Source organism: Rosa chinensis, chromosome 2, assembly GCF_002994745.2.
Source record: "Rosa chinensis cultivar Old Blush chromosome 2, RchiOBHm-V2, whole genome shotgun sequence".
Taxonomy (NCBI): Eukaryota; Viridiplantae; Streptophyta; class Magnoliopsida; order Rosales; family Rosaceae; genus Rosa; species Rosa chinensis.
This window is the reverse complement of record NC_037089.1, coordinates 27643632-27713152: the sequence shown is the minus strand read 5'-3', so window position 1 is coordinate 27713152 and position 69521 is coordinate 27643632. Positions and strand designations below refer to the sequence as shown.

At 38.6% G+C, this 69521-nt stretch overlaps 8 protein-coding genes across 11 annotated transcripts in view; 5 read left to right on the top strand and 3 right to left on the bottom strand.

Moving 5' to 3' along the window:
• Window positions 1-17, top strand: part of LOC112184036 — a 2645-nt gene extending 2628 nt beyond the window's left edge. The window contains exon 2 of the mRNA XM_024322335.2: window positions 1-17. This exon is cut by the window's left edge and continues 1035 nt beyond it. Coding sequence (XP_024178103.2) covers window positions 1-17 — 17 coding nt within the window.
• Window positions 18-570: 553 nt separating this feature from the next.
• Window positions 571-1387, bottom strand: LOC112184035. Its single transcript, XM_024322334.2, has 3 exons — window positions 1245-1387; window positions 914-1134; window positions 571-834 (listed from the first exon to the last, which is right to left on the bottom strand). The coding sequence occupies exons 1-3, from the start codon at window positions 1347-1349 to the stop codon at window positions 621-623; spliced, it is 540 nt and encodes a 179-aa protein (XP_024178102.2). The 5' UTR covers window positions 1350-1387; the 3' UTR covers window positions 571-620.
• A 4064-nt stretch (window positions 1388-5451) lies between these two features.
• On the top strand, window positions 5452-6216 carry LOC112184034 (E3 ubiquitin-protein ligase RNF43). Its single transcript, XM_024322333.1, has one exon. It carries the CDS (start codon window positions 5452-5454, stop codon window positions 6214-6216), a length of 765 nt encoding a protein of 254 aa, XP_024178101.1.
• A 1816-nt stretch (window positions 6217-8032) lies between these two features.
• On the bottom strand, window positions 8033-10062 carry LOC121051214. The gene is made up of 7 exons (XM_040513341.1): window positions 9964-10062; window positions 9134-9194; window positions 9033-9092; window positions 8857-8930; window positions 8680-8760; window positions 8545-8594; window positions 8033-8450 (listed from the first exon to the last, which is right to left on the bottom strand). Exons 1-7 carry the CDS (start codon window positions 10060-10062, stop codon window positions 8033-8035), a joined length of 843 nt encoding a protein of 280 aa, XP_040369275.1.
• A 21288-nt stretch (window positions 10063-31350) lies between these two features.
• Window positions 31351-40177, top strand: LOC112187803 (MICOS complex subunit MIC60). 2 transcript variants are annotated; one of them, XM_040514790.1, is made up of 13 exons: window positions 31351-31364; window positions 34836-34872; window positions 34970-35021; window positions 35143-35778; window positions 35951-36091; window positions 36180-36332; window positions 36509-36586; window positions 37348-37440; window positions 37562-37681; window positions 38200-38277; window positions 38391-38570; window positions 39515-39616; window positions 39709-40177. In XM_040514790.1, the coding sequence occupies exons 2-13, from the start codon at window positions 34862-34864 to the stop codon at window positions 39940-39942; spliced, it is 1878 nt and encodes a 625-aa protein (XP_040370724.1). In that variant the 5' UTR covers window positions 31351-31364; window positions 34836-34861; the 3' UTR covers window positions 39943-40177. The 2 variants fall into 2 exon arrangements, with proteins under 2 accessions (XP_040370724.1, XP_024182515.1); XM_024326747.2 differs by lacking the exon at window positions 31351-31364 and having other exon boundaries at window positions 34736-34872.
• LOC112187804 (DNA-directed RNA polymerases II, IV and V subunit 8B) lies at window positions 32134-34649 on the bottom strand. 2 transcript variants are annotated; one of them, XM_024326748.2, is made up of 5 exons: window positions 34568-34649; window positions 34151-34252; window positions 33749-33903; window positions 32804-32919; window positions 32134-32449 (listed from the first exon to the last, which is right to left on the bottom strand). In XM_024326748.2, the coding sequence occupies exons 2-5, from the start codon at window positions 34221-34223 to the stop codon at window positions 32335-32337; spliced, it is 459 nt and encodes a 152-aa protein (XP_024182516.1). In that variant the 5' UTR covers window positions 34224-34252; window positions 34568-34649; the 3' UTR covers window positions 32134-32334. The 2 variants fall into 2 exon arrangements, with proteins under 2 accessions (XP_024182516.1, XP_024182518.1); XM_024326750.2 differs by lacking the exon at window positions 34568-34649 and adding an exon at window positions 34423-34561.
• Window positions 40178-45197: 5020 nt separating the features above from the next.
• LOC112188026 (protein CELLULOSE SYNTHASE INTERACTIVE 1) lies at window positions 45198-55186 on the top strand. 2 transcript variants are annotated; one of them, XM_024327041.1, is made up of 8 exons: window positions 45198-45479; window positions 45877-46007; window positions 46358-46431; window positions 47507-50549; window positions 50757-53301; window positions 53581-54035; window positions 54460-54576; window positions 54681-55186. In XM_024327041.1, the coding sequence occupies exons 3-8, from the start codon at window positions 46421-46423 to the stop codon at window positions 54837-54839; spliced, it is 6330 nt and encodes a 2109-aa protein (XP_024182809.1). In that variant the 5' UTR covers window positions 45198-45479; window positions 45877-46007; window positions 46358-46420; the 3' UTR covers window positions 54840-55186. The 2 variants fall into 2 exon arrangements, with proteins under 2 accessions (XP_024182809.1, XP_024182810.1); XM_024327042.2 differs by lacking the exon at window positions 45198-45479 and adding an exon at window positions 45501-45748.
• Window positions 55187-55855: 669 nt separating this feature from the next.
• Window positions 55856-61189, top strand: LOC112190377 (aspartic proteinase-like protein 1). Its single transcript, XM_024329812.2, has 10 exons — window positions 55856-56315; window positions 56409-56547; window positions 56935-57176; window positions 57295-57522; window positions 57771-57909; window positions 57984-58054; window positions 58155-58254; window positions 59969-60029; window positions 60132-60203; window positions 60729-61189. Exons 1-10 carry the CDS (start codon window positions 55996-55998, stop codon window positions 60953-60955), a joined length of 1599 nt encoding a protein of 532 aa, XP_024185580.1. The 5' UTR covers window positions 55856-55995; the 3' UTR covers window positions 60956-61189.
• Window positions 61190-69521: the final 8332 nt, after the last annotated feature.

Sequence of the window (69521 nt, the reverse complement as noted above, 5' to 3'; positions counted from 1 at the left end):
GCAATGTTCCAATATGATTTTGTCGAAATTAGGTGCAATTGTTGCTGATTTTTGATTCATTGAACTTCTAAAGTTTCACAAGTAACTTTAGTTTTCTTTCATTTACTGCTGAGATACAACAGGATTATGACTATTGACTGTCTACTGATGTTCAGTAGCTTTCTAAAGATTTATGTTAAGGAAATTTTTTTGCCGGTTATAATCCATTTTATACTTTCTTATTATTATTCTTGAGTTGTAGTATTGATTTCGTTCAAAGCAAGACTTGAAGACCATATCTAGGATTACATGCTGAGGTACACTAGATTTAATGTACTGAGCTTCAGTATCATGCTGAAGGGTACAATAGATTTAATGTATTGAGCTTCAGTATCATTCTGAAGGTTCGTAGATTTATTACTGAGCTTCAGTATCATTCTAACAGGCACGACTTGCAGTTCTTTCCATTGTATATGGATCCATTAAAGTTGAAAGTAAATTAGCAAAGTTGAATTCCATTAACATTAACCGGTAAAGAAGACTTCAAAAAGCCCGCTTCTGTCAATTTACTTTCCTCAAAATCCATTCAACTCATAAACAAAAATCCACATCCACAAAAATCCTAATCCTCATCTATCATTTTACTGAGTGTAACCTACTTTCGAATACCAGCCCTCGTCATGGTTAAGAAACCTCTCCACCATGGTTCTTCTCATGTTCTTCAAGCTTTCTTTGATTTCTCTTTCTAATCCCAAAACCTTGTCAACCAAAACGCCTCTATCTGCTTTGCTTATCTGCAGCCTGTTCTTTGCTATATTCTCTATATAGTGTAGGATATAAGGTCCGCAGTCCAACCTACAAAATGAAAAAGAAATGTAAGACACTCAATGTACTTAACAGTATTGACACTCAGTAACGTTGTTGTTTCACTTACGAATTATCAGGTTGCTGTGCACAATACATGTCTTCAACCAGCTTTAAGTTATCCACATCAGTTTTGTTTATCCAAGCGATTGTTTTCTCTGCATTTTCATCAATCTGTATTTCCTCATATATTGTTGTCTTCTTTTCCACTCTGACAAATTTTAGCCTCCTCTCCTTGTTCTGCTTGTGCAACTTTTTCACATCAAGCATCCACATTGTCACTGCTTCTACCTGTATATAAAAGTGCAATTAACCCATAGGAGTGAACAAATCTCAAACAACCCATCAAGCTACTGAGGGTCAATACACATAACAAATATCAAATAACCCATCAAACTTACCACTTCTTTGGCATTCTCGTAGCCTTTGCTTTTTTCAGGATTTGTTCTTTTGCGCATTGGATTGTAATGAATCCATTCTTTTGCCTTCTTGTTCAACCTAAGCATTGTGTAGTGGTAGTCTTCAGTCGTGATCAATGGGATGAATATGTTGTCACAGTGTCCTAAGAGAGTCATCATGGGTTCAAAGACATTATTATACTTCAATCTTGGTGATGTATCTCTCACTGAATCCTGAATCCAACACAAAACAAAATTTATGCACGTTTTCTAGCCTTTATAATCAATTCTATTGACAGTCAGTAGCAATGCATAAATTCATACTTACCAACACATATGTTGTCATGATTCCTTGGTTTCTAATGCCCGATTTCTCTAAATCGCCTTTGATTATGTCTATGTAAGCATTGACCACCTTCAAAACAACATTTAGAAAAATTGTCCATTTAGTTTATGCTTGATAAATTAAAGGAAAAAAATAAGTCTCTCGGTAAAGTTAATAGGTTACTTACATTGGAATTTATTGACGATCCTTCAAGTAGAGTTTTCACATCAGGCTTTGAGACACTCCCAAACTGTCCTCCATCCCAAAACTGTTCACTGCATTTTTTTTCAATAGCAAGTGTTAGTTTGATGTCAATATAAAACATTAATATACAATGCTACTGACCCTTAGTAAGGATTGGTTTATGTTCTTACTCTTCTTCAGCTTCTTCCCAGAACTTTTGTATCATTTCTTGTTCTTTGGGAGATAAGTTTTTCCAATGTATCCTAGTGCACTTGACTCCATGCAGCCTATATGCAGCTTTTGATGGAGATCGCTTAAGAGCATTTTTCCCTTTTATTTCTGGAGGAGTGTCGTACATGTATTTGCTGGAGTCCTTTGTGTCCTTTCTATTCTCCCCTCTCAGTTTCATTATCACTGGATTTTCTGCTTTCTTTCCTTTCTCTTCCCCTTTCTTCAAGTCTTCAAGGCATTCAATAATCACTGAAGTTGCCTCGTCCATTTCTACACCATACAAACATAAATCACCTAAACTTAAAGGAGCCTCAGTTACAAACATATTGAAACTAAATAACTCACTAAGATTACCATTTAAAACGTGTAATTATTGGAGAGATTGAAATTTAATTGAAAGAGAGTGAGAATCTCACTTACCGGACTTACCGGTCTGTGCATCAGTGTTCACATTTCCTTGTTCTTGCTCTTGGTAAATTACCATTTGTAGCTGCTGCCCCTCAGTAGGATTATCATCCTTCTGTTTTCCACTTGCTCCGGACTGTAGTTGCTCTTGGTCATCTGATTCTTTTGCATGCTGCTGCACCTCAGTAGGATTATCACTTTCATCCTCATATTGTTCAAATTTCTCATCCTCCAATGCCTTTATCTTTTGTCGAAGCGTGCTGATCCTCTTCTTCAATCTCTTTTGAATCCTCCTCAGCCTTTTTACCATTTTTTGAGCTCCTTCCCAATTCTCCTCATTCATTTTTGATTTTAAAGCTTTGTCAAGGCTGTCCAACACTTCCTTCATGTTTTCATTGCTTTTCTCCAGTTTATCTTTCATCTCCTGGCTGCTAGGAGGCATCTGATAATTTTGTTTTCTAATGTTAGTCATATCTCCAACAAAAATGCATAAAAGTATTGAACCACAGTATGTTCGAACTTACCCATTCACCAAATGTTGGTGTGCTTGCTATTTCATCCTCTTCTTCTTCAGCTATCTCCTCCCTTACTATGTCATCCTCTTCTTCATCCGTCTCCTCCCTCACTTCTTCATCACCCACTTCCATTTCATTCTCTTCTTCACTGTTTTTGCTCTTGTCAAACAAGCTCTGTTTCAAAAAGTCCAACAGAGACAATGAATAATTTTTAGAATGAATGTCAAAAGAAAAAAAAAATTAAATGTATTGAAATTCAGTAGTATTATTTTACCTCAAAATACTCGTCAGTGATTTCCAACATTGAAGCATGTAGCTTCGGAAGCCCCCACTTTGCAAATGTTGGCTTGTACTCTTCTCTGTTGGGGATTGGTGGCATTATTTCAGTCTTGTCGCACACCCAATACTGCCAAAAAAAAAAATACAAGTTAGTAAAGGAAAATAAAAAGAGTACTGAGGCACAATAACATTATTGATGTACGCATACCATTATCAATAGTAGGCATCCCGACAATGCACATGTTTTGTCTTTCTCCACCTTTGCTAGCCCTCTTTCCAGTGCATCGGCAACTGCTTTTGCCCAATTGTACTTCTTCAACTCTTTCAAATCTGAACAAACAACATTCACAAGGTTCCATGCAAGTGTGTGTCCTGATGCGCATACTAAGAACGAGGCCAAAAGGCTCAAGATCAGCAACCTTGCCACATCATCTGCATTATGTTTGGATCGTTTAGGAAGAACTTTTTCTAATGCAACATCTATGTCGCTTTTTCTTACACAACGATCGCATTTGTTGAAGTGCTTTTTGATCATTTCTGTGTCACCCTTTGACTGTCTCGCTGCCATATCTATCTCTTCTCCTTTGTTTGGAATCCCAAATATAACCTCTACATCAGCAGCTGTGATTTTGAACTCACTATCTCCAAACTGGAAAACCATATTTTCCGAATCAAAAAACTGCAGCAAACGTTTTGTAAGATCATCTGATTTGCAGATCTGATCCTTTTTGATCTCCTCTTCATAAAATGGCTTAATGAAGCCCCAGAACGGCGTCTTCTTTAGCTTCCCCAAAGCCTCTTTTCCAATCGTTGTTCGGTGGGTGTCGATGGTAGCCCAAAATGCATGCAGATTACACTTATACTGTATGTAATCCGGTCTCTGTGCTCTCATCTTCTTTGTTCCAACCGGTACATCGTCTTTGTCTATTGCAGCAGCCTTCCTCTTTGCCATATCTGTGTACTGACCCTCAGTGGTGAACTGACTCCCAGTAGTATACTGACCCCCAGTAGTATACTAGCCTGGCCTTCTCGCGTTTGCTCACTTCATTATCTCTATCCTGCAACTCAATCGGCAACACAGAGAAGAAGGGATGACAAAGTGTGCACAAAAATGCAATACTTTTATTTTTCAAAACTTCCCAATGCAAGAATACTCCTAGTTTCAACTTCATTTGTTCTGATTTCTCAAAACACTATCTACATGCATGACAAAATCAAGGAATAATACATTATAAAAGATAATAGCAAGTGTACTGTGAATCAACAATGCCAATGGAGCATTAAATTCGTATTAGCACCACAATACTTGAACGTCAACATTCACAACAATAGAGGACAGCACAAAATTTATACTGAAATCCAGCTTTCTATCTCACTAGCTCCTCCATATCTGAAGCCTCCTAATCCTAAAGCTTGCTGGTATAACATCCATGAACCAGAGCATCACTGCTTCAAGGTGGAAAGGACAACACTCAGTTCTAGCTTCCGAAAACGGAACATGCAGAAAAAATCAATCAAAAAACTCCCAAGAACAACATGCAAACCTAATAAATCCGTAAACAAACCGAATTCTCTCCTAATCGAAAATATACCTCTTCTTTAAAGTCATGGTCGTTCTCGGCCGGCGCGGCCTCGTCATCGGAGCCGCGAGAGTTATCCTAGTCGTTGATCGGCTCCTCCTCCTCGGAATTGGATAGGGCTTCGCCGGAAGAGACTTGGGGCTTCGTTTTGGGGGTCAGTATACTACTGACACTCAGCAGTTCCTCTTCGTCGCCGGAGTCACCGCCTGCTTCGCTGCCTGACTTCGCCGCCAAGCTTCGCCGGAGTCCGAGATGTCGATTTAGTGAGGATTTTGGATTTAGGACGGTTTCAATTTGAAACTGCTTTGATTTTGGGAGAAATAGCTCAGGTGAGTCTCAGTGGCATCCTTCGTAATTTTCATAATATTTGAGTGTTTTTTTATTTACAATGGGCTAACGGGCCGTTACGATTGTAGGCCGCACGGGTTATTGGATTTGTAGTTTGCTAGTGGTAAATATATGTAGTTATTTGTAGTTATTGGTAAAAAACCCATAATTAAAATAGGGCAAATTGAAATAGGAAAAAAGGAAATATCCCAAACCCTAATTGAAATAGGATTCCCCGGGATCCCTTATTATAAATAGAGGCCCGTCACCCGTGTAATGGAAATACACCACTATCTCTCTCTCTCTCTCTTGAATCTAGCTCTCTACTTTTCTCCTCCCTCTTTAATCTTTATCCGATCTACATCATGCCCTCCAGTCTCAGTTACAGCCTACCGCCGCCGGAGGCAGCAGGTCGGCGTTCTCCGAGCAAGCAGAGGCAGATCAAATATCTTTACAGCCACGTGTCACAGGGCGACGGGATGATGTCAAAAGACTCGATTCAGATCAACTTTGTGGTCCAAACGTCGAGAGGAAGCTGCTGGGTTGGGGATCCAAACGCCGTCGTTTACGGCCAATTTCACCTCAACGGTCGCTCGACCATCAACGACGACTTATCTTCAAGACCCAGCCTTTCAAGCAAACTGGGTCGGAAGCTTTCGGGGTGGGGTGTGCCTCAACCTCAGCAGGCAACGATTGTTGAACAGGTGTTTCGGCTGCTCGAAAAGGCCAAGGGTGTCGTTGTCACCATCCAGAAATCGACTGTGTTCATTTTCGATAGTTTGAAAGACCACCAAACCATGGTGGAGCATATCAAGAAGACCGATTCGGAGCATTTTGAGGGTTTGGGGAAAGTGACATCAGTTGGAGACATCGTCCCTCCTCCATCATGCTCTATTTGTTTGGAGGGCGTTTCACAAGCCCAAGCTCAAAGTGGCGGTGTTGCTCGCTTGCCCTGTTCCCACATTTATCACAAAAACTGCATTCTCCCGTGGCTGAACAAGAGTCATTTGTGTCCCATTTGCCGACACCCTGGCCCAATTTCCCAAGCCCAATTGGGCAAACCCTCAAAACCCCGCCTCCTCCGCGTAGGGTTTAGGCGGGGGTGGTGGAAGAGGTTTAGGGCTAGTTAGGCTGATGGGTCATCACCATCACCATCTCCACTCTGTAGCCTACTGATTGTATTGTAAGCCATTTTTGTATATGTATAATGTTTAATGAAAAGCTGCCATTTTTGTTTCTGTTTTCCTGTTTAGCATCACTAAAGCTTCTTCTTTTTCTTGAAATATCCGAAATGTTATACAATTGGGTGTTAGTTGTTTTGCTTACCTTGTTTGTGGTTGATTCTCTTTGCTTTCAAGTTTAACCAGATAATAGCTCATGATGCACTCTTAAATTAGATTTCTCTTCTCTCTCTCTCTCTCTCTCTGCATTTTTGGATGGAATTGATCCTCGATTTGATTTCACTGAGATTGCCGTGCCGTGAGTTTAATTTTAGCTTTACAACTCTTTCAAATTTGGTCCATCAAGTTTTTTACTGTCTCTTTTAGTAGATTCTTGACTCATGTCCCTATTGAATTTATAGCACCACGGTCATCTCATCTCAAGCTTAGAGTTTGGACTTTGGAATCTGAGGGTATTATATTTTGTAATCAATTGGTGAGTGAGCTTATTATATTTTGTAATCTATGCTTCTGGTACTCATCCTACAACCAGAGAAGCAGGGTTTGGTGCTGAAAATTCTTACTCAAAATAGATTTAAGACTGTTTAGCAGAATATATGTGTTTGCTATTTGCAACTACACATGCCTGTGTGGATCCCTCTCATTCATATCATATCTTTTGTGCAAGTCATCCTATTAGAATTGCTACAGCTGTTCTAGCTAAAAACACAAAATGCTGTGTCTGTTTTCTGTTTCTTTGATCTATTCATCTATTGTCAAATTTTGAGTGTGTCTGTTGCATCTTTAAAGGGAGATTCAGCTCATGCTTTTACTTGTCGACATTCCAATCCTTGAAGAAAATTAGGATGTTGGAAATCCTGGATTGTTGTTGTTGCCTGAAGACCTGTCGTCAGTTTTCCGGTTGATGACTGTGTACAACATCATATAGCTCTAATGTAGAGGTCTCTGTAACAATCTTGTAGCAGAGACTGGCACTCTTTGGTTCCCCATCAAAATTTGGACTGGTGGGATGTGCATAATTGTTGTGTAATGCTATGTAGATCTTTTCTTTTCTTTTGTAATGTCAATCTCATTCGGAAGTAACCATATATTGAACAGGAATAAGATTTTCTTACCATGTAACGTCAACAGAGATGCACATTTAATATGTGAAGGAAAAAAAAAAAGTCAAAAGTTTTCTTGAACATTTCCAATTTTCGTCAAAAGAGATGCACTTGCATGTCCATTTCATATTGGGTTGAAGCACAACACTCTATGTTATGTACGGTTCATGTGGTTTTAGGTGATATACGATGTGATCCTTTGCACAAACATATAACAACACCCTTATAGTTTGCTATGTTAAACAATCTTTTATACCAACTATTTCATAGACATACGGAGTTAAATTGTCTTTGAATTTCTGGTGGAATTGTTGTTTAGATGGAGATTAAATAAGGAGTAAAATGGTATTTTACATCAAATTACGATGGATTTTTCACTAAAGAATTAACTTCGTAGTGTCGATTTTTACTAGAGACTCTTTCACTTTATGTAGTGTTTTGTTTTATTCACTTGGTTGAGCTCAAATGAAAAATATTTTCTCGATGGAGTAGAAAGAAAAAAAACCAGTATTCTGATATTCACAAACTTAAAACATAATGCTTCTAGAATGCGTCCTGCACCATCAAAATTAAACCTACCATATATGTAGATGTCAAAGTGTGACCAACACTGCCCAGAGGGTATGCACATCAAATCACGAATAGAGTATACACATCAAAACTCAACCAAACCTACGTCCTAATCTCTGAAGAAATAAGCAAATCTGAAAAGACAAGCTGTAAACACATATACGAATAATAGGTCCTCTAACTGTCTCCTCTGAATCATGTCTCAATGACACATATCCCATCACAAAGTACGTGAACTGCACAAAAACTACCACCAGTCCGGAAATCTCTGGAACAAATGGTAGTCTCCAAAATCTGAACGGTCCACGATGCATCCCTACAATCTCGGCAATCCAAAAATAGGCGGCTACAACTGAAGAAACTGCACCTGCGAGCATCCACCTGGGATTCCCTATCCCATAAATCTCCACAAGGCCGAGAATGCACTCAACAATAATGTGGAAAACAAGCCAGATCCAGCCTACAATCTCCTGAGAAACATGTGATGCAACTACTACGCGTACAGAGTCACTACAAGCACAAGAGTTTTTTAATTTTATTTTTTAATCAAATAAGATTACATAAAAAAGTGCAAAGAACAATGTAAAAATAATGCATTCCTCACTCATAAGCAGGAGCATCTCCAGATGGACGTGTAGACTCAGGAGTGAAAAACTGTAAAAAGAAACAGCGAAGTTATTTTTCATAACATTTTTTTCGTTGTCAATTTTAGAAACACTCAAGAGAAACATAAAATTACCTCGTCATTTGACTGCTCTTCCACATCATCTGCCAGAAGGTTCCCCAAAAGCTGAAGCTCCTCGTCATCTCCATCAATGGCCTGAGAATGGAACTATAATAAGCTTAATTTTATATACAAAATTAAATCTGTGGCTACCATATAAAATATGAATTGAAAGGGAATTTCAAGTTAAACCTTCAGAGAACCGTCATTAGCTTTTTCCGTAGATTTCCTGAACAATCGGAGATACTTGGCAGGTTTTGGAGTAGCTGAGCATGGCAATGAAAGACAAACAAACTCAGTTTATCAATTCAAGCCATGACAACTAATCCATTATTTTCTTTTTGAAAACAAAAGAGAAAATTTTAAACCTGGACTGTCATCATTTGACCTGTAAGGCCACTTCAAGTCTTCAACCAACCAAACCAAGTCTGCAATAAATCAAAAAAATGAAAAATGGCGTCATCATCACTCAAAAACACGCAAAGTACTCCCATCCCCAACAATCCAAGGATTAAAATCTTTGTAATATTCTGAACCATTCATGAACACAGCAAATACAATTAAAACATTTATAGGCGGCCTGGGCGGCCGAGTTTTAGAACACTGGCTCCCACAAAAATAACAAGTTGTGCAGCAGCTACAAAATAGGAGTTTAATAGAATATAGAATAAGGATATACAAACAAGAACCAGTCACAATGAAAAGGCAGAATAAAAAGGCACATAATAATAAACTCATTTTTTGAAACATAATTTGATGCTTTATATAAGCAGCATGATGCTCATAATGAAATCTTAAGATCTGGCCCATCTGGGACAAATACCATCTTCTTCATCCTTCTAAAGACCTCCCTAAAAGGCATTAAGTAACTCCTCAACACAAAACATGAATTCCTTCCAATAATCAAAATAACATTTCAGCATCTTGGAAATAAAATATAATTTCAACATTAGATGGCAAGGAACACCCAACTGAGGTGGACTACTCTGCTGGATTAAGACCAAACAACTGATGAAACCAAGTTTGAAGGCCATATTTTAACCAATGTAGTATAATGGAAACAAGTTTAGCAATGTAGGAGATAAAACGATCAATCTTGATAGTATAACTAGCTCATTGTGTAATATGAAACCTTATAGGCCCATTAAACTTGTAAAAGGAATTAATTCACTCAAACGCTAACCATTTAAAAAGAAAAACAGGAGAGTGGGAACAATTAAGCAGTGGCCTTTATGAGGAGCAATGTAGCAGTTGAAAAGAGTAGTACGGCAGAGGAAACATATGGATCAAAATTTGTACCTTTGACCGGGCAGAGATAGTCTTTGATCTGTCGATAGGACGATCAAGAGAAGCAATTTGCTGCAGCTGCTCATGCGATGTGCCTCTTGCTATGGCCATGTCTCTTGTTAGCTTGTAGATGTTGGAAATTTTGATTGTGTATTTCAAAATACTTTGTGTAACTCCCAATGCTTTGAAAAACTATTTACTATACATTTATGCTTAAACGTTACTACTTCATTATGTTCATAATATTATGGCATATTAAGGTTATGGGAGTTACAATATTTCAATAATTATCTTATTAAATTTGCATCATATCTCTAAGTATTTTCATCTACTATATATACCTGTCACTTCTTGCTCTTACAAACACAATGAAATTCATTATCTTCTATTTTTCTCTCCGTAGCAATTTCTCTAGTGAGTTCTTTGTTCTTGCTCTTCCATAATGCCAAAGGGAAAAATCAAGCATTTCTAGGATCTAAGTTTGCGAGTGTACGCTTACAAGGATTAACGGTTGTTGTACCCTGGAGGGTAGGGCGCCACAAATCTGCTACACCGAGACATTGTCTCCGAGGGGCGAAATCTACTCTTAAGGGAAGTGTTTACACGCCTCAACCTTAAACTTTTTTTTGAAGTAATTATTGGGTGGCGGCTCGCAAATCCAAAAGATAAGTGTTGGTCTTCTATTTTCAGCTTATTATGGCATTAATGAAATTATATTTATTTACTAATAAAATATTGTATTTGTGGAATTTGTAGGAAACGAAAATTGATGACGAAAATAACATCCATCGACCAAATTTTCCAACAATCTTAAGAGTAGATTTCCGTTGGTGGATGTTTCCTTGTGGAATGCTTAGACATGAAGATAAGTCATTTCTCTTCACCACTTTATTGGTTTATATTTTCAACGAGCTTATTATGGTTTTGAAGAGTTTCAAAAGTAGTATTGATTTTTGAAAGTCTTTTCACCGAAACCTAAAACAATTACTCTTTGTTTATTGCTGCATTATATTGGAAAATTATGTTCTAAACTTCTACCATGACAATTATTCTTTGCATTTAATAAAGCATGGTTGGTGCAGCATCAGCGTAATGGACAATATTGAGACGTCAATGAATAAAAACCGCATACATTTATTTGTTTTGAGGCAACATTAACCGAAAGGCTACCCAAAACCTTTAAGGCAACATACTGAGCTAATCATCCGAGCAAATACCGTAGTAAGCAACAATATATAATTGTAGTAACAATATTGACGCCTTCAGTGGTTAGACAATAGACAACCATGTTTAGAGACTTGTTGTCTTTGCATTATATCCGGAAGCACTGATTATATATAATCAGGCAACTATTTTCTTGGTATCTGAATTCTCAAGGCAACCATGTTCATTACTGTTAAAGTATCGAGGCAACCGTTATATCTAATTCATAGGATAGGGTCCGATTCATCATTCAAGATGTAAATGAGGCAATACTTATTACTTATAACCAAACATTTTAACACATAGAAATAACTTTTCAAGTTATAATGGTAAAGAATATTTTAATGCATAGAAAATAGGATAAACCATAAGGTTAATAGCAATTAATGATGCACAATAAATGGTACAAAAATAGAAAAACGATATTATATATAGCTATTGATATAGAAAAGTAAATGTGCAAAACGGTTAGTTTTTAAGTTACATAATGCATTGAACAGTGAAGTGAATGCAAATTAAACTAAAATTAATAGTTGTACACAACTTTAATTATCATTACACCATGCATTACTAACCCAAAAATGCACATTATAGAATCAATATTTAAATGCCAATTGAAAAATCATTAGCAATCAAAATTGACAACCATGCAAATTAAACGTTGCCTAAATATATATGGCTTGATATTATCTTGCCTATATATATGAGCCAGACAGACTCAAAAATGTTGGGGTCAAGGCAAAACAAGAAAAAAAATGGGCTCTTATATCTAAGTGAGATTGGATAACTAAAAATCCAATGAAGATTACTTATTGTTGAGATTATTCAATAAGCTGTGTAGGTCAGAGTTGATTTTGGCCAATACTCTGGCAAAACCATTAGGCTAAAAGCCAAAGCTAGTGGTTAATACATCGAGGGGGATGAGATTATGCCTATAACAAAGGTCAAGAGTGATGGCAACCCAACCTATGTGAATGGCGATCCCAGGAAGTAGGTTCATATGGGTAACAACAAGTCACTTGTTGATCAGTGGTGCACTATCAAAATAAAGTTTGGAGTCTATCCCTATGGTGCATAGATAGTGCTTTAACTGGAACGTATAAGGATGAACTTTGTTCTTAATAAGTACCATAGCCCTTACACATGGGTTTTGTGTTTGATTTCAGTACACACTTGATGGACTTACCTATATCAGTGTGGAAGTGGGGCAGCTTCCTATGAAACTTGGGCAAGTCTTCTAGAGAACTCATGAATATCCAGGTAGGGGTGCATGGCCTATTCATGCCCACCCACGGAAAATGCTTGATTTCAAGAGTTCAGTGTGGATGGTAGTTCTTGATTCATATTAAGAAATTTTGGTTCATAGAAAATTTAATTTTCACCAAATTTCTATGGATCACAATTATTTATCCTATGGCTGGTTCATAGTTCAAAAGACACCAGTTCAGAAGCATTGGATTCTCATTTTCCTTTGGCACTCTATAATTTCCTTTTTCATTTAGCAGCTTCCGTATTTTGAAATATGTGGGGGATTGTTGGAAATTTTGATTGTGTATTTCAAAATACTTTGTGTAACTCCCAATGCTTTGAAAAACTATTTACTATACATTTATGCTTAAACGTTACTACTTCATTATGTTCATAATATTATGGCATATTATGGTTATGGGAGTTACAATATTCCAATAATTATCTTATTAAATTTGCATCATATCTCTAAGTATTTTCATTTACTATATATACCTGTCACTTCTTGCTCTTACACACACAATGAAATTCATTATCTTCTATATTTCTCTCCGTAGCAATTTCTCTAGTGAGTTCTTTGTTCTTGCTCTTCCATAATGCCAAAGGGAAAAATCAAGCATTTCTAGGATCTAAGTTTGCGAGTGTACGCCTACAAGGATTAATGGTTGTTGTACCCTGGAAGGTAGGGCGCCACAAACCTGCTACACTGAGACATTGTCTCCGAGGGGCGAAATCTACTCTTAAGGGCAGTGCTTACACACCTTAACCTTAAACTTTTTTTTGAAGTAATTATTAGGTGGCGGCTCGCAAATCCAAAAGATAAGTGTTGGTCTTCTATTTTCAGCTTATTATGGCATTAATATGATTATATTTATTTACTAATAAAATATTGTATTTGTGGAATTTGTAGGAAACGAAAATTGATGACGAAAATAACATCCATCGACCAAATTTTCCAACAGTAGAGATTATGCTCTTCTCTCTTCATGTCATCCATTACTTCAGCTAATCTTTTTACAGTTTTGATACTCCCATCAATTTGATGGACCAAGGCATCCTCATCTTCCATTGATTTCGCCAAATCAAGTGCTTTTTGGTAGCAAAGAAATGCCTCCTCATATTTCTGTGCATGGTTTAGTAACTGGCCAAGACTGATATACCCATTTGCCTCTCCTTTGCAATGTCCAATCTGCTTACATATCATAATGTCTCTGTCAAAGTGTTGCCGAGCATTATCCCAGATTCTCAGCTCAGTGTAAACCTTTCTAAGATTGTGATGGAGCCTGGCGCGGGCCTCATCGTATTCATTTACCTCTTCTTTGTTGCAGATATCTATTACTTTAGCAAAGATTTTCTCAGCCTCTTCCAGGTTGTCAAGATCAAGTATTCAAGTTCAAGCAATCCTATATTGCTATATGTGTCAATTTATTCTTTGATGAAGAAAGACTTATTAGTAGGTGGATTATCCTTGATAGTATGTGCAAGCTTCATAGCGGACATGAAATACTTCTTCGCATTCTGCATTGACTAATGTTTCCCCAGGGATTTTCTAAACATCTCATGGTATGTACGACCTAGTTGGGTATTGGCCCTTTGCTGCTCAACAAGGTCATCAGCCTCCTCAGCAAGCATTAAATGTTTTTTCTGCAAAAACCACAACATGATGGAATCTTAGCATAATATGATTCTCCAAATGGCTCACTAAACCATAAAAATCGCAGACAAATGCAAGCACATTGTTGAGCTCACTAGTCAGTCACACTGCCATCCTAGGAATTCTCCAGAAATTCTATAATAAGCAAGGAATAGATAGAATATAGCAATATCCAGTATGCTCACGAATACAAATTTGCACCCTAGTTAACAAATTTCCATTACTTGGAAAACAAAATTTCCATTTCCAGTTCCATTTTCCCCAAATTTCTCATCACTCTTGGGTAATAATAGTAGCCCAACAAAGAAACAGTATCTTAGGTAAATCCCTCGACCCCGTATTTAACTGTCTAAAGTCCTAATGTAATTCTCAGTCCCTATTTACCGCTTGTTTATTTTACTTTAACTAGAATCCAAATACACCCTAAAGATGTAGTTAGGGTACGAAAGAAAATTATGTGGACAATTATTTTACAAAACGTGATAAAAACTGCTCCACTTTCTTTTCTTTTTTTATCTTTGATTTTGTGGGTAATTTTTTGTGAAAAATGTGTTGATCTTTTTTTCTTATTCTTTTTTCTTTTGTCAACTTACATTTTTGTCCTTCTTGAGTAATTCAATTTTAAAGATTTTTTAATATTTGGGGGTTATAACCGTAAAAATTTTCAATTATAGTGAGCAAAGCCTTCTTCTCTTGAGTATAATTTGATTAATTTCATTAATTCTTAAAAACAAAAAAAATTATGATTTCATTGTAAAAGATATTTTGGGCAATTCATGTTTTGGTGAAACCTGTAACACAAACTTACCAAGTCTTAGGAAGAAAGCAGAAGTTTCTTCATATCATATGTTTTATTACCATGATTGTAAACCTGACAGCGACACTACACTGAAATAAAATTTATTTTGGCCCTTTCTTATGTATCTAGTGTTTGCCAGAAAATAAAGACGAGGAGGGCTATTTTTTGTTTTTTTGGTGCTGCTATTACCACTCTACTAACTACTTTGTTCACCCTACATTCCCTTCTCACCCTACATATATCTTTTTAATTTCAAGTTTACTTAGTTCATCCATTACAATACCCAAAATACGATTTTTTAAAGTAAGGTTTAACTCGAATTATTTTTCTATTTGGCTTCCTCTGCGTCTCGAATTCGTTTTTTTAGCATAACATGAGAATGATTGAAGATGATAAATGCTAAGAAACCATAATGCTTTCTTTAACGATGAATGAAGACATTAAAAATGTTTAAGTATGTGTTCTGTAGTGTATAATTAAGATAAACAAATGTAGTTTCTAATAAGATATTGTCCTTTATTGTAATTTTATATTTAGGTATTTTAGTCTTTCAATAAATTAAAAACTTGTAGGGTGAAGAAAGCAATCAGTAAGGTGGAAATAGCTGCAAGAGGGCTAGTGTTTTTTCATTACAATGAGAAGAGGGAGAATTGAATGGGTTGGGTTGGGTTGGGTCGGGTCGGGTTAGTTGTTTGCTATACCTGAACCCATGGTAGTATGCTTATGGATTTGCCCAGAAACAAAGACCAGAGCTTTGATTTTTTTATTACATTGAGAAGAGAGAGAATTGAATGGGTTAGGGTAAGTTGTTGGCTACACCCATCCCTATGGTAGTAGGAGTTATCGAGTTACATTGAAGTATTTTAACTGAAGGGGAAGCAGAACTGTTGCCCTTTATTATCATTTCTTGCTACTGCCAGTATGATAGTATGACTTGTTGATTATTTGACTTATCAATAACGGGATTCATCTAGGCCTTGTCAACGGGCCGGGCTAGTCCATTCATAGCGGGTTGGGCGGGGCCGATCTTCATTGTAAATCACAAGATCCAAGCCCGTCTATATAAAGTGGGCCTTACGGGCTTCTTCAGGCTTGGCCGGGTAGCCCTCACTTTTTCTAGGCCGGGACGGACTTTATTGACAAAGAAATCTTTAAGATCCTTTTTTTTTTTAAGGGATTTGCATGTGTCAATTTTTTTTTTAAGGAGATTGCATGTGTCCATTGAACTCTTGGAGATCAATTAATAATAATTCTTCAGCAATATATATATTGTTGTAGAGAAACTGAATTTGAGAGGAATTTGCTGTGTATTCTCATTGATAATAGGGGCCTCTTTATATAAAGGATTACAATGCACAGAATCTCAATCATACAAGGAAAGTAATTCTACATTGAATAGGATTCTAGATCCTTCTAATTAAATCCTATTACCACTAGGTCAAGTAACCTAGAGTTTGGGCTAAACACAAATTAGGTTTTCCTTGAACACTCCCCCTTGTGTTGCCCAAACTTGTGTTGCCCAAACGTGGTGCTTCTCTCGTTGCCTCATTAAAAACCTTGCCGAGTAACAAAAACCCAGTGGGACAAAAATAACCTCGGTCGAAGGGGAAAAAGAGCACAACACATCCTTCACGTTTTGAGGTGAACATGTCTGCACCTCCCCTTGATGTCTGCACCTCCCCCTGATGACTACGATCATGGGAGTTCAGATAATTTCCGCAAGCCAATTTTTGCCACATGTTTCTCGAACGTGGATTTGGGCAATGACTTAGTAAAAAAGTCTGCCATACTGTCCTCAGATCGAATCTAGTTCACTTTGATCTCGAGGAGAGTCTGTTGTTGCTGATTGTGCTTGGTGTTATCGCTTTTGATGTAGCCTTGCCTCATTTGTTCAAAACAAGCAGCATTATCCTAAATGCTCGTAGGCTCATCTGTGGTAGACTTCAGACCACAATTGTTCGAACATGCGTAACTATGGATCTAATCCACAGACATTCACGAATTACTTCGTGAAGAGCAATGATCTCTGCATTGTTCGAAGATATAGCGACGGTCTATTCTGTAGACCTCCAAGATATCATGGTCTTTTCCCATGGTGAACACTTAACCGGATTAGGAATGACCTTTGTGTGGGTCAGAGAGATACCCAACATCAGCAAAACCTTCCAAAACACATGTCGTTTTGGGATGGGGATGATGGACGCAGGCCAATGTTGGCGGCGTACCTGGTGTGTGATGGGTCCGAATCCATCATCTCTTTGTAGGGATAGAACAAGCCCATATCAATCGTACATCTCAAATATCGAAAGATATCTTTTACACCAATCCAATGGTGTCGCGTTGGCGCAGAGCTATATCTAGCTAACAAGTTCACAACATATGAGATGTCCGGTCTTGTGCATTAGGATAAGTACAATAATGCGCCTATTGTACTAAGTAAGGCACTTCTGCCTCTAGCACATCTTCGTCATCATCCTTTCGACGAAGATGATCCTTTTCAGAATCAAGACTACGGACGATCATGGGGGTGCTCGAAGACTTGACCTTGTCAAAATGCCTAAGCATCTATCGACACGATGCTCAAGTTCCAAACCGAGCCATAATCGTGTTCTCCTAAAATCCTTCATCTCAAACTACGGATTTCAAGTGTTCAGCGGTTTCCCTTAACTCTTTAAGGGCTTCTAATGAAGATCATGTCCAACATGAACCGCGATAGAATCCAAAACTTGTCGTAGAAACGCGTGGGCATATCCCTTCCCAATCAAGTAGTCACTTTAGTGAGCGTTTCAACCTCCTTGTAAACGCGCTCCATGGTCTAGAGCTACTTGACTTGGGTAAATGAAGTTCACCATGAACCTTCATGTATATTCCGTATCTAGATCCCTATAGAGATACGTAGTGACCATATTTGTAAGCTGCATGTTCAGTTATTCGGAAACTACCAAACTGACAGGGTAGTGGAGTGCAATGACATCCATTACGAGAGAATATGTCTCATCGTAGTCGATTCCAGGGCGTTTTGTGAGAAGCCTTGTGCCATAAGGCGAGATTGCCATCTCTTTTTCTCATCACGCTTTCTAACGAAGACCCATTAGTCAACAGGTTTTATGTTAGGAGGTGTTGGCATCTCTAGCTCGAAAACCTTCCTCTTCGTTAGAGAATCCATCTTAACCTGGATCGCATCTTTCCATTTAGGCCAAAAACTCTCTACGTTGGCATTCATTCATCAATGGAGCGTAGTTCGATATCATCTGACTCAACAAACTCATACGCAACAAAATACGCAACTACATCATCAATTATGATGGAGTTTCTATCCTACATCTCATGTACACTAGTGTAAGTTTCATAGAGCTCTATATTCTCAGGAATAGGTTCTAATGTTGAGGCGTCCCCCAACGATAACCATAACCCGGAAGATTCTCATAAGACGAATTTTGAGTCTTGATGATCAAAGGATTGGAATGTGCCAAAGTATCCTTCGAACCCACGGGCCTCCCACGCATCCTAGTTGGGGCCATGGCCTGTAACGCCAGAGTGCCACTCTCTTTGACATTGGCGCCATGCCTACCTCCGTGTAGGGTGGCGCTTACGTCCTCTCGTAGGGACGTCCTTCCTTGCAGGCATGTTTGCAGCATATTTGTGTGATCTCGTCACTTTAATATGGATCAAGATGAGACATAGTGGGGACAGACTACGACAATTCCTGTCGTTCCTGTTGAACATTCGTGTTCTTATCTCCCCCTAACGACGGGAAGACTGTCTCATCAAAGTGACATCCGCAAATCTAGCGGTAAGGAGATCACCTAGCAAGGGCATTGAAGTGGCGGACGATTGTTGGAAGCTCAAATCCAACGTAGTTGCCCATTCGTCTAGTAAGGACCCATTATAGGGCGCTGTGGTGGCGCAATTGACACATAAATGACACACTCAAATATGCGTAAGTACGATATTTGTACCCAATCACTAGCTGTATCGCAGAGGTAGATTGAGTGGCAGTGGGTCGTAGACGAATTAGCATAGCTGCATGTGATATTGCATCAACCCAAGCGGATATAAGGAGGTTGGTGCGCATTACCAATGTCCGGACTACTATCGTAGTCGTTTCCGCGAGACCATTTGGGTGTGCTCATGGGAATATGATGTCCAACATCAGTCCCAAATGCAATAACCATCGAAAGTCTTCGATGTAAACTCACTAGCATAGTCAAATCCAATTGACTGAATAAGATGATTTGGGGAGTGAGCCCATTGTCATATGATATGTGCTAGGAGTGTAGCGTAAGCAGCATTTATATGTGGACAATAGCACAACACGTGACCAACGTGTTTGCGTGTCAACCAACATCATAAAATATTTAAGCGTCCGCAAGTTAGTTGAATCAATCCACAAAATCCCTACGGATTCTTTGTAAGAACAGAATGAGTAATGTCATATCCTTTGCATAGGACGGTCTCAGTCCTAATTTCCCTAAGGAACAGGCTTAGTAAAACGAGCGAGAGTCTTTAGAAGCAACCAATGAGAATTTTGGTTAGGCCTGAGCGTCTGAAACACTATTTTGAAGCAAGTTGGTGATTGCAGCATCATCTAGGGCGCCATCACCAGGATGGACGCCATCCATGGAGTCATGGATAGAGACTACGCCAGCCCTAGGCTGGTGGTGGACGGAGGCGGTGCCCTAGGCAGCAACGTCGGTCACACGTAGTCTAAGAATCAACCTTTGATTCATGCTTCATTTCGCTCGAGAGAAAAGATGTCCGTGTGAAGTCTTTTTGTAGACGGATCATCATATCATGACCAGGATGATCTATCCTATGGTGAAAAAGCCAATATGTGTCTAAATCCAAGAGATCTTCTCTCGTAACTTTATTGGATTAATAGATCGAATAGTGACATAGAATCCACTAGAGAGACACATAAACTTCTCTAAGATGCGTCTTTGTTCGCAATCATTAGAGGTATTGCAAAGGAACTCATTTCCATTCTCTACATGCATTTTTGCATGGAATTCGTTGGCTATTCATAGGGTACGATTTGCCCTCAAAGCGTAGAGAGTTTCTGTGACAGCTGTAATCAAGGTGCCATTTGGCAAGTGGAACTTGAGCTATTCCATGTCCTTGAATTAATACTGATGGCCCAGCCATCGTAGTCACAAAGTCATATGCTCAGAATCAAAATTGAGTCATAATGAAAAGAACTCGAAATTTTATTCATAAGCCAACGGAGTACATCATTGTTTCCTTGATCAAAGAAAATCTAATCCAATAAAAAGTAATATGGCAATCGCCTACATCTCTTGGAAAATAAAGACTTAAACAGAATTGGCGATCTATTGATCCCAGCCAGATTTGTAGTCTTCAACCCTTCACTCTAGATCATCTTCATGATCTTCTTGTTCCACATAGTGAGCTTTTCGTGCTTCACAATATGCTTTGTAGGCGGTGACAAGTTCTTCACGAGCTCTACAAATGTGTGCCCAATGCTCAGACACTCCACATCGAGAACATACATCTCTTTGCTCGAACTCCATTGATTGAGGCGCTTTGAAAGCGTCATTTAGATGGCTCTTAATGTTGGTGGCGCCACCAACATGGCCAGAGGCGTTGCCTCCCTCTCTCTTTCCACGTTTACCTCTTCGGTTCCGTGTTCGCCTATTTTGGCGGTTACCTTCCCAAGTAGAGCGATTATATGGATCAGAATGTCCATAAGTATACCTAATATTAGGGTTTCGCTCTTGGCGCCCTCTCTTAGAGGTGCGACTATAATTGGATTCCGGAATATGCTCTGTTTCCACGGATCTCGAATTATAGTTCTTCACAAGGATATTGTCATGCTTTTCAGCGACATTCATAGCTCCAATGAGCTCATGAAACCTTGTGATCCGTCTTGCATATACATCGATTCGATAGTTCTTAGCAACCATCAATGCAGAGACGGGGAAGGTAGAGAGAGTCTTCTCAATCAACATCGCATCTGTGATCTCTTTACCACAGAATTTCATTAAGGATTTAATGCGAAGTGCTTCCGAGTTATAGTCAAGAACTGACTTGAAATCACAGAAGCGGAGGCTATGCCATCTCACTTCTAAGTCAGGAAGCAAGGAGTCACGGACGTTGCCAAATCTTTCTTCGAGTGAGACCCACAGCCTTCTGGGGTCTTCTTCATTCATATACTCGTATTGGAGCGAATCATCCATATGACGAGTCATTAGGATGATGGCTTTCGCCTTATTTGCCTCTAAGGCTGCTCTATTTGCTTCCAAAGCTTGAGCTTGCTCAACAGTTATCACGTCCTGGCTAGGCTCGAGAATCATATCCAAGATTCCTACAGCCTTGAGATGCTGGCGGATATCACGAACCCACCTGTGATATCCAGAGCCAGTTGTTCCCAATGGAGCAAAGTCCAATTTGTTCAGGTTACTCATCCTGAAAGAGAACAAGAAATTAGGGTTAGTTTCGGAGCGAAAAGGGCTACCACGAAAAATTTATTAAATTTCTGAGCGTAGTCGCTTCCAAGAAATTAGGGATTTTTCCGAGCGTAGTCGCTTCCAGGAAAATCCGATTCCAAGAGGGGTTTTGGATTAGATCGAAACAACGATATATGTGGTCGATCGTTTTCTTCTCAACAAACTCTAAATTTGGATGACTCTACAAGCTCCAAGCTTGGAGTGAGCACGAACCCCCACAGTTCGGCTATTGGTCTCCCCTATGAAGAAGAAAGGGGGGTAGAAGAAGGGATGTTGGAAGTCCCCGAGAAAAGAAGAAGAAATTGAAAAAAAAAACTTCAAAAACGGGAACTTTTAGAAAAGTTTACCTTAAAAAGATGCCGGAAAAATGGTTGCCGGAAATTCACTGTAGCTGCCGGAGTTACTGTAGCTGATCGGAAAAGTCGCCGGAAAAGTGTTGACCGGAGGGTTGACCGGTCGTTGACCGGGTGCTGACGTGGCAGGTCCGCGCGCTGACATGGTAGATCAGTTTGCGGCTTGGCGGCTTGGTAGCTCGGCGGCTCGGGCTTGACGGCTTGGCGGCTTGGGCTTCAGGTTGCTGGGCCGAGAGCATAGGCTTCTGAGGCTTGGGCTGATGGCAGCTGGGCTAGGGTTGAGCGAACGTGGGTTCGGTTGACTGAAGCACAGATAGAAGATGCAGGCGGTGGTTCAGGCGGCCGGTTCACGTGGTTCTAGGCCGGTTCCGATCATGATTTTTTGTCTCCGGTGATTTGAGGTGCTGCTGCAGCTGTTGGTGAATTTTGGTGGCAGTTGACAGGGAGGAAAGCTCCGAACCGGGGAGAGAGGGTATGGATATTTCCGGGGGCCGGTTCGGATATTTTCCGGCCGGTTCTAGGGTCTTCGCCGCCGGTTTTGGCCTCCTGAGGGTGAGAGTATCAAGTTGGGTGGCAGAGGTTTCTGGGATTTGAAGGCTACGAATTTAGGATTTCAGGGTTAGGGCTTCGTGCTGATAACGTGTTGTAGAGAAACTGAATTTGAGAGGAATTTGCCGTGTATTCTCATTGATAATAGGGGCCTCTTTATATAGAGGATCACAATGCATAGAATCTCAATCATACAAGGAAAGTAATTCTACATTGAATAAGATTCTAGAACATTCTAATTAAATCCTATTACCACTAGGTCAAGTAACCTAGAGTTTGGGCTAAACACAAATTAGGTTTTCCTTGAACATATATATATATATATATATATATATATATGTTTAGTTCACTGCCAAATTTTTATTTTTTACTTATAACATGTCGTATATACTTCAATTTTCTTTGAGACAACAGTATATCAAGGGTGACTTCAATTTTCGTCCAATCCATCAGTTTTTTTTTCCTAATCAACAATAATATTCACTAGAAAAATTGGTTTATTATATAATGATGTTTAATTCATGATTGACTTGCCAAATAGAAAGAAAAAAGAAAAAAAAAAACATAACTACAAAGGAGGTTAGTTAGGGTAATTTGTAAAAAAAATGTTATATTAAAATAATAAAAAAATAGAGAGGATGTGTTAATAGAAAAAATGGATGTGTGAATAGCACCACCCTATATGAAATCTTGATCCAAGTGAAGTTAGTACTAAATGAGTTGGCAGCTGACTTTTTCTATCTTTTTGGTAATTTTCTTCATAGAAAACGGATCAACTCACTCAAGTCATACCATGAATAAGAAAATATAGGCCTACCCCCTTCAAAAACTTCATATGAAATTAAACTGTATGTGTTGCAATAAATGATACTATAACGTCAAATTCTTAGTATAAGCTGCTAGTGATCGAGTTATTGATTTCTTGGTGAATGTTTCTTCAGGTATACCTAAAGACTTTCTTCCTGTCTTAGTGTGACTATTAGAATTAGAGCAACCAGAAAGGCCACTTATTTGACAAACGGTGCTTAACTGATAGTTTTCATATATATATATATATATATATATATATATATATATATATATATATAGGGTTTCTTGGCTGCGGACGTCGGTACCTAAGCAAAAGGTACTGATTTCCCATTTTTCCCCACTTTCCGATCACACATTTTCATCTTAATCGTTCAGTTTTTGGGTCCTAATGTATAGATCATCTCTGCAAAATTTCAGCCAAATTGATGACCGTTAAGGCATTCAAAACTGCAATTTACAACAATAAATACAAATGGTTCCGAATCTGTCGAAGCCATAAATTTTATATAATATAGTTTCGAATGCTAGTCGTAGGTTTCGTGGCTCATAACCAAAATCTGGCCACTTTTCATCCACTAACTTCCAAGATTTTGAATTAGCGGGATGGCGAATGAAGCCAACCAAGGAGTGAATCGGAAATCAAGACTCTAGACAAACTTCGACAAACAGTTTAAATTAGTACAAGGTTTTGTTCTGAAAACTCAAATGTAAAAAAATCCACGTTAAGGGTAAACAACGATTTTTCCTCTAAAACTTCCCTTTTTCTGTAAACACTGTCTCGAACGTTTTTCCGAACTCGGTCTCAAAACCAAGATTTTCAATCTCAAAGTTCTGTTGATTTTCCATTGCAGCAACTTTGGAATCAGTCTCTAATGACTTCCAGAGCTCTGAAATTTAGAAATTTTGACACAACAATGTTTGGCCAATGATCTAGAAAATTTCATTTCTTTTCGACTGGACCTGAAGTCGTGGAAATTTTTCCAAATCTGCTTTACGAGAAAGGAAAACTTGGAAACTGTTCTGCAAGTTGTTTTGGTATTGTAATTGTGGACTTGTTTACCAGTTAGAAAAGAAGTGATAATGGGTGTGATTGAGGCAAAAGAGGTCAAGTTATGGCTCTAGGTGTCCTTAGTAGTTTGGACACGCCTTGTGTGACAGGGTAGTAAGTCAAGAAGTAAAAATAACATCTTGGGTGGCCTTAGTAAATACGGATGCACCTAAAGTGTTTGGATTTAAGTCAATGTTTGATTTGTTTCAACAATGGTCAAAATTGGTCAATCCTGGTCAAACCAAGAAAAGTTGGTTTGGACGATTTATTATTGCTCAATGAGATATTAACCATCGAAATGTCAGAATCTAGGACTCCAGTTACCCAAGGAACGGAAGGTTCGCGACTCTCGGAGTACGTGAGAGAAAGCATCGGAATCCAGGTAGGGGATTCAGGACTCTCCTCGGTTTGTGCTTTTCTTATATTGTTATTAAAGGATGCATGTTAGTTGGTATGGTTTGGTTATGTTCAAATGCAATGCATACTAACCAAACCATGTGAGAAATGTGATGGCTTGAGAGCAAAGGGTGGCTCTGACTTCCTTGGGTTTGATCCCTAAAACCTCCGGAGGGTTAGTTACACCGGTCGGACGGTGAGCGATCGCAATGACGACCCGATCCGTGTGTGTAGCTAGGTAGCGGACGCTCTTGCTACACTTACCTGGTGATAAATTAAATTGAGGTAAGGTCGTGTAGTGGGTCTATGGGACTGGCCATCAGGTAAAACTTGGATTTGGCGCCGTAGTTGTTTAAGCATCATGCATCAGTTTTCAAGTTGAAAAACATTAAAGTTTGTCGTTTCTTTTTACACACTTGGTTTAAGCATGTTTTCATACTGAGGCCAAAATAATTTATTTATTGATTTTCAAATCTAGTCGAGATAGAGTTCCTGTTGAGCAGCGAGGACAAAAGCTCACCCCTACAACAGTGTCGGTGGAGGTACTGTGCACTGATGACGGGACAATAGCGGAAGGAGCTGGGTGTGCGGAAACAAGTTCAGTAAATCATCGTTTGTACCTTATTCTAAATTCTATTTCTCAAACTTTGTATTCCGAGACTTGTTAATAGTTAGCCTTGTGTCAATGTTGGTTGAGTTCTCATTCCCTTGGAGTTCGTACCTCTTGTGTGAGAACTCATTTCAAGTTCTCGACGAATGAAATAAATTTTAGCAACTCAATTATTTTCACCTCAAAAATATTTGTAGCTTCCGCTGTGTTTCTACAAAAAGTTTTCAAACAAAATGCCTAGCGGTTCTCTAGAATGTAAATCGAGCGATCGGTTTATGTTTTAGAGGCTCGCGGCACTATGACGTGCTTAAGTTGGTGAGGTGCAGCTTGGGGCGTTACAGAAATCTCTCTGTGGCATGCCAAGTTAAATTCTTAGATGTTTCAACTGACTGAAACATCTTTTTAAACTTGGGAATAAGAGGAAAGTACCACAATACTTTTGCAGGTACCCCCTCCCTTTCTTTCTTGTTCTTGCATACTTTCCACCTTGAGATACCACATCTAGGACATCGAATTTCATCAGCATACTGTTTTCTGTAGAGAATACAATCATTGGGGTAAGCATGGATTTTTCTATAATCCATTCCTAGAGCACTCAAAACCTTCTTTGCCTCATACACTGATGTAGGTATCTAGTTTCTAGTAGGAAGATACTCCGAAAAGGCAATCAACCAGTCCGAATAAGCCGCATCAGTCATACCATGCTTGGCTTTCAAGTTGTAAAGCCTCACAAGTACATTCATCTTGGTGTGCCTATCGCAACCAAGGTATAAGGGTTTGTTGGCATCCTCTACAAACTGTCTAAATTCATTACACTCGCTTGAAATCTCCTCATCCTCATCACCTTCCAACCGCACATCGCTATCTAATTCAACTTCACAATCTGCCCCTCTGTTATCCTTAACTGATTTAGATTCAAGAGACTCTACCTCTATGCTATCATCATCACTTTCCGATCCCACTAACTCAACATCAACCTCCCCATGCTCTGTCCATTTCTCATAACTAGGGTCAATCCCATTCACAAATAAATGATCCTTTATCACACTAGCAGAGAAATATTCCACATTTCCACAGTTTGTGCAAGGACAACAAATGTGGTTCCGATCTCTAGCATTGTCCAAAGCAAATTGACAAAATAGTCCCACCCCTAACTTATATTTGTAAGACCTCCTATCAGCATGCATTCATGACCTATCCATCTACATCACAAATAAACCTTCTATATCACAACCCCAAACTTCTATATCACAACCCCAAACAAAATCATAACAAACAAAAGCACAATCACATGTTACTGTTTTACTTCACAACCACTTGCATTCACCATGTCACATAAAGCTCAACCTAAATTCATCTCAAAAATCTTACCAAACAAAGCAAAATGAATTAATGAATAACCATAGTACACACAACAGTCACTATGTTCCATAAAGTTCAACCTCATTCATCCCAAAAGTCTTAATATATAAAGCAAAATGAATTAATGAATAACCACAATACACACAACAGTCACTATATTCCATAAAGCTCAAACTAATTCATCCCAAAAAGCTTAACACAGAAAAATGAATTAAACAATAACCACAATAAAAATAGCATAGCAAATATGCGTTAAAGAATAACCACAATATGAAAGCATCAAAATTCAGATACAAGCACATGACAACAATACCAAAAATCGAATTCAGAAATAATAGCTACAGTTTCAGAAAAGTACTCACCAACAATATAGCAATACAGAACCCAGCAAATGCTTTTCGAACTCAGACAGAGTAAACCAATTGAATGGTCCTGAGAACCAAACAAACAAAGACAATTAATGAACTTATTTGCAAAATTTAAAACCTGAAGAGCAACAATGAAATCTCAAATTTAACTCACCAATCGCAAGGATTTCAAAAACTCGAACCCAAATCAATTGGTGATAACTCGAATCTCCTTCTCAGCAGAATGTAATGAGAACTCAATCCCAACTACAACCACAATCTAGTAGAACCCAACTCAATTAGTGAGAACTCAATCCCTCTTTTCAGTAGAACTAAAACCCCAAATCTAACCCAACTTGAACCCTAATCTAACCCAACAAAAGCTAATCCAGACTACAAAGCTCAGGGTTTAGGAGAAGATGGTGATTTGTGATGGTTAGAAGTGTTTTCGTACGATGGTGAGAAGATGGCATGAACAAAAGCTCGGGGTTTACTCTTGAGTTGAAAGACGGCTAAAGCAAATACTGAGGCATTAAGTGTGCCCTCCAATTTTTCTCTCGATGTCGAGTTGTCTAAGGCATTAAATTTTTTCTTTCTTTCTTGCTCAGAGAACGTATAGACATATTTACATTGTCTAATTTGTTACATCATTGAGGGAATAAAAAATGGAAATTTCCCACCTCTGCAATCGAAATGTTAGGTTTGGCGCTTAGGCTAGTCATTTCTCATTCACACAACGGAAATAGTTCATTCTGTTGTTAGAACTTGCAAGCATAACAAATAATTGAAGTCAAATTTTCCTGTTTTGGGGGGAATGAATGGCATTTTGGAGCCATCGCTCCAAATTTTAGTACTCACTTACACAACAGCACATTAAAAACCATTGTATGGTGATTTACAAGTATACTCCTACAACGGAATTAACTAAACTGTTGTCCAATTTAATGGCATCTAGGATACAATTTGGAGCCAAATTTGACTCAATGGGAGGAGGGAAATATGCCGGTCTTTTTTTTTTTTTTTAATTCAGACAACAGATAACCTTTCTTTCTGTTGTGCCATCACCTCCTAACTACAAGTTTTAGAATTTCAGCATCTTTATACAACGAAGATTTATTAAATGTGTTGTATGATTCAATTGTCGTCAACAGACAACAGATGATTTGTTCTCCATTGTGTGATCACCGTTGTGTGATGTAGTTTTTGGTGTAGTGAATAGATCTTTTTCTTCTCCTCTGTATCACCCCAGAAGAATGAAGAGCATAACTGATGAATGTCATCACACAAACTCTTCGATAATAAGTAACAATTCATAGCATATAACGGCATGGTTTGAGCTACAGCTTTGATAAGAATTTCTTTACTTGCAGAGCTCAGTGTCTTCGACTTCCAACCTACCAACTTCTTTGTAAGCTTCTTCTTTATATAAGCAAAGATATCTGTTTTTTATTTACCCACTCTAAGAGGGAGGCCCAAGTACCTATCATGCTCCTCCACACATTTGACTTCCAAGATTATAGCAAGCCTCTGTTGAATAGCGTCCGGCACATTCCTGCTAAATACCACGCTGCTTTTCTGAAAATTTATCTACAGTCCTGAGGCCAACTCATAACACTTTAAAATGTTTCTCACCTACAAGCATTCTGCAGTAGTAGCGGCACCAAACAGGAAATGGTCATCAGCGAAGAATAAGTGATGAAGTGTGGTCACTTGCGGACACATCTTCAAGCCAACCATACTGCCATCAGTAATCGATTTAGTAATCAAGGCCGAAAGGCCCTCAGGACAAAGAATGTAAAGGTAGGGTGAGAGAGGATCGCCCTGCCTAGTACCTCTTGTTGGAATAATTTGAGATGTTGCCTCACCATTTATCAGCACTGCATAGCTAACTGAGATTACACATGTCATTATCATATCAATCTATTTTGTCACAAAACCCAGCCTAGTTAGCATAACATGCAAAAACCTCCATTCAAGATGATCATACGCCTTGCTAATGTCTACTTTCAATGAAAAGAAACCCTCCTCCTGATGTCTCAACTTGTGCATAAAATGTGCAACTTCCGTAGCAACTAAGGTATTGTCTGAAATAAGCCTTCTTGGCACATAAGCACTTTGCAAAGGGGAGACGATGTCAGGCAGCCATTTCTTCAACCTATTCGCAATCACTTTGGAACAAATTCTGTAGATGACATTACAAAGTGCTATGGGTCTAAAGTGCGTGGCATCAGTAGGGTTTTGTAGCTTAGGAATAAGACACAAATGTGTGAAATTAGATTTTGACCATTCCTCATCTTTTTCTAAAAAATTCCAAATATCCATACAAACATCCATACCAACAATATGCCAATACTTCTGGAAGAAGAAGGGGGACATACCGTCTGGTCCCAGACTCTTTAAGGGATACATTTGGAAGAGTGCAGACTTTATTTCTTCATTCATGTACGGTAGAAGTAGTGCTTCATTCATATCCGCTGTAACCTTTGGAGAAGTTGCAGAAATAATCACATCTATTGCTTCATCATTCGTGCCCTCAGTGGTAAAAATTTCCTGGTAATAATTCAACAGTAATCCCTTAACTTTGTCAGGCTCAATCTGCCAAACACCATCAGCATCCTGTAATCCCCGAATTGTGTTTCGACTGCGCCGATTTGTAGCATTTCGGTGGAAGAAGACTGAATTACGATCTCCATCCTTAAGCCATAAGGCCCTTGACTGCTGCCTCCAATATTTTTCTTGCTGCGCCAATAACTGACTGTGCCTAACATAGAGTAATCATTGTTCTTGGTAGTGATTTGAGGAGTACGACATTCTCATGAAGTCATTTATCTTTTCTTGGATCACTCATAACTCCATCTTCTCCTTATCAAACTCAGTTGTATGCCATTGCAAAAGCTGATCCCCCATATACTGTATTTTTTGCCCTAGCTGCTGCAGTGCATTACTAGTTAAAGGCCGTGACCCATTTTGCTGGATGATTGCTGCACACTGATCACTACCATGCCACATTTCTTCAAATCAAAACCATTTCACCCTCTTTTTGAAATGAGGTCTCTCCTCCCTTACTTCTACCAGCAGTGGAGAATGGACAGATTCAGAAGGATGTAACGTAATAACTCTACTATGAGGAAACTTGTTTCTCCATGTTATGGATTGAAAACCACGATTAAGTCTCTCCTTCGTGTGTTTGCTGGACCATGTGTATCTGTTGCCTACGAAACCCATGTCAATCAATCCATTTGTTTGTCGAAACTTCAACATTGGCGCAGCAGCCCTAAGAATTCCCCCTGACTTATCAGCATTAGACATGATTTCGTTGAAATCACCTACCATGAGCCACAGTAGCAATCATCCTTCAGCAGCTAGCTAGGGCTTCAATCAAATTTCAAGTTTTGTCCCTGTCTGATTATGCAGCAACACCATATATTCCCGTAAAGCGCCGTAACGGAGCAGAACCTGGTTTTTCACATATCTTTGCATCGATGTGGTTGGGTGAGTCACTTCGCAAATCGACGTGAATATCAGAGCTCCATGTAGAGCAACACCTTGTGAGTCTTGTTCTTAAGGGAAACACAAGTTGTCCTTGAAACCTAGGCGCGAAGTCAGTGTATTAATGACATTCTTCTGCACCAATGTTTTAGCAAGGAAGATCAGGCATGGTCTTTTGGCTTGAACTAGGTCAATTAGAGCTCGTTGGGTTTCGCGGTTAACTACTTCTCAATAGTTCCAGACAAGAATGTTGCCCTGCAACATCGCTGCCGGATTTATTGACACGATGGGGAGACCGTCCTTTGATGCGGCGTACACGGCTTAGGTGACCGCGCTTAGGGTTTTTTGCGAGCCAAAATAATCAATATAATATCTTTTGGAGCTTAGGTGACAGCGCTTTTGTCCTTTCTTGTTTTAAATGTCCTAATGTTATTAAAATGCCTTGGACAGTAAGTGTTGAAATTTCTTTTTTTGGGGAACCATTTACAATATTCTATTGCTTGGTGGGTGAACTAGTTAAAGCGAAGGACCTTAAGAAGTATTCTTTCTGAAATGTTAAAAAGAAAGCTACTTCATCTCTTTCTTGGAAAGGCATTCTGATTCCAGACATTTACTTATAGATGACATTAGATGGTCTTTCACTCTATTGGCAATGGTTTAGCTACTAATTTTTGGCTTTGTTTCTTTCCCTATCAATTTTCATGATGATACACAAAAACTAAATATTAATAGAATCAAAGTTTTATTTGTCTAATTTTAGGAAGATTAGTTCCCATTCCGGCGACCGAAAATTCTATTGGGGGGCAATAGACTTCTATTGGGAGGCAATAGACTATTAGGGCTATAGGCGTCTATTGGGGGGCAAAAGACTATCGGGGCAATAGAGGGCAATAAAGGTCTATTGGGAGGCAATAGATGTCTATTGAGGGCAAAAAAACTTTTCCGGTGAGGTTTTCAGCAAATTCAGGTGGGTGGCGGCCGGTAACCGGATTCCGGCGAAAGTTGGCCGGATTCCTGTAACGGGACTCCGGTGAAGTCTCCTATTGTTTCTATCTCTTCCACTCTCTCTCTCTCTCTCTCTCTCTCTCTCTCTCTCTCTCTCTCTTTCAAAGGGGTGAGGGTAAAATGGTATTAAAAAAATAAAAAAAAAATCTTAATGGGGTATTAGAGAAGACCTCCTTAGAATGTTTTGGGTAAGAGGGAATTAAAAAAACTTAATGGGGTAAGTGGGAAAAAAATCTTTAAAAATGGAGTAAATAGACAAAAACCCTATTTATATATATATATATATATATATATATATTTTGTTCTTTTGAGAATGTTTAGTTTCTAATTGAAAACTCCAAGAAAGTTAAGAATGTTTAGTTTCTAATTGAGAGAAAGTGGTGCATAATTTGATTTTGATGGGAGCCAACGGCAATAAACTGAAATTTCAGTGACTTATTGCCGGAAATACATTTAGGCAGAAATGGCGGGTCACCAGAGATCAGCAATTGTCACCCTCGGAGGCTGTTGAGTAGCATTGCAAGAGACTTGCGAATGTGGTTGGGTTGAAGGTGGGAAGGAGAGGTGCATATTTGGATTTGATGTTGTGAAAAACATAAATGCATGTATCAAATCGGGACGTCCGAATAAAACTAACTTGGGGTAATAATTCTCTGTCACCAAAGTAAAACATTCTTCCCAACAAATAAAATTTTGCCATAAATTTTGAAGTCAAATTCTGACAATAGCTCCATATTAGTTCTTGCAACATGGTGTTAGTGAGTAGTCGGCAGGTTGGTGCCTTCTCTTTTAGCTTTTTCTATAGCCAAAAACTTTTGCCTCTGAAGTCTGGGGATAGACAATTAAAAAGAAAATAAGACTTGGGAGTCTAGCATTGAATAATGAATACTATGTATACAAAAGAGTGGGCTGCAATATTGTTGTCTAATCTCGGACGAGTGCATCAGCATCAGCATCAGCTTTAAGAAAAGGTGAATAAGTTCGATTCATATCAAGTGTGTAGAAGGTTTAACAAGCTACCATTCAAATTCTATGATAAAGTTCTACATCAATTTCCTGATAAGCAAAAACATGTTCTGGTCAACCTTAAACTTTGCACAGCTGGTGGGATCAGCTCTCAGCCTCATCTGTAGCCCACCAAAAGAAACAAATACCTCCCTGAAACCGAGAAGAATGGAATGTTAGTTAGATAACCACAAAGCCATTAAATGTATCTAGGAGAAATCATTTGTATTGGTGCACAATAGGAACATATCAGAGATCAAATGTATCTGAATTCTGGATCTATATACAATGTCTAGGAACACGAGTACCACTTGCATAGAGAGTTGGCTAACAAGAAATCCGTGCGAGAAGAATGAATCCCTAACCGGATACAGGTATACTTAAATGAGCTAAATAGACATGATTGTAACAGCCTGGGTGTGAGTGCGAGTCCATTTTCAGAGTTATGAGTTCAACACACAAGTAGAAAGTTACAAGAAAATATAATTTGAGCAGTATGAAACATACACTAAGGGTGGTGACTTTGAGCCTCCATCTGAAGGTTCTGATCTCATGTGATCCATTTTATACAGCAAACCATGCATGATATATTCAAACTTGTCTGCGAGAGACTTCTGTTCAACCTGCCAAAAGGTATAATATATTCAGTCACTAGATAAATATGAGTTCCAGAAATTTAAGAGAAACAAAAACACAACATCGAGGCGACAGAAAAGATGCAAAAACACATGATACAGCATAGCCTTAGTCTTATTTGTCATCATTATACAATAATTACGATGTTGGGGTATTAGTCATTCAAGGAAGAGCGCTAATCAAAATATGAATGTGTGCCTGAAATGTTCTCCCCTCTTTACAGCAGGTAGTTTTCTCATTGTTATAGTGTTAAAATTTAAAAGAGATAGTCATGCAGAGCGAGAGCAATACATATGAATGTCCAATCAATATCCAGGGACCATGAGCTCTGCAGCAGCCCATCTTAAATTTCACGGGCACTTTATTTCTCTTTACCTACTTTGAATCACCGACTATATAAGATATGACAGCAGTGAAGCATTTGAAAAGTCTAAGCACTGACTAGTCAAAGATCCTTACAGTTAGCATTTCTGTAACAGGTTACCCAACTTAAGGAATATGGGTGGTAACTCTATACATTTATTTCTAATTCCCTCAGCATAAGCGCATTACTGTTTTATCAATTGGTGAAGTTAGTTATCTAATCATGCATTGGAACTCCTTTCCTCAAGCTCTTTCACGTACCTAAATGTCGAACCAACCAGCCCATAAGGATCCAATATAATAATACACACTTTGAAGTTATTTTTGTTCTTCGGGGTTGGATGAAAATCCCAGTAATTAATCGACATACTAATATACATAGTTAGGATCATACCGTAATAAGTCTTTCCAAAAGAAACATGGGACACTTTACATCAATGATTAGTGAAATACCTGTGCCTGGTTCGTAACAGGTGCTCCACTGTAGTTAAGTGTGGGAGACAGCACCATCAAAAATTTATCCTTCTCATGCATAGGGTATATCTCCGAATTCACATCCAGGTGCAGCAAAGCACCATGCTTCTCACTCCGTGCTACAATTCTGGAAACTAAATAACCAAATAATGAAGATGTCAACAAACCACCCAGATAGTACTGAGTACTTTTCAAGGTTAATTATAAACAGCAAGGCCTTATTCGAACTACGACTACCATAAACCCCTTGAAACAATTTATTTAAGAAGGAAACTTTGCTTAGCTTCTTTGCTTATAAACTGCGATCCTAAGCCCCTTTCACAGATCAAGATTAAATGAAACAGCCCGGAAACGAAGATAGACAATGCTTTAGATACAAACCTTTATCAAACTTTTTACCATCCGGGTCCAGCTTCTCGATGACAAAAGTATCATCAAACAAGAAACTCAGCATTCTTACTCAACTTGAGATCAGAGCTACACCTACACACAAATAACACAACAAAAACAGAGAGAGATATATAAGAGTGAAGGAAAAAAAAAATAGAATTCCTTGCAAACTTGATATTGAAAATTACATTTTAATTCATCCAAACACAGCCCAACAGAACGAACCAAAACCCTAGTTAAAACCCCAAAACAAAGCGTCTCACTTTAAAACAAGAAAAGACTCTTCCTTTCCTTGCGTCTCGTTTGGAATTTGGATTTCTCTTATGCTAATCGACCAGAGATGAATCAAAACCAGAAGAAAGAGGCAGAGAGAGAGAGAGAGAGAGAGAGAGAGAGAGGAGAGCTTACTGGTTTCACTCTCTGGGAGGCCGTAGCGTCTTTTTCAAAATTGACCTTTTGGTCACTCACAGTCTCACCTAGGGATTTATAAGCAAGGCCCCAACCCAAACAAAAACGCACCGTTTCTTTAGCGTTGTTTTTTTTTCTTCCCTAAAACGGTGCGTTTTGGCGGTCCATTAGGACGTCGACTCAACCTCTTTTATCATTTGCACTTCTCAAAAAAAAAACTCCGACTATAACCTTTGCCGTCTTTTGGCGCCTCTTCACTGAACCCCAGTCTCTCTCTCTCTCCGGCGAAAAGCCATGTTGCGAAGGTAAAACTCACACTCTTTCTCTTCCTCAAAATTCCATCACACAATCTCCGATCACTCTCACCGACGCTTCTTTTTTTTTTCTTTTTTTTTTTCTCAGGTCCATTCTCGAAATTTCGTCGCGTCGGGCCGTTCGGAGGATCCAAAGTCAGGTATGTAAATTTTTCATCGTCAGATTTCTCTATGAATTCGTTCACATTCGAAATTTGCAGCAACTTTTAGTTGAGACTGTGAATTTTTTGTTGATATGAAGTGGCGGTTCAAAATTTGCAGCACGTTCCTAGGTTTTTGAGAAAGGAGTTCTCCGCCGCGGTCCAGAAGAATCCGGCGGCGGCTCAGCCCGGCGGTCCGGGCAAGCCACCGGAGAAGTCTGGCGGTTCAAACGCTTTTATATTTGGAAGTCTTGTTGTTGGTGGAGGGGCTGCTTTGGCTTACGGAGCTGGCTATCTGGACCCGATTCTCGGCCGGAAGAAGCAGCCGGAACCGGAAGTTGAAGTGATTGTCAGTGAGGATGTAGGTGTGGAAGAGAATGTGCCGCGTGTGGAGGAAGAGAGTAGCAAACTGAGCTTTGCTCCTGAGGTTTCTGAGGAGAAGAGTGATGCACAGTCAGAGGATGTTGCCAAGTTTGAAGGTTCGGGTGAAAGTGAAGGTGAAAGTGAGTCGAAGGTGGAGGATAAATCTGTGGTCAGTGATGTAACAGCTGAGAAGGATTTGGGGGAGGTTTCGCAAAATGCAAATGTTGGAGTATCATCTGAAGAGAATGTAGATGATAAAAGTGTAGGGGAGAAAACTAGTGAGGTGCCCAAGGAGGAGGTTGAAACTGCACCGGTGTTTACCGAGACTGATCAGCAAGAGAATGAGATTAAAGCATTGGCACCTCAACAGGAAATCATAGAAGACAAGGCACAGGTAGTCCTCATTTTGGTTGCTTTTAATTATTACTAATAGTTTATCATCTTATCAAACTTGTTGGATCAATGCATAATAGTTATTGTGACAAGCTTGGTGTAGTTCAAAATCAAAAGAAGCTTACTTTGAATGGACTTTATATGAAGTTGCGTTTGGCGAAACTTTGTTACAGGATGCAATAGTTAATGTTGAAGAACCACCGAGTTCTTTGCTCAGTGAATATAATCTGAAGGATGAGGCTGATGGAGGCAGTGAGACTAATATTAGTACACAAGGCAGTAATGAATACAATCCACTTCCTAAAGAAAAAGAGGTAGTTATCAGCATTTCTTTCTAGTTTTTGCAATGCTGAATAAGGATGACCAATGGTACTTGCTAAATTTTATTGCTCTTAATTTTAGGCCTTAATTGGTGCTATTGAAGGGTTGGATGATGCTTACATATCCAAAGATGGAAAGTTAGTTCTTGACTTCTTGCAAGCAATTCATGCTGCTGAAAAAAGGCAAGCTGAGTTAGATGCTCGTGTTTCTTCTGAAGAAAAGAGAGCATTAAAGGTTTGAAATATCTTTATAAGAATTTAGTAATCACTTAGATTATCTTATTGAGCATTAAAGGTTTCAAATTTTACATCTTAACAAGAATTTGGTATTCACTTGCTTCAAAATGATTCTATTGATAATTGTAGAGAGCTCTGTATGGTTCATAAATATAATCTTCTTGCTCACTGTAGGAGAAATATGAAAAGAAACTGAAGGATGCTGGCATTAGGGAAATGATGCTTGCAGAAGAGGCAGCAATGCTAGACAAGGTTAATGAGCTCTCCCTGTCTCTTTAGTTTTCTCCATTTTATTTTCAATGGACTATCTTCATGTGGCTGGTTTATTATGAATGGGAGCTTTGACTGAGTAGAAAATTAGTATAAAGTGTGTGGGCACTTGTTTGTTATTAACAGTTGTTCCTAAGCACACATATATATATATATATGAGAGAGAGAGAGAGAGAAGGAGAGGTTTTTTGAACCCCTTCTCAATGTCTTTGGTTTTTATCAATGAAGAGGTTTAACAATCATGATTGTAGGACAATACAAAGGAATCAAGAATGTATAGAGTGCTATAAGACTTCATACAAGAGTAGATGTGACTTTGCCTATGTCAGGTTACTTGTTTTACTAATCATCCCATGTTTTCACTAGCACAAGGGAATCATTGCTACTCACATTTGGGCTAAAGTCCCATATTTATCTTGCCATTCTCATTTGCAAAAAAAAAGATACCTGCTTCGTTTGGACAAATGTTTTTCACTTCTTTGAATAAAGTCTATCTGACATTCTAAAGAATTGAGTTTGAAGACTAGTAATGTAAAACATGAGAAGAAGTGGAAATAGATGATCTGCTTATGAACTTGTTCTGGCATCTGACTATTTAATGTCACATAATATTTTTTCCCCACACCCCAGATTTAGTTGATCCCTTACTATCCTACAAATTGCTTGTATTTACTTCAAATTTATAGGTATTATTTGTACCTTTGCTTTTCAGAGGAAAACTTGTAGATTTTTTTTTTTTTCAGGAATTAAAGAGAGAAAGAGCAAAAGCAGTTGCTGCACTCAAGTCACTTCAAGAAAAACTTGAAGAGAAATATAAGACAGAACTTGAGCAGGAGGTGCACAATACTTTGATGCTTGATCCTGTCACATTTCTCTTTCCCATATATTTATCTCTCTATGGGGCATCAGCACATGGTGACTGGATAAATTAAAGTTTATAATTTTAAGTAATTTCAGGAAAACGAAGCAGAAATGAAGTTAAAAAAGGTTGAGGAATTAGCAAAAGCTGAACTGGCTGCCGCAATTGCAAGTGAGAAGGCATCCCAGATTGAGAAAATGACAGAAGCAAATCTTCATGTAAGTCACCTTAGAAGAGATAAACGGTATTTAAGTTTGAACGTATGTTTATTGTGATCTCATTTGTTGTTTTAAATAAAACCTTAATGAAGGTTCAATTCATGAAGATGGAGGAGATTATTTGAAACCAGAAAATTAATTAAAATGCTTCTTAGTAACCCCTGTTACAATTGCTTCACAGAGTATAGCTCAGTAAATTGAATTCACTCCACACCTAAGCTATGCGTTTAAAGTAGAACTGTACAAACAACTTGAAACGAACCTCATCTGTGCTGAAAGAGCACAAAATAATTACTAATGAAGACTTGCTACGTGGCCCATATTTGATCCATTATGAGGTTAAGGATTGTAGGCTTCAATTGTATACAGTTTGGAATTTGGACATAATCACTAAGTAGAACTGCTTAAAAGATCTATTTTGTTTGGCGTATACATATGTCAGCAATCATTTCTGTCATAGGTGATTAACGAATTTACATGTTATGAAAGCTGATGGTATTTAGTTTCTTCTTTTGTAGATAAATGCCTTGTGTGTTGCATTCTATGCAAGATCTGCAGAAGCTCGTCAGACTCACTCTGCTCACAAGCTTGCTTTGGTGGGTAATTTCTTTACTTTATTATTCTTACATCTATCCACTTTCAATCTCCTCAATTATTTTCCCAAACTTGCAACTTACATCCTATCAATTTTATGTTTTGTGTCTTGCAGGGGGCACTTGCACTGGAAGATGCACTTTCCAAAGGGTTACCAATCCACACAGAAATAGAGGCTTTGGACACTTATCTTGAAGGCATTGATAAAAATTCAATTTTGGATTTGGTCCTATCATCACTTCCTGAGGAAACACGGAGGAGTGGCACAGATACCTTGTTGCAATTGAATCAGAAGGCTAGTTATCTTCTTACTTCTTCCTTAGATGTTTGCTGGTTGTTACTCTTATAATTAACCGTGAACATTATCAGCCTTCTGTGAGCTTTTGTCTGCATTGTTAAACTTGGCCTCATTGTAGATTAACGAATAGCAAAGGCATAGTTGATATCCCTCTTATATAGTTGAGGGGAGGACTAATTACTTCCTACAGATTTTGATTGCACACGTGATTAGTAATTCATGGATGTATAATAGCTGTTAAAGGTAGGCTCATATGGTCCTCATAAGTTATGTGAGTTTAAAGCAACAGGCTAGAGATTCATAACATATTTCATGGTACTACTGCATGTGAGATGGCTGATTAGCTTCATCTTATTTAGATGTATACTCATTTCTTTGTTTATTAGCAAGGCTTGTGAGGCCGTTGCTCATTTTGAAAACGTTACTTCAGGATCAATATTCCAACTTCTTGTGTGGACATGGATCTTTTTGTTATTTGCATTTAATAGTTTTTCCATGATGACTAAAATGCACCACTTATGCTCTCGAATTTGAAAACATTCTTTCTTCTTTTTTCCCTTTGTCCTGGACAGACTCAAGCCTTGTTTTTTTATCTCTCTCTTTGTCTCTGTTGCTGTCACATGTGTATCTTTTGGTTGTGGCAAAATGTAAAAACATGATGAATATCTTCATTAAGGAAGTATTAATTCTAAATATTCTCCATTTCGTTTTATTAGGTTGACCCACTTTTATCTTAGCTTCTTGCTTATGCTTCATTTATGAGTTTAGTGTTCTTAAATATTCTCAATTCAAATCTGGTTTATCATTGTTGTCCAATGTGATCGAGATACTAGCATGGCATTAACTTAGTACAGTGCTCCAAGTTCTGTATACTGAAAGTCCTAGTTAGTATGTCTAATATCAGTGCTGTACTTGCTAAACTCCATTCAATTGTCTTGCAGTTTGATGCCTTAAAAGGGACAGTACGACACTTCAGCCTAATCCCTCCTGGTGGTGGCGGCATTCTGGCTCACTCTTTAGCACGGATAGCATCCTGGTTGAAGGTATGTAGATATGAGGTCTGATTTCCTTTCTATTCACTTTTGAACTCAACTTGTTCGAGTGTTCACCATACTTGCCTTTGGATTTTGTTTAGGTGAAGGAAGTAGATCAATCTGGAGATGGGATTGAGTCTATCATCAATAAAGTGGAGTGCTACCTCGCTGAAGGAAAATTAGTCGAAGCAGCAGAGGCACTAGAAGAAGGTGTCAAGGGCACCCAAGCCGCAGAAATTGTGGGTGATTGGGTGAAGCGTGCTAGGAATAGGGCTATCACGGAGCAAGCTCTGACACTTCTCGAATCGTATGCCACATCCATTAGCGTCACATAAAGTCCCATTTTTTTGGTAAGAATACTGGGTCTACATATTGTATCGGGAGTAATGCTCCGAGTGTATCGGGAGTAACATTTTGAGATTGTAATTTTTTGACATAACATTGTAGCTTCCAGTGATTTAGTTCTCATTGAAGCAAACAGATCATCTAGTTCAATCTGTTACAGGAATGAAGAGTGAAAATGAACCTCTTTTCTGTCAAAAATGCTGACAGCAATTGCTATTCCTTCTTGCCTACTGGCCACTGACATTTTCCCTTTCCCAACCTTCTATTTGTTTTTATATGAGGTGAAATTTACACTCTCTATTTTACAATTCACACTCCATATTTCTTTTCTTAGTATCTTATCATCACATTTTTGTAATTCACACTACAAAATGACTAAATTTAAGATACTACAAAAATAAACATGAAGTGTGAATTGTAAAATAGATAGTACGAATTTCACTTCCCTACTTTTTGGACTAATATTTGGGCGCAGAACATAAATCATCATTCTACTGTGAGACAGACCCACATTTCAGTATTTTATTTGAGGACTGTTTTTTTTTTTTAGACAAATATATATTTAACCTAAATTAAGTTCAAAATATTTCTACAAATTAGTGTAAAATAAGATTGTATTTATCAACATAAAAAAATTCATTACAATATAACTAAATCAAGGACCAAAATAGGCTTAAAGCTAGGGGTCACCCACGGCTTATTTTATTTAAAGAAACTAGGAGGTCACCCACGCGCTTATTTTATTTAAAGAAACATAATACAACTAAAACAATTAAAACAACACACTTAAGAAATGAGAACTACTCAAGGCCGAACTGCTCTTTGATTGTATAAATTGATCAATTAGATCTTTGAGTTTGTCATGGCACTCGCTGTTGGAGAGGAAAGATCTCACATTGGAAAAGTGATAAATAAAATATAACTTATAAGTGGGTGATCTCACCCAATTGTACCGAGGCCTTTTGTGATTAAAACCCAACACCTATCGGGTGGTTAAGTTGGGACAGTATTGGTACAATGGTGGGCCACGGGCCACGATTGTCGCTGTTTAAATGGTATCAGAGTGGGTCTCTCTCCAATTGCTTCGTCATCATGGACCTGGACATGGATTCATTCATTAATTGATTCACCAATCTCCTCTCCAATCATGGACCTAGTTTGGGTTCATTAAATTGGCCATCGGAAGTTTCCGATTGGATTATTGCCAAGTGTCTGATGTGGGCCTTGGATTGTTATGTGATTGGTCAAGTCTCTAATGTGGGACTTGTGACCCGATTTCCAATGTGGAATCGGGTTTGTCAATTAATTCCACGTGCATACCTAGAGCTAGGTTGCACGTGAGGGGGCGTGTTGGAGAGGAAAGATCTCACATTGAAAAAGTGATAAATAAAATATATATAACTTATAAGTGGGTGGATCTCACCCAATTGTACCGAGACCTTTTGTGATTAAAACCCAACACCTATCGGGTGGTTAAGTTGGGACAGTATCGGTACAATGGTGGGCCACGGGCCACGCTTGTCGCTGTTTAACACCCGCTACTCCTAATTTGAGTGTAACAATCCAAGAAAACATCTAAGTCCATTAAAATTCGATTCATATCCTCAGCATCATGTAGAGATTCATACTCATCTTCTTCATTCCTTATAGTACAACTTTCCAGCACATCACGTGAGAATACGTACTTTCTTTGATGGACGTTCATCTTCGACAATCACGTTTGCGCAAAATTATGCAATTCTTCATTATCCTGCCAAGAAAATCTAACTACCATGCTCGAGCAGTCCTTTTTATAATAGCAAATTGAGCTTGGAGAACCCCAAAATCTCTCTCCATATCCTTGCGATATTTTTCTTGTTTACTAGCAAAATACTTGAGATTTCTAGTTTGAAGCTGAGATATAGATTTCACAAGCGTACCCCATGGGAGACATCTGTAAGATAGTATGTGATTGTATGTATCTTACGATTGAGGAAACAGTTTAACAGTAGGACCACGTTCTTCAACAAGCTCATCAAACAAATTAATGAGAACAATAGTTGGATGGTGGAAATGACCATCAAATTGTTCTCGCCAACCATTGAGACTATTTTTCCAATCCCAATGCATATAATCTAATGAACCAAGCATGCCGTGAAAGTCATGAGACTCACATTTGCAGATGAGCCGGTAAATGTCCTCTTGTATTGGTTTTCTAAGAAATTCTACTCCGTAGATGCGCACGAGTGTCACAAAATTTCTTCAAACACCCTCTTGCAGTGCTCTCTCTCATTCGAAGGTATTTTTTTGGTGAAGCTCCATATGCTCCCGTATCACTTATGTTAATATTTTTTTTTTCCCAGTCCTTTTATCAAGAGGGAGGATTTATGTGAATTTGGAGCTTTTTCAATCAAAATGAAGAAATATATGACCAGACCACATGAGTTGCCATTAAAAATTTTAAGCCTAGCTACATGTGCGTGGTGAAAATTATTAATCAACTAAATTAGTGCTAATGCCACAATATTCCTTAAACTAACCTGAAACATTAAGGAACATCCACATATGACAACATGTTTCGCTTGCATATACATTTTGTGACAGCAAAGATGATATGGTTTTTTTTTTTGGTCAAAAAAGATGATATGGTTACGAACTATGGATTATTAATTTCCGGTATGAGTGATCAATCTTAATCATTATTGGTGAGAAATCAACTCATATTTGAAATCTTTGACATTAAAAATGAAAGTAACATGGCCCTTAAGCACCCCAACACAAACATCCCAACAGAAGAAGACATGACTAAGAACTAGTGAGTTATCAATCTTGACCAACTGATTGCTCTAGCTCTTATTAGCTAGTTACTCTTGATAAGCTTTGGCAACCGAGTTGGCCGGGGAGTGGATCTTTGATGCTTAAGAGCATTTATCCCTATTATTTGAGATTGCTACATGCTCCGATACCCTTTTTTCGACCTTCCTTGCAACCAAAAATGCTTTAGCATATGTATAGTACATCACTGATACAGTTGTAATGTAAGTTCCAATCTTTTTCCAGCCAATGAGAATGTGAACCCTAATGTCCAAAGCACCATGATTGCAGCTTTTCTTTTAATCTTCACACCATTTTGGCACCTGCTGGTGTTAAGTCTCAATCATTTTCTCAAGTCCCACAGTATATGCTAACTGACAGGAGGGAATAATTTAATTATGATCAGAGTCATCAGACTATATATTAACTTTGAATCATTGGTCTGGGAAACAACTTAGCTTTCACTTTCTTATTCTGGTACAAAACTAGCTTTCACTTTAGATTTACACAAGGTGCTTCTGTTTACTGATATGGTATAATCACTACATGTAATCACTATCTAATAATACTTGAATCCCTCTTTACCATACAGCCATACTGTTGTTGAAATAGTAAAATCAAGTGAGCACCAGGTAATAGTAATTAGTGCCTTGCTGCAGAAGGTAATTAGGTTACTCATTATGTCATAATGGTTATTTTTTTTTCTCTTTTTGGGTATTACTAAGAGAGGATCGAACTGTTCATTTGTCTAGTTTAATCGTAACCAATTATCCACCCTTCCTTACTACTTTATCTAATTGTAAGAGTAAGTTCACCCGTTGGATCACCAAGTCACATATTATTCACTGTTTTTTAGTGTTTATTTCTACTATCTGGGTCACGGGCACAGTTTCCAATAAGATCTAGGTCACTAAGTCAGATTGCAGGTCACCAAGGTGACCCAGAAAGTGACACAGGGTGACACATGGCGACTCAGGGCATGAAATACACTGTGCCTGTGACCCAGAGAGTGAAAATACACATAAAAAGCAGTTAATAATAAATGATCTGATGATCCACGGGTGAACTTGCTCTAAGGACTTCATAAATAATTATTTTTCGATTAGCAGCCATAGTGGTTGGTGGCTGTTATTTAGAGAGAAATTAAAAGAAAAGAGTGGGGATTGTTAATTAATATTTCCATCCTTTATTAGTTGTATCCTACTTGTCCATGCCACTAATTGTCTTTCATTGATAAAGGAGGAAGTTGCTGATATATAATTCAGCCAACTAAGAAAGAGAGGTATCAGCAAGTGATTGAGAGAGTTGGCATGAATCTCTAGATCTTCTATTAGGCTCGGCTCGGCTCTAGCTAGATAGATAGATATATACTGAGCCTACCTAGTGCTTTTCATTTTTTTATAAAATAGTATATGAAAATAGGAATATTCAAATGTGTGAATTATAAGCAAGCATGTTCATGCCATGTAGGCCCCACAAGCCTAAAACTACAGAGCTTTTAACTCGAGAAGAAGAAAATTTGAAGGGATAAAAGAAACCGTCCATATAATAACAAATCAATGTAAAGTCTATGTTGAGTTTAAATTAATATGTTCTTTATAAATTCTGGTATTATTTTAGAATGTTCTCTCTATGTTTATTGTAATCTGGAGTTTAGGTTCTACGTCCCTCCTTATATTCTGTAATTTCATTAATATTTTAGAATGTTATTCTGTATGTTTATTGTAATATAGAGTTTAGGTTCTACGTCCCCCCTTATATTCTGTAATTTCATTAATAAAGACTTGAACTCAGCGGCACCATTCCCTTTCTAAAAAAAAAAAAAAAAGACCAAGAAAGTAAAAAGAAGAGCATCAAAAGCTCCCCATCATCATATTAAATACACATGATGATTACATTGACATAACTTCCCATAGTGTTTGATCTCTATCTTACCAAAGTATTTTTCAGTTACAACTTATAAGTTGAAGGATTGGTTGAAATATGCATCAACATTATACAATACTTGCTCCTATATGCAATTACCCCTTTTAAATCTCAGTTACTTGAACAAAAATCTATCATATCTTTCGATTTTATGACAATCAAGAGATAATTTATTGTATCAAGAGTTTAAAAACCTTAATTACCTTAACGAATATTTTTTTCTTCTAATTATCATATGAGTTGCCGAACTGATAACACTCATCTACTACAATTTTACTCATATACATAAATTAATTACGAATTACACCATTTAAAAAAGAAAAAGAAAAAAACAAATTTTTCTGTTTTGAAAATTTTAAAAGTGGAGCCAAGAGCCGAAAAAAAGCCGAAGCCGAGCCATGAAAGCCTTATAGGGCACGAAAATTGTCGGTGGTCGAATCAGACTGAGACGGTGCGCGGCTGTTACCATTTTCCCTGTCCACTCCTCCCCACTCTTTTAGTCTTGGTCTTAGCTTGAGCTTGAGAGAGAGAGAGAGAGGGGCAGAGAGTATCTATGGAAGCGTAAAACTCGTCCAATAAAACCAAAAGAGAAGCAAAAAGAAACAAAAAATAAGATAAAAGGCGAACCCAAAAAAAAGAAAAAAAAAATTATATCATCAGCTCTCTCAGACAGTGGTGCTTTTTTCTCATTAGCTTCTTCATTGTAGCTGTTTGTTGCTCTCTCTCTCTCTCTCTCTGATGCTCGCTTTCGTTTTACGAAACCATTTTTGATGCACCAAACACCTTCCGTATTTCTCACTCTCTCAAGGTCAGAGCAACCTTCTTCTTCTTCTCTCTCTCTCTCTCTCTCTCTGTGTGTCTCTGTTTTCATTTGCATTGGTGAAAATTCAGACACCCAATTCGGATTTGATTTGATTTTGTGAGTTGTGGCAAAATCTGGGGGGGCAACATTTTTGTTGGGTTTTGTGTTTTTGGTGAAAATTTGACTACCCAGTGAGAAAAGATTGGGACTTTGATTCGATCTTGGTCTGAATTGAGGGGGATTGCGGTTGATCTGTGTACCCAAATGGAATGAGGGTGAGGAAGTAATGATTGTTGTGTGAATTGGATTGTGGTTGAGTAGCTTTGTTTGGTCAATGCTTGAGTTTTTGTAATTTTTTTTTGATTGGTTGGTGAGTGGTATCTGATCCAATTGTGTTTTGCAGGGGGCTGTGAGGTAGATCTGGAGAAGGGTAATCGATTTTTCGGTGAATCTTGAAGAGTAGCAAAGCTGGCTACCACAGCGGGTTGGAGGTTTGCTGCCAGCAATGGCAGCACCCTTGCCACTAATGATCTGGTACCCTCATTTGTCATTTTTGTGTTTTTCGGATGTCGGTCTCTTCTTTTTCCTCATTAGTTGTGATTTTGTGAATTGTAAATCCAGTTGAAAATGAGTAGAACAAAAGGAATGTTAGGTGGGATGTACTAGATCCCATTTATCCAGCTCTTATTTCAGTTTCCAATCTACATGCCTCGTTTGCAGTGGTATTAGTGTACATTGTTAGTATAGTGCAAATCTAAGTGAGTGTTCCAGAGATGCATTCATTATGGAGATTTGGAAATTTTAATTGAGGAATTGACTTGGTAAAAATGCATAGTTAAATTCTTTATTATATTTTGCTGATTTCATTCATCTTATGGTTGCAGGAAAGAAATGGCGATGCAAAAGTTCAAGATTCAGAGCCTCCAACACCACACTCTCTCATAAAAATGGGATCAAGGTCAGTCCAAATTAACTACTTGGTCTGGTTGGTTGGTCAGATTGATTTTGTCTTTCTGGAATTGGTTTACCACTTCGCGATGGTTAAGGTTCTTGTTGACTTGTAGTAGTGCTGGTGAGCAAATATTTTACTTTTTGTGAGGAAGTGTTTGCTTGTGACAGAATGGAGAGATACTTTTTAGTGGTCTCCCTTTTCAGATAACACTTCCCATTTAATTGTAGTCACATTCTCTGTGGAATCCTAAGAGTGGATTACAAGTTGGAGCTTTAGCTGCCTGCTTTTATGTGGTTTATCTTCTCTTCTACATATATCCTCTCTCATACTAGGACAACTTGATCTGTGTACTACGAACCAATTAAGAACCATCCAGCCTTCGTCTTCAGTCTCTAACTGGAGCTCTGGCTGCCTTTTACGTGGTTTATCTTCTTTTCTACACATATCCTCTCGTACTAGGACAACTTGATCTGTGTACTTACGAGCTAATTAAGAACCATCCAGCCTTCATCTTCCGTCTCTAACTTTATGATGAGTTTGCACTGTTTAAAGAACCACTTTTTCCAATTCACAATGATGCATGTTAGTTTGTTGGAGTCAATTGAAAGGAAGAAAAAAAATGTTAGGCAATGCCTTGGTATCTCAAAAAAAAAAAAAAAAAAGATTCATTGTGTTTCTTGAGGGGTTGGTTGTCTCTTTTGTTCTGGGCTGCACTCTATGAGAAAGTTTAGGAGCTTATGCACGGTACTGGGAAATTTGAAATAAATGAGACATAACTTCTGCTGATAATTGCTTGAATCTAGTCCCAAAACAAATTTTTTTTTTTCAATTTTCCGTCTGCTTATGTCTTTCTTCTATAGAATTATTATCTTTATCTGGAGGTGGCTTTACATATTTTCCTTCTGATTCATTTGTTTTGGACCTTCTCAATGATACTTTATCCTGCCTTCGTTTTAAAGCAAGTCCTTTCTCTTTTCTTTATTTTAATTACTGAACAAGGTCATTCCTTAGTCTCGTATCAATGATTGTTGGCTGTTGCTCCTCCTTTATTTAAAATAATATGTTCCCCAATTGCTTACAGAGAGCGTAGTAACATGGAGGATCCAGATGGGACATTGGCAAGTGTTGCTCAATGCATTGAGCAGCTGCGTCAGAGTTCCTCATCTGTACAAGAGAAGGAGTATTCCTTGAAACAGTTGCTGGAGCTTATTGGAACTCGTGAAAATGCTTTCAGTGCTGTTGGATCTCACTCTCAAGCAGTTCCTGTACTAGTTTCTCTTCTCCGATCAGGATCAGTTGGAGTTAAGATACAAGCTGCTACTGTTTTAGGCTCTCTGTGTAAGGAGAATGAACTAAGGGTGAAAGTCTTGCTTGGGGGATGCATTCCACCATTGCTTGGTCTACTCAGGTCCACCTCAGCAGATGGCCAAATTGCAGCAGCAAAGACCATCTATGCTGTTTCTCAAGGTGGTGCAAGGGATCATGTTGGTTCGAAAATTTTTTCAACTGAAGGAGTTGTGCCAGTGCTTTGGGGGCTGCTACAGAAAGGGATCAAGACTGGTAGCTTGGTTGATAGCTTGTTGACCGGAGCATTAAAGAATCTAGCCACCAGCACTGAGGGTTTCTGGGCTGCAACATTACAAGCTGGAGGAGTGGATATACTAGTGAAGTTGCTCACAACTGGACAGCCAAACACTCAAGCTAACGTGTGCTTCCTTCTTGGATGTATGATGATGGAAGACGCATCTGTTTGCTCTAAGGTGCTGGCTGCAGAGGCTACAAAGCAACTTCTCAAGCTTTTAGGTTCTGGCAATGAAGCTTCTGTTAGAGCAGAAGCTGCAGGTGCTCTTAAATCTCTTTCTGCCCAGTGCAAAGAAGCAAGGCGGGAGATAGCTAACTTCAATGGTATTCCTGTGTTGATAAATGCTACAATAGCCCCTTCAAAAGAATTCATGCAGGGTGAGTATGCCCAGGCATTGCAGGAAAATGCCATGTGTGCTTTAGCAAATATTTCTGGTGGTTTGTCATATGTGATCTCAAGTCTTGGTCAAAGCCTTGAATCATGCACTTCACCTGCCCAAATTGCTGATACATTAGGGGCTTTGGCTTCAGCTCTTATGATATATGATAGCAAAGCAGAATCTACCAGAGCATCGGATCCTGTTGTTATTGAGCAGACTTTGGTTTCACAATTCAAGCCTAGCTTACCATTTCTCGTTCAGGAGCGAACCATAGAGGCCCTTGCAAGTTTGTATGGGAATACTGTACTCTCAGTTAAACTCAATAGTTCAGAAGCAAAACGATTGCTTGTAGGTTTGATCACAATGGCAACAAATGAAGTTCAGGATGAGCTTATGAGAGCACTTCTTGCTCTTTGTAATAGTGAAGGAAGTCTATGGCGTGCCCTTCAAGGTCGCGAAGGGGTTCAGCTGTTGATATCACTTCTCGGGCTTTCATCAGAACAGCAGCAAGAATGTGCAGTTGCACTGCTTTGCCTTCTTTCTAATGAGAATGATGAGAGTAAGTGGGCTATTACTGCTGCTGGTGGCATACCTCCTCTTGTTCAAATTCTAGAGACGGGATCTGCAAAAGCCAAGGAAGATTCAGCATCAATCCTTCGGAACCTCTGCAATCACAGCGAAGATATACGCGCATGTGTTGAAAGTGCTGATGCAGTTCCTGCACTATTGTGGCTTCTGAAGAATGGAAGCCCAAATGGAAAAGAAATTGCAGCAAAGACTTTAAACCATTTAATCCATAAATCTGACACAGCAACCATCAGCCAACTCACTGCATTATTGACCAGTGAACTACCTGAATCTAAGGTATATGTTTTGGATGCTTTAAAAAGTATGCTGTCTGTGGTCCCTCTCAGTGATATATCGCGTGAAGGTAGTGCTGCTAATGATGCAATTGAGACAATGATTAAAATATTAAGCTCAAATAAAGAAGAGACTCAAGCCAAGTCTGCATCAGCTTTAGCTGGAATTTTTGAAGCTAGGAAGGACTTGCGGGAAAGTAGTATTGCTGTTAAAACTCTTTGGTCAGCTGTCAAGTTGCTTAATGTTGAGTCAGGTAATATCCTTGTAGAGGCTTCACGTTGCCTGGCAGCAATATTTCTTTCCATTAAAGAGAACCGGGATGTGGCTGCTGTTGCTAGAGATGTATTATCTCCCTTAGTTGTGCTCGCTAACTCTTCGGTTCTGGAAGTGGCAGAGCTAGCAACATGTGCTTTGGCTAATCTTATTTTGGACAGTGAAGTTTCAGAAACAGCAGTGGCTGAAGACATTATTCTCCCAGCTACTAGAGTTTTGCTTGAAGGTACAGTATCTGGAAAGACCCATGCAGCAGCAGCAATTGCTCGCCTGCTCCACTCTCGCCAAATTGACCATGCCTTAACTGATTGTGTGAATCGTGCCGGAACAGTTCTTGCATTAGTTTCTTTTCTGGAATCTGCTAATCATGGATCTGTTGCCACATCAGGGGCACTAGATGCACTTGCTATTCTGTCCAGGTCAGAACGAGCAAGTGGAGAGAAAAAACCTGCCTGGGCAGTTTTAGCTGAATTCCCGAAAAGCATAATCCCTATAGTTTTATCCATTGCTGATGCAACACCCTTGTTGCAGGATAAAGCTATTGAAATATTGTCAAGACTTTGCAGAGATCAACCTGTTGTACTGGGAGACACTGTTGCTAATGCCTCTGGATGTATACCATCAATTGCCAAAAGGGTGATCAATTCATCAAACTCAAAGGTCAAAATTGGAGGTGCTGCACTCCTTATTTGTGCTGCGAAAGTTAGTCATCAGAGAGTTCTAGAAGATCTTAGTGAATCGAACTTATGTACCCATCTCATTCAATCTCTCGTTGCGATGCTTAATTTTTCGGGAAATATAGGGGGTGGTGAGAAGGACTCTATCAGTATTGATATACATATGAAAGAAGAATTAAAGGATGATGGATCTTCTTTAAGTACAGGAGTTATTGATGGTGTGAATTTAGCTGTATGGCTACTCTCTGTTCTTGCTTGTCATGATGATAAATGCAAAATTGCCATTATGGAGGCTGGTGCTGTGGAAGTCCTCACTGACAGGATCTCATATTGTTTTTCCAATTACTCTCAGGTAATCAACTATCTTGTTCGCCTTTTTGTTTTCACTCAGTAAGGAAAAAGAAAAATTAATCAACAATTGGTCATTTATGTGGATAAGTCATGATGGGAAAATATTGTTCTCTATTAATTTGCTTCTCCATTATGAATTGAGAGATGACTATAAAATTTTACTCCAAATACCTTACATTGGCTTACTCCTCTGTTGTGATTTATGCAGATTGATTTTAAAGAAGATAGCAGCATATGGATCTGCACTATGCTGCTAGCGATCTTGTTTCAAGACAGAGATATCATACGAGCACATGCAACCATGAAATCCATACCTGTACTTGCCAATTGGTTGAAGTCAGAGGAGTTAGTCGACAGATATTTTGCTGGACAAGCAATGGCCAGCCTAGTCTGTAATGGTAGCAGGGGGACTCTTTTATCTGTTGCAAATTCTGGAGCAGCGGGTGGACTTATCTCACTACTTGGATGTGCTGATGTTGATATTAGTGACCTATTGGATTTGTCAGAAGAATTTGGTTTAGTGCGTTACCCTGAGCAAGTTGCTCTAGAGAGGCTGTTCAGGGTTGAAGATATAAGGGTTGGTGCTACTTCTAGGAAAGCAATACCTGCACTCGTTGATCTTCTCAAACCAATCCCGGATCGTCCTGGAGCACCATTTTTGGCACTTGGGTTTCTTACTCAGCTCGCAAAGGATTGCCCAGCAAATAAAATAGTTATGGTAGAATCAGGAGCTCTGGAAGCGCTGACCAAGTATCTTTCACTTGGCCCACAAGATGCAACAGAAGAAGCTGCTACAGATCTGTTGGGTCTACTATTTGGTAGTGCTGAAATAAGGAAACACGAATCTGCATTTGGTGCTGTCAATCAACTTGTGGCAGTTTTACGGTTAGGTGGAAGAGCTTCAAGGTACAGTGCTGCTAAAGCATTGGAAAGCTTATTCTCTGCTGACCATATAAGGAATGCAGAAAGTGCTCGACAATCTGTCCAACCCTTGGTGGAGATTCTTAATACTGGTGCTGAGAAGGAGCAGCATGCTGCGATTGCTGCATTGGTTAGGCTGCTTAGTGAAAATCCATCAAGAGCCTTAGCAGTTGCAGACGTTGAAATGAATGCAGTGGATGTTCTTTGCAGGATCCTTTCATCAAATTGTTCGATGGAACTGAAAGGAGATGCTGCTGAGTTGTGTTGTGTTCTCTTTGGAAATACAAGAATCAGGTCAACAATGGCTGCAGCTCGATGTGTTGAGCCTCTGGTGTCTCTTCTTGTTACCGAGTTCAGCCCTGCACAACATTCAGTTGTCCGTGCCTTGGATAAACTTGTTGACGATGAACAACTGGGCGAACTCGTTGCTGCTCATGGTGCAGTTATTCCTCTTGTTGGTCTTCTCTATGGTAAGAATTACTTGCTTCATGAGGCTATTTCCAGAGCTCTGGTGAAATTAGGGAAAGACAGACCTGCTTGTAAATCGGAGATGGTGAAAGCCGGTGTTATTGAGAGCATACTTGACATCCTCCATGAAGCACCCGATTTTCTCTGTGCTGCTTTTGCAGAATTGCTCCGAATATTGACCAACAATGCAAGCATTGCTAAGGGCCCTTCTGCTTCAAAAGTGGTTGAGCCGCTTTTCCAGCTTCTAACAAGACCAGAATTTGGACCTGATGGGCAGCACAGTTCATTACAGGTTCTTGTCAATATTTTGGAGCATCCACAGTGTCGTTCTGATTATAGGTTGACATCCCACCAGGCTATTGAACCACTTATTCCCCTACTTGATTCTCCGGCTCCTGCAGTACAACAATTGGCAGCTGAGCTTCTATCACATTTACTCTTTGAAGAACATCTTCAAAAGGATACAGTGATACAGCAAGTGATTGGTCCTCTCATACGGGTTCTTGGCTCTGGTATACATATATTGCAGCAGAGAGCTGTGAAAGCGCTTGTCAGTATTGCGCTAGCATGGCCGAATGAAATTGCAAAAGAAGGTGGTGTCACTGAACTGTCCAAGGTGATATTGCTGTCAGATCCATCTCTTCCAAATGCCCTGTGGGAATCAGCTGCTTCTGTTCTATCAAGCATTCTGCAATTCAGTTCTGAATTTTATTTAGAAGTGCCTGTAGCTGTGTTGGTACGGTTGCTTCGCTCTGGATCAGAAGGCACCGTAGTTGGTGCATTGAATGCTCTTTTGGTACTGGAAACTGATGATGCTACCAGCGCAGAAGCAATGGCTGAAAGTGGTGCCATAGAGGCTCTTTTGGACCTTCTAAGATCTCATCAGTGTGAAGAAACAGCTGCAAGGCTGTTGGAAGTATTGTTGAATAATGTAAAGATCAGAGAAACTAAGGCTACCAAGTCTGCCATATTACCATTGTCTCAGTACCTCTTGGATCCACAAACCCAAGCTCAGCAGGCAAGGTTACTAGCAACTCTAGCTCTTGGTGATTTATTCCAGAATGAGGGGCTTGCCCGTAGTACTGACGCTGTCTCAGCTTGTCGTGCTCTGGTAAATGTGCTTGAAGAGCAACCTACTGAAGAAATGAAAGTTGTAGCAATATGTGCTTTGCAAAACCTTGTGATGTACAGTCGGTCTAATAAAAGAGCAGTTGCTGAGGCTGGTGGTGTTCAGGTTGTGTTGGATCTGATTGGTTCAAGTGATCCAGATACGTCCATTCAGGCTGCAATGTTTGTTAAACTTCTCTTTTCAAATCACACCATTCAAGAGTATGCTTCTAGTGAGACAGTAAGGGCGATAACCGGTAAGTTATTATTTTTCTTTATGCAGGATTTGCTCTGATTTTGTTGATAAAAAGTACCATTTTGATGGTTTGTTTAGGCCTCAATATGACGCTATGCAGCATAATAGAACCCATAGGTTTCATCAATCCAATAATATTGATTAATATGTTTCTTAGTAATTGTATAGTTCCCTTCAAGAAGTTTTATTTTATAGAACTGGAGGTGTGAGCATTCTTATTACCTTGCCCTTGAAGCCTATTACTTTTTAAGAAATCTTACATATTGTTTTGCTCTTGTAGCTGCTATTGAAAAGGATTTATGGGCAACTGGAACTGTGAACGATGAGTATCTGAAGGCTCTGAATTCTCTTTTTAGCAATTTCCCACGTTTGAGAGCCACAGAGCCTGCAACTTTAAGCATTCCTCATCTAGTAACATCCCTCAAGACAGGGTCCGAGGCAACTCAAGAAGCTGCGTTGGATGCACTGTTTCTTCTAAGGCAAGCTTGGTCAGCATGCCCAGCTGAAGTTTCTAGGGCTCAGTCAATTGCTGCTGCTGATGCGATCCCTTTGCTGCAATACTTAATTCAGTCTGGCCCACCTCGATTTCAAGAGAAAACAGAATTTTTATTACAATGTTTGCCGGGGACATTGGTGGTCATAATCAAGCGTGGGAATAATATGAAGCAGTCAGTGGGAAACCCCAGTGTATTTTGTAAACTTACACTTGGTAACACTCCACCTAGGCAAACCCAGGTAAAATGCCGTACTGCTTTGCAATTCCTTTTCTTTTTCTTAGAGATATGAATCTTCTTTTGTACAGTCTTGTTCTGAATTTTAATTTCATATGCACATAGAAAGCTTGATAATGAGACCATGAATGCAAGACTGCAGCTAGTATCTACGAGAAGGAAATTCGAATTTGTTTTAGGCGTATGCAAAAGAATAGCGATTAAGTTTGCTTTATATAATTTAACCCATTAGACTTGGAATTTTAGGATTTAATTGAATAAGACTAATCAGCAGTTTTATTTATGATACGTTTGCATTTAATTGCTGCAGTTTGATTGTTATGCTTGTGGGAATACATGCACATTGGGTCTTTTCTCTGTTTCTAGTGACATTTTGGTTGATGGTGGTGCCATTTTAACTTCTTGTCATGAACTTCTGAATTCTTCAGGTTGTTTCAACTGGCCCTAATCCTGAATGGGATGAGAGCTTTTCTTGGTCCTTTGAGAGTCCCCCTAAAGGCCAGAAGCTCCACATATCTTGCAAGAACAAGAGCAAGATGGGAAAGGTTAGTGAACAAAGAATTTGACATGCTTCCTTTTCTCTTCTTTTGTCATTGTTTTTTTTCTTTTCGACCCCGAGTAACTAATTTTCATCTGATATGTGTGGCAGAGTTCATTTGGAAAGGTAACTATCCAGATCGATCGAGTAGTAATGCTGGGAGCAGTTGCTGGGGAGTACACCCTATTGCCAGAAAGCAAAAGCGGACCCTCCCGGAATTTAGAAATAGAATTCCAGTGGTCTAACAAAGTAACAAGTAACGACCAATGAAGGTTGAGTTTTTATCATTCTTCTGCAAATTGATTCAACAGGGCAAAGTCAGGTTCGGGGGAATTCATTTTTTCTCTCTGTTCATTCTGGAGTATTTATATGTCAATGTACATAGCATCCGAGAGATTTTGATTTTTTCTTTTATTTTTTTGTCAGCAGATTATTATGTAGTCATTTGTGAATGTATTCTTTTGTAACCATTACTTTCTGTTTTCGCGTGATTGGCAATGTTAAGAGGAAATAATAAAGTTGCTTATGGGTTGTAAGATTTGTTCATAACTTCATATTTTGTTGTACTCTCCGATTTTATGATTCGACCAATAACAATAATAGTGATGATTTAAATATTTTTCTGTTTGTCTTGTTGTACTCCCCCAGTTCTATTCATTTTTCTTGAATTCAGCTTTTGGTATTGCTCCATTTCAGTACGAAGCATCTCGGAGAACATGTGTAAATCGGAAAGTATGAGTGTATTAGTTTGCACAACAATGTTCACTTGATAAGTAATTGATTAAGAAAATTATGTTTAACTACCATTCTTTGTAAATCTAACGATATAAAAAATTATTTCTAAATTAAGTTGTTTTATTTTCTATCGTTTGATTTACATCTAACGCTAATCGAGTATAATTAGGTGAACACCACTGTTGATTTGCATGGCGTTTCGACACATTCGAACAAGAATTTCAAATATGTACGTTGCATCCAGATCTAAAACCCTACAAATGATTGACTACGGTTTTTATTTTTTTGGAAAGAGACACGGACACCAGCAATAAATAGAAAATAAACAAAGCAAGGAGCCAACCAGCTGTCCCAAGGCTCCGGGCGTCAGACCCAACTTTCCTCAAGTCAAACTACGTCGTTTTTGTCTGACACGTAAAAGAAACTACCTAGATTAATTAAATCTAATTAAACAGTAATCAACACTCGTAATAATAAGATAAACAAACTTTACCTCTTGGCGTTCCCATAGGCCGCGTAACCTCATTTCCCTTTCACTCTCACTCTCACTCTCCCTTCAATTCTCGTCTTCTTCCTTCCCCTCCAACTTTCCCTTTCTCTCTCTTTCTCTTTCTCACTCTCTCTCTACTTTCTCTCTCTAGATCTTACTTACTCTGAGCTCTCTCTCTCTCTCTCACTCGGAGCAGTCGCCATGGCGGCTCATCGATCTCTGCTCGTTCTCCTTCCCCTACTCTCTCTCCTCCTCCGTAATGCGGCCGCGATTACGCTCTCGTCGCGCCTCATACACCGCTTCTCCGACGAGGCCAAGGCTCTCAAGGCCTCCCGCAGCACCGGCGACGCCAAATGGCTCGGTCGGTGGCCGCGGAGAAACTCCATGGACTACTATCACCTCCTCGCCAACACCGACTTCCAGCGCCAGAAGATGAAGCTCGGCACCTCTCGTCATCAGTTCCAGTTCCTCTTCCCCTCCGAAGGCAGCAACACGGCGTCGTTTGGCAATGACTTCGGCTGGTGCCCCTCCCTCTCTCTCTCTCTCTCAGCTCATTTTGCTTATTCCTTGTTTGAAATCGAGCTTGTTTGATAATGGAATTTGTGTATTGTTAGGTTGCATTATACGTGGATTGATATAGGGACGCCGAATGTTTCGTTTCTGGTGGCATTGGATACTGGAAGTGATCTGCTTTGGGTTCCATGTGATTGCCTACAATGCGCTCCCCTATCAGCTACTCACTATAGTACTCTGGTAGGCCACCTTTTCTATTAGCGTGATTTAGTTTGCTTTAATGTTCTGTTCACTATTTAAACTTTTTCACCCTACTACCTATTCTGCACTACTTGCAACTTGCAACCTAATCTGCATCCAATTTTGTTTCAAAGCGAAAAGAAAGTTTGTATTTTCTAAACGAATTTCGGGCCCTCCACTCCTGTTTCATAATAAATAAAAAGGGAATCCTATGAATTTTCTGTCGGAAAGTCCACAAATGTGTTTTGATAAGTAGGACTCTGGGTGCGTTATGCTTCCATGGTGGAGTTTGTTCGTGTATGCTAAGACTCGGTAACAAGTTTAGCACTTATTTCAAGTAATTGATTGGCAGGTGCTCCTTCGTATTTGGGGGCATCTATTATGCAGGATAGAGATTTGAACGAGTATAGTCCGTCTGGGTCAAACACCAGCAAGCATGTGTCTTGCAGCCATGAGTTATGTACAGCTGGTCCAAACTGCAAGGCCCCCAAGCAGCCGTGCCCTTACACTATTGAATACTTCTCGGAAAATACATCGAGTTCTGGATTGCTCGTGGAGGATATATTACATCTTGTAGCGGGGGGTAATGGTGTATCAAACAATTCTATTCAGGCCCCTGTGATCATAGGGTGTGTTTCTTTGACACTTTTTGCCCAATTTTTTTTTTTTTTTTTTAACCAAGTGTCTAAAATGATTCTGGCAAAGATTTAGAAATATACTTATGGCATCAATGCTTGATCAATACAGATGTGGTATGAAGCAAAGTGGTGGGTACCTGGATGGCATTGCTCCTGATGGTCTTATGGGTTTAGGACTTGGAGAGGTTTCAGTTCCTAGTTTCCTTGCTAAAGCAGGATTGATCATAAACTCTTTCTCAATGTGCGTGGATGAGGAAGGTTCTGGGAGAATATTTTTTGGGGACCAGGGACCAAATACTCAACAGTCTACATCCTTCTTGCCCTCAAATGGAAACTAGTATGTATTATCTATTGACTTCTATTTAATTTACAACTGTGCTAGTTAATATTACACTTCTGAAGCTAAGAATCTTGTGAAATCTCCACTGTTCAATATTTTGTTGTGGTGAAACCTATATTCTTGGTGGGGAACCATGTTGTATAGGAAATTGCTTAAGCATTTACAATTTTGTTTGTTAGTATCACCCAGCTGAAGCTAATTTTCCTATAGATATGAAACTTTTATTGTTCAATCATTTGTTGTAGTGAAACCTACATCGTTGGTGTGGAAGCATGTTGTATTGGAAATTCTTGTCTTAAGCAGACAAGCTTCAGGGCATTGGTTGATACTGGGACATCATTTACATTCCTTCCAGAAGAAGTGTATGATAAAATTGCAGTGGAGGTACATTTTTTCATAAAAATCTAACATCTAAATTCATTAGGAGCATCCCTGACACCTTTGCCATTCTTTGATAGTTTGATAAGCGAGTGAATGCGACAATCACGAGTTATGAAGGATCTCCATGGAAGTACTGCTATAATACCAGGTAACTTTTCATAAAATCAAAAGCTCCCCCAAATTTGTGTGTTTCTGTGTCTTATGCAATTGTTTTGAGGTGTTTTATTTAATTTTGTTTTCTGTGATAGTCCTCAAGATTTGCTAAAAGTGCCTTCTGTGACGCTTATGTTCCTGGCAAACAACAGTTTTGTGGTCCATGACCCCGTTTTCCCGATATATGATAATCAGGTAGGTAACTTCACTTATGAGATTATGCGGATATGAATTCACATAAGTTGCTGTGCTTATGTTATCATACGAATAACTCACTGAGTTCATCAGGCTAAATACACAATTTCGTAAAGAAAAAGTGGTTCTGTATGTTCATTTTCATGTATATTATATCTAGATCAGATTGGCAATTCAAGGAACTATATTAATTCGAAAGAGTATTTGGTAGTAGTTACAGTTAGGTAGATCATTTGTGTCATGATTGTAGTATGAAAATTCATGTTACCTTGAGAGAAGACCATTTAATTTCTTTGTCAATATATTCTTAGAAAATGAAACAACTAAGTTGCTTTTATGGTGATCATATCATATCTTTCAGTTAAACAGAACTTGAGAGTCATGAATATGTACTTATCTATAGCAGTCTATTGGTGGTGCAGTTAATGAAGTCTTATGTGTTTAATGAGTAACTTCCCAGCCGGGTTTGAAGAAGTATTGCTGATGGATTTTATTATTGTGATCAGCATGCCTTTTTTGTTATTACTGTTGAAGCTTTTTACTCTGAGATACATTGACGGTTGACGAATGTTTCCCAAAGCTTTAGCTTTTGCATGTGGGCCAACAATTATATTCAACCATTAGAGGATAGAGCCAATTAGCCAAACATTTGAAATTCTACTACATTGGGAGGTTGCCATTGCAGGGTTTTAAACTTGGGATATCTTGCTTTGTTACAATAAGTTTGTTGGCTTATCACTATTTCTAAAAGCATGAGCTTTAGGATGTGGGTCAACAACTATTTCGAATCTGACATACCTAGTGCTTGCTTTGGGCTTTAAAGACGAAACTGAAACTTTTGATGTCTTAAGACGATATTGGACATAATTGTATTCGTCTTTCCATTTTGAAGCAAAATGCCCTGCATCAAAAATGAAACTAGTATGTTAAAAAGTCGTCATTCTTAACCAGACTGGATCCAAGCCATTAGAGCTAGTTCAAGAATTTCTTATTTACACAGTTCTTATGGACCATTGAATTGTTGTTGCCATTGACTGTACCAGACTTTGTGGTGACTTGATACTTGTTCTTAGAAAAAATTCTACATTTTCCCTTTGGCATTCTTACTTTTATTTGATGAAAAAGGGGCTTTCAAAATAATTACACTGTATAGTTGCAACTTGCAAGACATCAGAGAGAAGTGTAGTAAATAGTTTTAGGGAGTGAGGTTTCTGACCAACACTTAGACTTTGGACTTTATGGTGAAGATTATTTAGGGAGTTACTTGTGAACGGCAACTGTCCAGGCTCATGCTATGTGTGAGAGATACAAGTTCTTTGAAGACAGGAAATGGGGCGTGGTTTATGGTAGTCGTTTTCTTCAGAGTTTAGAGATTACTCTCTTCTGGTCATTCTTTACGATTGGGATGCAGCTGTAACCTAGATTTTGTTAATTGTTTGTCTTAGTTGTAATTCATTTTTCTTGCTAGCCCAGTGGATTGCTTTTCATCTGTTTTGTGTTTGCTTAGTTTCTTGTAACAAAATTTAGATTTTTGAGTTGCTTTATTCTTTTCTATACATTAGTGGATTGTTATGTGTTGATTATTATCAGTAATGCTGCATTTCAGATATATTTTCTCAATCTACAACTTTGATGATTTCATTTAGAACAGATATTTTATCTTTAAAAGGTGACTACTGCAGATATAACTCACAATTTAGGCTTCCTGGTGTAGGGAGTCGTTGGAATTTGTTTGGCCATACAACCAGCAGATGGTGATATTGGAACGATTGGACGTAAGCATGAAAAATCTCTTAGAATTTAGCTGTTAAATTGTGAAAAATTCCGTTCCACTTTTTCCTGTCAAATTTTCATTATTCAAGAATTTTCTTGGGCAGAGAACTTCATGACCGGATATCGGACAGTATTTGATAGGGAGAATATGAAGCTAGGCTGGTCTCGCTCAAAATGTAAGTTCTGTAGCTGTCTTTAATACTGGATGCTTCCCACTGACTTTGTTGTTGCTTACAATTGGTTGTTCTTTTGTATGCTATTGGCTGTCTTGTGTTATTGATGTAGAGGGATGGATCCATGGAAATAAGAATTAGGGAAGAAGAATAGAAACAGGAAAGAGGCAGAAATTTAGAGATTTATAGGATAATTTTGAACTTAGTCTGCCAGTAACAAACAGTGGTTCAACTCATAGAGACTCTTCTAGACAATTCCTAATTACCCTAGGTAAAGTAAAATATGAGAAAAAAAAATATCCCCAACTTTTCATTAGGATAACCCTAAATCAAAATACATCGTAAACTTGATAGATATACATTTGATTAGTGAATTTTCGACTTTTTGTCGTGTGATTGCCAGATGTAAACTTAGTTTAAGTTCTGGATTAGGATGATGTAGGATGCTGTAAACTGCAGTTCTTTGGTGTTGCTGATAAATTATTGATGCAGATCTCTTTTCCTTTGTTACCAATACACACATTGCAGGTCAAGATCTTGGTGATGCTAAGAGTATGCCCCTAACACCTTCTCCAAAGGGCACACCACCAATTCCATTGCCAACAACTGAGCAGCAGAGCACTCCTGGTGGGTTTGCTCCTGCTGTTGCTGGAAGAGCTCCGCCGAAAGCATCAGCTGCATCTAGTCGGCCAAGGTTTTGTTTGTTGAGATGGCTGGCGCTACTAGTATTATTTTGTATCGTCATCATCTTCTAGGAGGATACCACCACCAATCTTTAGTAATCTATGTAGTCTTACATGTAAATGCAATTGTTTTGTTCTTTTTTTATTCTCTTTCTGCCCCGAAATGCTTAGAGCTGGTCTGTAATGTCTCGGTTTTTCTGTACTATGTGTCTGTTGTATTTGGTTGGGGCTTGTAGGGACATGCATTGTATTTAGCTTTTGTTGTATTAATATATATATAATATTCCTCAATTTTAGTCATCAATCCCTGAACTTTTACTTACTCTCTTTCTGTGTAAAACTACTGAAAATCAAACATTTTTGGGAAGGAATGAAATATAATAGGTTAAAATTGCATAATGGTATTTTTAGTTCTCTCTCTCTCTTGATGAATTGGAGGTGTTAATCCATTAAAAAGTAGTGACATACAAATGGTTCTACAGACACAATTAGATGCAAATGTGTCTGTTGGATGAAGTTGTTGCTCAGGGACTCGAGCGAAACTAGAACTCCATGTAAAGATGATTTGGATGGTGTACTTTCAATTAATTAGAAAAATCAGACACTATTGAAGTTCAAACTGAATTTGATCAATACCAATTAGCTTGTTGCTGATTTGAAAAGTTAAATCACGCTGTCCTTGTTGAGATTTCTCTCACTTAAAGAAATAATGATAAATTGTTACAATATCACTCTTCCCTAGTACATACAAATGTGATAAATTGATTAAAATCTTCATGCATTTAAATCCACATTTTTAACCGTGCAAATGAGAAATGTCGAGGGTCCTATTAGCAATAATGTTAGACTAGTTTTATCCAATATCTCAATGTGCCAGATTCAAGATGAGATGAAAGTCATGAAGGTAATACTTGGCTCTTTTAAGCATTTGACTGCAATTATCTAGTCTTCCTGCTTCATTATACATAAAAGACACTTCAGAGTTCAATATTCATAAGAATTCTTCAACCTTGAGGTCATGCAAGTTATGCAACTAGCCAAGTCATGAAGTTATTGATTTCACAAACTCATGAAACTTAAATATAATGTTACCAAGTCATGCCATTTTATTTCATTCTTTAGTCTTTTCTGTGGGATTACATAACCCATCAGTTCTGATCATCATTAGACCTTTCAATCTGGATTGGTTCCCAAAATTATTTACTTGAACATGGTCATATAAAATAGAGGGGTTCGTTTACGGTATATTAATGTACCGATACATCAAGTAAATTATTTCGATATAGAGGTAGACTAATTTGAGATCAAGTCAAGCTAGTATACTTATACATGGAGTCAAGTTATCTCTATATCTAATCAAGTGTACTTGATGTATTAGTACATTAATGTACCTTAGAATTTTTCAAAATGGAGAGGCCAATAGTCTAAAAGTCGATTTTTTGGACATATCTGTTAAAAAGACAAAAAGCATTCGAAATCCACGTACTCTATATGAACATACAAATCGTACCAGTTAAATCGTTTAATTTAGTGGTCTTTCTATTAGTGTATACATACAGCTAGTTTCATACCCTTTATTATGTTAGCTTTTCTCCAGTGGGCATATCTTTGTGAACAGCTTTTGGCTAGGGTTTGGACTGTATCATGAATTCATAGAGTTAAAAGCAAGGCAGAACGGGGAGGTTGGAGGTGAACAATTGGCCCTTAGCTTAGGCATGCACCAACTTCCCTCCACATTCGAAAGTTTTTCCCTTTTAACAATTAAACAAAGAAGGGCATGCAAGAACTCCAAAAGGGAGAGCACAAACAACTTTTTTGGATTCTGTTTTAAGTACTTTAATCTTTCCGCCCCTTCAGAAATGTGGTTGCAAATATGTTCCTTTTTAGAGCAGAAATAATTGAAATTTCAACATTTCCTGAGAAGAATGAATATATTGGGTGATGTTGATGTAGATGAGGGTTTGAGGTACTGGTGATGTTCATGCACTTCTTGGCCAAAAATTCAAGGTGATGGAATTGATCAGTTCAGGTAAAGCAAACAAAATTAATTAGGCTGCCAATTGGGATAATGCCATTTCTAACCACGTACATATTCCTTCTCTTAAAAACTTTGGAGAAAAGGATCTTAATAAGTAAACACCGCATCAGAATGATGGTTTCCATTTGATTGATGTACATTTTACATTACATCATATAAACCTTTTTGATTATCAGTTAACTTAAGCAACTCATCACTGAGAAACAACCTTTAATGATATAGTTACAATTATAAACTAGTTTACCCCCATTTGCTACAATTTATATAGTGACGAATAATCATAAATTGTATTTGGTTTTTCTGTATGACTTGTGAAAAACAAAATAAACTCATCAAGTTTATACGAATATATATTTTACTGCAAAACTACTAGACGGTGAATATCTTATTAACATTAATCATATCTATAAAATGATTAATTTTATCCAATATCTCAATATCGTATTTTAGAGGGGTAACGTATACTGTCTAAGAAGATGATTGTACCTGGCTCTTTCGAGCATTGGACCGAAATCATCTCAGACCTCATGCTTCATTATACATGATGTAAGAGAGACACGGAAGAGAAGTGAGATATCCATGACTAATCACAACACATCAGATCGTATTGCTTTTGAAGTCTTGCATATTTTGCTGCCCAAAGTCATGAAATTATTGATTTCAGAAGACTCATGAAACTCGATCGACACCACAATCATCCCAAATATGATGTTACCAAGTCATGCATACCCAAAACTGCTAAACATTAGCCCATTTGATCTGGATTAGTTCACAAACTAGTTAATTTAAACGTGATAAAAAATAGAAGCCAAAAAATAGTCTGAAAATCTATTAATCCAAAAGGTTTCAGACAAACAGCATTCGTAATGCATGAACGTACATATCGTACTAGTTAAACCCTTTAGTTAGAGGTCTATTAGTAGGGATGGCAAAAATTCCTAGAGGGGCGGAGCTCCATTGGATACCCGCCCCTAATGGGGGGAGAATTCGGGGACAAATGGGGAATGGGGATCCCCAATCCCCGCTATCTAAGATTGGGGATGGGGCGGGGATGGTATTGTGATCTCCATCCCCAAACCCGCCCCAATAATATATATATATATTATTAACTTATATATATTTTAATTTATTGTTTATAATATAAATCGCAAATATATACATTTATTACTTTACTTTAATATCTACACTTTTATTTTAATTATGTTTTGACTTTTGAACTCACTGAATTTTGATTTATGAATTTAATCATATTTTAAATTTATTTGTTGTAGATTTTGATTTTAAAAAATGCAATATGAGAAAAAATTATTTTATTTATTAAATTCTTATTGGAGATTTGGGGCGGGTTTGGAGGCTTAGTCCCCAGTGGGGATGGGGACGGGGAATCCCCTATATATTTTTATTGGGGATTGGGGCGGGGATGGGGGTAGAAAATGACCCCGGAGATGGGGATGGTATTGTGATCCCCATCCCCAACCCGCCCTATTGCCATCCCTATCTATTAGTCTATAGTCTATTCATACACGTGTGGATGTTCATTGTTCACCCAGCTTCCCCTTTATATATATAATTTCTTTTCAATAATGTTAGCTTTTCTCCAGTGGGCATATCTTTATAAACAACTTTTGCAGGTGGGCAATTAGGTTAGGTTTTGGACACTATATATCATGATTCATAGAGTGAAGACAAGGCAGAAGGAGGAGTTTGGAGGTTAACAATTGGCCTCTATCTCAAGCATGCACCAACTTCTCTCCACATTAGAAAGTTTCTGCCTTTTGGCATTAAACAGAGAAAGGGCATGCAAGAAAAAGAAAAGACGGTACAATGAACATTTTATAGATTCTGCTTTTGATTACTTTCATCTTTCCGCCCCTTCAGAAATGAGGCTGAATACAAATTCAACTAAAAGCATGTTTTCCTCTTTTGCTTTGTGCACGATATGGGAGCAAGAATTTCTCGACTAATTAGTGAAGAAATACATCAATCGGAGGCTCCTGCTCTTTATCTACCATTTCATTTTGCAATATCTATGTAGAAATAATAGTGTATATACACTATCAATCGTTTCATATCTTACGTTTGGAAACTGTCAATCAAAACTATTGCATTTGTGGGTGTGTATCGATATAATATCAAGTTATAACCAATGAGACTAGACTTTATGTTGTTGCAGTCTTTAATTTTCAATTGATTGTGTAATAAGAGAACATTAGTGTTATCTTTAAAATATAGAATTAAAGCCCTATAGGTCGCTTCCCCTTGGGGATTAAGAAACATTCCTGCTACGTCGATCTCCTTTTAGGCTATCCATAGTGATTAGTGAGTATGACCTTGGAATGAGTTTTGTTACGGTGCATGCATGATCGATGGAAATTTCCCTAAACCCTAAACCCTAAAAAAAAAAAAAACTAGAAATTGATTTGGCCACCCCAATCAATAGTCGGACCAAAACCACCGGATCGAATCACCTTCGGAGCTCGCCGCCGACCTCTCTCACCTCTCCGAACCTCCAGTTCTCGTCGGAGTAGCCATCAACTTCATTCACCACATCCACCTCATCGCGCCGATTCGTACTGCTCCGGCACTGAAGCTCGATGTCGATTTCTTCTGACTTGAAGCTCGACGTCGCCGGCCGGCACGTTTTACTGGTACAGCGAGTCACTTGACCTCAATACGAAGCTCAAGGAAGCTAGACAGAGAGGGATGCCGGAGTCGTGTGGAGCGAGGGAGAGAGACGCTGGAGTCGTCTGGGGAGAGAGAGAGTCGCCGGAGTCGTCTGGGGAGAGAGAGAGAGACGTCGGAGTCGTCTGGGGAGAGAGAAAGAGACAACGGAGTCTTCTGGAGCGAGGGAGAGAGATGTCGGAGTCGTCTGGAGTGAGAGAGAGATACGCCGGAGTCGTCTGAGGAGGGAGGGAGGGAGAGAGAGAGAGAGAGAGAGAGAGAGAGAGAGAGAGAAGAGAGGAAAGAGAGTGGCAATGCTGTAATTTTTTAATTAGGCTTAGGGAAAATGGTCATTTAACGTTAAACTGTGTAGGTGAGAACAAAAATCTGTTGTTGGGGTAAGTGGGCTAATCTTTTCTTATTTTGGTGCTTTGGGTCAAGGACCTAAAATTTAAACTCAAACTCAACCTACTTATTAAACAAGTTATCTATTTTGAATTTGCTTAACTCATGCCATTTAATAATTTTTTTTTTTTTGAGAAATAGATAACTTCATTACTTATCCATGGCCAGAAGACACGTACATCATAGGTTGTCTCATACCAACAGAATTCGAATGGCACAAGCCACCAAACATATGACAGGTGACCCTCATTGCAAACAAATACGCACAATTATAAAAGTGTCTAGCCAAAGAAACAAACTCCAAAACTATCTAAGTTCATGTCATGACCACCCTAGTCGCCTAGAGACCTCAATTGGTGTACAACTAGAGAAGTCAACCTACATAGCACCAGACTTTACCTCAATTGCTAGACACAAAGAGAGGAAAACTTTAGAGTTTTCCTTTGCCCTTTTCTTTAGGGCCAGCTTCTGGAACAGTTGTAGCAGATGGATAGGTGAGGCGTAGAGGAGTTATCCCCACATTCTTTTGGGACCTAGGGCCTTTATTCTTACTTCCAAGCGGTCGACCCATCTTCTTCTTCAGTTTCACAAGAGTAACATCATCCTCAGCTTCAACCAAGCCAAATGCATCAGCATGCATGTAGTGTGAGTAGCTTACCTCCAAGAATAGTCTTGGACTTCTTCGGCGAAGGTACACTTGCTTCCTGACGAGCTCTCTTCTTATAGATCAAAGTTTGCTTCTCTATAGCTTGCTTGGGAGCAATATGTAGGTCTTCTGGTCCAGGTTCAGAAGAAATCCCCTAATCCACCACAGTCTCACAATTCATGAATTCCTTCCAGCTCTGCCGTGTTAGTCACAGTATCCTCCTTAGCAGCAAGATCAGAAGATGAGCGCTCCGATCGCCTAATGACCGACTTCTTCTTTAGCAGAGTAGATGAAGGCAAAGGTAGGCCCTTGTTATTCTGAGCCGAGAAAGAGAAACCTCCACTGGAGGTAGAAGGACCGCCACCAAACCTTAAAACCCTAGGAGTAGAAACCACAACATTGGGTTCCTCACACTTCTCACCAGAGTGTGTAAGCAGTCCTCATTGAGGGCAACGACCCTTGAGATGTTCAAACTGGAATTGCAGTATAGGCTCAACACCTGGGGCTAGAAAAACACGACACTCCAAGAGAACAGGTTTAGAAATACCATGAGAAAACAGAAAGCGGATGATACCTTTACGAAATTCCTTCTTGTCATAGTCCAAGTACCCTCCCAAAAGGTTCCCAATGAGTATGAGATTATCTGGTTCCTCATAGAGAGGAAGGATGCCAGAAACCCTAACCCATATTCTGATATGTTTCATAGGGACGTCCTCGATGGCCAAAACACCATCATATTCCTCCAGACAGATCGGGGCCCGATCATAACACCACACACCACCCTTCAATACCTTGTTCCAATCCCGCACAGATCCAAAAGAAAATAGGAAGCGGTTATGTGCTCGTTCCTGAACTCTAAATTCCTTGTCCACCATCCACATCCGGAGAAAGTGAGATTTGAAAGCAGAGGGATCAACTGGTTTACGGGTGAGCGGATGCCCGAGAAGAAAAGATTGAGAAGACCTGTAAACAGGCCCTCCTCCAATCCTCCCCAAATCCGGAGCGTTTCCTCCGTCAGCAAGTGCCAAAGAGGCGGCAAAACTAGCAGTCACAGCGTCAATAGAAGCCATGGAAGATGGAAGATAGTTGGGAAGCGTTGAGAGAGGGCAAGGATGCCTCCTAGGGCACTGGAGTTTGTAGAGAGAGACGCTAGGGTCGAGAGAGAATCTCGCTAGGGTTTTTTTTTTTTTTTTTTTGTCTGAAAGTAAGCCATTTAATAAATAAGTCATGTCGTGTTGGACAAAATGACTCATTACAGGGTTAACATTTTTTTTGAAGAATATAAATTAAAAGGTTAACATTGCAACCCATTTAACTAAAATAATATATAAATTGATTAAATTCACTAAAAACTGCATAAGACGAAGAATATAAATAATTATATATAATTCATGAATAATATTACTTTTTTTAAATGAATTGTGAACACAGGTTATATATGTACGTAATATAATATGTTCCATTTAATAAGTGAGTTATATGGGTTCACTTCATATTGGTGGGTTGACCTGCGGCCGACTTATTTATTAAATGAGTCCTAAAGGGTTGACTGGCGACCGACCCACTTTTTAATCGTGAGGGTTCAATCAGTTGTATTTTGTGTGGGTTTTGAGTAGTGTTATTGGGTCATGTCAACCCTAATTGTAGTCACCCAATTTTAGATTTAGTTTCAATGTTTGAGTATGTAAATGTATTTTAAGTGTCTTAATCTTAACTATTAAAATAAAATTCAATTGTGTCACCATAACTTCATTGGATGCCTGATGACTTGATGAACACTATTGGCATCAATTTTTGAGCCCCGAAAATGCATAGTTTTACTTGCTTTGAATTCTTAGCCGAAAGATCTCACATGTCCACCAAACACAAATCAAACTTGTCTTCCATCTTCTTATGAAAGGGTTGTAAAACGATCCACCCCAAGGAGGACGATAAATAATCATAAATAATCGACATGCAGTAGAGCGGAAGTCGCCATTGCAAAAAGTGAGACCCTTAAAATGGAACATTTGGTTAGGGCTAGAGTTGGAGCAGAGAGGAAACAAAGCATATGAGGCTTTTCTTTTCTCCCCCTCCCTCATAAGGGTTCAAAAAACAAATTAGATTGAAATGATATATGTTAGTATTCCAAATGTCCTCCATATGTTCTCTAATTAGTTGTTTAATGGGTAGCTAGCTCCAAATTATTCCAAAGTTGGTATTCCTATAATGACCAACATTAAACGTACATACGACAGACACACAAACCTAGTTGTTGGGAGACATTGTATATACATACTTGGAACAATCATATTCTCTTGAAAGTGTAATAAAATGAACTTTATGGAGAGGATAAGCTGGGCTGGTACAACAGAAGGATCTAGGAAGCTCCCAACAAACTGAACTGGGGACATTTTGTTGAGGTTTTTCTTTCTTTCTTTCTTTGGACTGGTTTGTTAAGCTTTCTTATTTTGTGCTTTGAATTGTATAATGTAAACCAGCTTTGGTCCAGCTATGTTCGCAGCCAAAGGCGTGTGTGCAAGGTTATTGTGTTCATGAAGTTAAGCTAGCCAGGCTAACAGTTCATGTACACCCAATAACTCCTTTACTGTTTCTTTTAGGCAAAATAGTCAAATTACCCTCTAACTTTTCTCATGACTGTCGATTTACCCCATGACATTTCAATTTTGATTATTTTCACCCTCACTTTTCTAAATATTGCCAATTTACACCAAATAGTTAAATTTTAGACTTCCATCTAATTTCTCCGTTAATTTGGTTAGCATGTGAGGGGCCTTTTAGTCTATGTAATTATCACCAAAAAAAAAAAAAACACAAGAAAAGAATACAAAATTACTTTGTTCAAAAATAAAAAATAAAATACTGTTATTCGTCTCCCACAACTGTTT

What these genes read in the sequence shown, in the direction of transcription:
- LOC112190377 (XM_024329812.2), top strand. Translation starts at nt 55,996, where the DNA reads ATGGCGGCTCATCGATCTCTGCTCGTTCTCCTTCCCCTACTCTCTCTC. An exon ending in CTACTCACTATAGTACTCTG is followed by an intron (nt 56,548 to 56,934) that starts GTAGGCCACCTT and finishes TCTATTATGCAG; the next exon opens with GATAGAGATTTGAACGAGTA. An exon ending in TGATATTGGAACGATTGGAC is followed by an intron (nt 60,030 to 60,131) that starts GTAAGCATGAAA and finishes TTTCTTGGGCAG; the next exon opens with AGAACTTCATGACCGGATAT.
- LOC112188026 (XM_024327041.1), top strand. An exon ending in GACAGTAAGGGCGATAACCG is followed by an intron (nt 53,302 to 53,580) that starts GTAAGTTATTAT and finishes TTGCTCTTGTAG; the next exon opens with CTGCTATTGAAAAGGATTTA. An exon ending in ACAAGAGCAAGATGGGAAAG is followed by an intron (nt 54,577 to 54,680) that starts GTTAGTGAACAA and finishes TATGTGTGGCAG; the next exon opens with AGTTCATTTGGAAAGGTAAC.
- LOC112187804 (XM_024326748.2), bottom strand. Translation starts at nt 34,223, where the DNA reads ATGCTGAGTTTCTTGTTTGATGATACTTTTGTCATCGAGAAGCTGGAC. An exon ending in TGGTAAAAAGTTTGATAAAG is followed by an intron (nt 33,904 to 34,150) that starts GTTTGTATCTAA and finishes TTGGTTATTTAG; the next exon opens with TTTCCAGAATTGTAGCACGG. An exon ending in TCAAAGTCACCACCCTTAGT is followed by an intron (nt 32,450 to 32,803) that starts GTATGTTTCATA and finishes TCTCGGTTTCAG; the next exon opens with GGAGGTATTTGTTTCTTTTG.
- LOC112187803 (XM_040514790.1), top strand. An exon ending in TCATAGAAGACAAGGCACAG is followed by an intron (nt 35,779 to 35,950) that starts GTAGTCCTCATT and finishes ACTTTGTTACAG; the next exon opens with GATGCAATAGTTAATGTTGA. An exon ending in CTGCTCACAAGCTTGCTTTG is followed by an intron (nt 38,278 to 38,390) that starts GTGGGTAATTTC and finishes TGTGTCTTGCAG; the next exon opens with GGGGCACTTGCACTGGAAGA.
- LOC112184034 (XM_024322333.1), top strand. Translation starts at nt 5,452, where the DNA reads ATGCCCTCCAGTCTCAGTTACAGCCTACCGCCGCCGGAGGCAGCAGGT.
- LOC121051214 (XM_040513341.1), bottom strand. Translation starts at nt 10,062, where the DNA reads ATGGCCATAGCAAGAGGCACATCGCATGAGCAGCTGCAGCAAATTGCT. An exon ending in GTCAAATGATGACAGTCCAG is followed by an intron (nt 8,931 to 9,032) that starts GTTTAAAATTTT and finishes TGCCATGCTCAG; the next exon opens with CTACTCCAAAACCTGCCAAG. An exon ending in AAGAGCAGTCAAATGACGAG is followed by an intron (nt 8,595 to 8,679) that starts GTAATTTTATGT and finishes TTCTTTTTACAG; the next exon opens with TTTTTCACTCCTGAGTCTAC.
- LOC112184035 (XM_024322334.2), bottom strand. Translation starts at nt 1,349, where the DNA reads ATGCTTAGGTTGAACAAGAAGGCAAAAGAATGGATTCATTACAATCCA. An exon ending in ACGAGAATGCCAAAGAAGTG is followed by an intron (nt 1,135 to 1,244) that starts GTAAGTTTGATG and finishes TTTTATATACAG; the next exon opens with GTAGAAGCAGTGACAATGTG. An exon ending in GCACAGCAACCTGATAATTC is followed by an intron (nt 835 to 913) that starts GTAAGTGAAACA and finishes TTCATTTTGTAG; the next exon opens with GTTGGACTGCGGACCTTATA.